A 72,089-nucleotide genomic window follows, 5' to 3' on the forward strand; every position below is an offset into this window, starting at 1 on the left:
GGAGGACAACAAATAAAAAAAGACATATAAAAAGCTTTACAAATAAAGATGGAAAAGAATATCAAATAAAAGACCTTTTAACCTGTTATTCCAATAATTTAATTTATTTAATGATATGTCCTTGTGGATTATACTATATTGGAAAAACCACAAGGGCATTACATATCCGCATAGAAGAGCATGGCAGAAACATCACTAACGGTTTTGAGAACCATAGCGTTTCTGCACACTATAAAAGATACCATAATTGTGAAACAAAAAACTCTAAATGTATAGGTATAAAACAATTAGAAAGAGATTGGAGAGGAGGCGACTTTAATACCAAGATGAGTAAAAACGAAATGGAATGGATTTTTAAATTAAACACCTTAATCCCTTACGGTCTCAATGCAGATTTTGAGATGTGCCATTTTTTAAAGTAAGGATTTTAGGATGACAGGTTTTTAAAATGTGAATGCAGACTCTACCCTTCTCTCTCTATTTCTTATGACCGTATTTGAGAACTTTTTAAACCACTATTCTTTTTTCTTTTATGCAGCACATCAGCACAGCTGAATTTGTAGATAATGGTTTTATCTATTGTATTATTGAATTTGAGTGCCTATAGACTGTACTATCCCCTACAATATTTCTAATTCTTTCTCATATAGAGATTTGTTTAAATTGAAACTTTTAGGGTCTGGATTACCCCCCAATGCTAAACTCTAATCTTTTGTAAATAGTAACAATATCCCTATGGGAAAGGTTGGAGTTTAGGAGCAATATACCAAATTGAGAGACGAAAGAGAGACCATTTATTCAAAAGATATAAAGCAAATGTGTTTAATATAAGAATGTAATTATATGTTATTATGTGTACCAATTCCCCCGTTGCCATGCCAACCGACAATGCAGAGATCGTGAGTGCCGAGCACATAGTGATGACGTATCGGCACATAGACGGAAACCGGAAGTGACGGGCGGATCAAAAGACGAACTGTAAGCGAGGCTTGGAACGCAGGGCGTCACCGTTTCCATGGTGAACTCCCGCGATTCAACAAGCCGGAAATCAATCACAGTACCCACGAAGGGGTACTTATAGCAGGAGCCGGTCCAAAGAAGGAACAAAGATTTTTCTCCAAACACCAGTTGAAGAAGCCAGATTGGCGAAACGCGTCCTGGGGACCTTGTGAGGAAAGAGACTTTGACATTGGACTTTTTTTGGCCATTTTAGTGGTATTTTATGTATTGATTTTATATTATATTATTAATACTTTTTTAATATATGATACAACAAATTGTTTATTATTTTTATACCACTTGTGGCATCTCCTGCTATTTTTACAAAGAAGGCTTGTAGTCCTTAACTACATACACCCTCAGACCAGAGCCGATGTGGAGGGCTCTGGGTTTGTAAGTACATATTTTACTTTTTGAATATCACTACTGGAACCCACAATATTGCACCTTAGATGTCTGTGTTTTAATCTAGAAAACAAGTGACAAAAGGAACCACCCAAGAAGGGACCCTACAGGCGATTACAGTGAGCTATACATAATTAGCTCCTGAAAGTGTGAGTGGGCATATTTCCCTATTTTTTATACACCACTTATTCATATCAGTATACACTATGTGTGGTTATTTTGCCTTTTGTTTTTAAGGTACAACATACCTCCATTGGGACTCCTGTATTAAAATACTCTAAGGTAGAGGTATTGCTTTATATTCCGGGTTACATATTACTAGCGCTTCACCTACACCTTTCTATACTTTGTTTTAAGATAAGATTTTGGTGTTATAGCGGCTGTGTTTTGCGGTGTTATACAACGACTACCCATCTTTCCATAAGTAGCGCCAGTACACTCTATTTTCTATGTACTATTATGTTATTGGTTGTTTTATACCTCCCCCTGGGTGTGTCCTGTGTGTACCTTTTTGTAATAAAAAGCAGGCTGGGTGTTCCAGTCCTCAGTTCTACTTGACCCTTCAAAACGTAGCCCCGTCTCGTTCTTGGAGGGAACTGCTATATCACATTGGGGATTGCTATGTGCTACATACTCCCTTGAGCTTTAATCACTTGTTCTGGTTCCTGAGGTCTTCCCCACACGGTCATGGAGGACAGAAACTGGTCCAGGGTGGAAGGAAGACGGCGCAGCTCCAGTTAAGCTACGGCGTTGTGGAGTGTGCGGTGGTTGTGGTGTCCAGTGCGGTGCTTGTGGTCCTCGGCGCAAGCTAGGAAGCGTCCATTAACGGAGGGTACTCGGTCGGAGTACACGGAGCTCCGTTACAGTAATTATTACTATTTCTGTCAGCAGGGGCGTTCTGTCAGCGGGGGGATTCTGTCGGGGGGGGTTCTGTCGGGGGGGTTCTGTCAGCAGGGGGGGTTCTGTCAACAGGGGGGTTCTGTCAGCAGGGGGGTTCTGTCAGCAGGGGGGTTCTGTCAGCAGGGGGGGTTCTGTCAGCAGGGGGGTTCTGTCAGCAGGGGGATTCTGTCAGCAGGGGGGTTCTGTCAGCGGGGGGGTTCTGTCAGCAGGGGGGTTCTGTCAGCAGGGGGGGTTCTGTAAGGGGGGGGGTTCTGTCAGCGGGGGGGTTCTGTCAGTGGGGGGTTCTGTCAGCAGGGGGGTTCTGTCAGCAGGGGGAGTTCTGTCAGGGGGGATTCTGTCAGCAGGGGGTTCTGTCAGCAGGGGGGGTTCTGTCAGCAGGGGGGGTTCTGTCAGCAGGGGGGGGGTTCTGTCAGCAGGGGGGGGGGGTTCTGTCAGCAGGGGGGGGGTGTTCTGTCAGCAGGGGGGGCCTGTCAGCGGGGGGTTGTCAGGGGGGGGGTTCTGTCAGCAGGGAGGGTTCTATCAGCAGGGGGGAGTTCTGTCAGGGGGGGTTCTGTCAGCAGGGTGTTCTGTCAGCAGGGTGTTCTGTCAGCAGGGGGGGTTCTGTCAGCAGGGGGGTTCTGTCAGCAGGGGGGGGGTTCTGTCAGCTCGGGGGGGGTTCTGTCAGCAGGGGGGGTTTCTGTCAGCAGGGGTTCTGTCAGCAGGGGGGGTTCTGTCAGCAGGGGGGGGTTCTGTCAGCAGGGGGGGGTTCTGTCCAGCAGGGGGGGGGTTCTGTCAGCAGGGGGGGAGGTTCTGTCAGCAGGGGGGAGTTCTGTCAGGGGGGGTTCTGTCAGCAGGGGGGAGTTCTGTCGGGGGGGATTCTGTCAGCAGGGGGTTCTGTCAGGGGGGTTCTGTCAGCAGGGGGGGTTCTGTCAGCAGGGGGGGTCCTGTCAGCGGGGGGTTCTGTCATGGGGGGGGTTCTGTCAGCAGGGGGGTTCTGTCAGCAGGGGAGGTTCTGTCAGCATGGGGGAGTTCTGTCAGCAGGGGGGAGTTCTGTCAGCAGGGGGGAGTTCTGTCAGCAGGGGGTTCTGTCAGCAGGGGGGTTCTGTCAGCAGGGGGGGTTCTGTCAGCAGGGGGGGTTCTGTCAGCAGGGGGGTTCTGTCAGCAGGGGGGTTCTGTCAGCAGGGGGGTTCTGTCATGCAGGGGGGTTCTGTCAGCGAGTGGGTTCTGTCAGGGAGGGGGGGTCTGTCAGAGGGGGGTTCTGTCAGGGGGTTTGTCAGGGGGGATTCTGTCAGCAGGGGGTGTTTCTGTCAGCAGGGGGGGTCCTGTCAGCGGGGGTTTGTCAAGGGGGGTCCTGTCAGGGGTGATTTCTGTCAGGGGGGGGGGGTTCTGTCAGCAGGGGGGGTCCTGTCAGCGGGGGGTTCTGTCAGCAGGGGGGGTTCTGTCAGGGGGGGTTCTGTCAGCAGGGGGTTCTGTCAGGGGGGGTCCTGTCAGCAGGGGGGTTTCTGTCGGGGGGGGGTTCTGGGGTTTCTGTCGGGGGGGGGGTTCTGTCAGCGGGGGGTTCTGTCAGGGGGGGGTGGGGGGGTTCTGTCAGCAGGGGGGTCCTGTCAGCGGGGGGTTCTGTCAGGGGGGGGTTGGGGGGGGGGGTTCTGTCAGCAGGGGGGGTCCTGTCAGCAGGGGGTTCTGTCAGCAGGGGGGGGTTCTGTAAGGGGGGGGGGGGTTCTGTCAGCAGGGGGGGTTCTGTCAGGGGGGGTTCTGTCAGCAGGGGGTTCTGTCAGGGGGGGTCCTGTCAGCAGGGGGGTTTCTGTCGGGGGGGGGGGTTCTGTCAGCGGGGGGTTCTGTCAGGGGGGGGTGGGTGGGGGGGGTTCTGTCAGCAGGGGGGGTCCTGTCAGCGGGGGTTTCTGTCAGGGGGGGGGGGGGGTTCTGTCAGCAGAGGGGGGGGTTCTGTCAGCAGGGGGGTTTCTGTCAGGGGGCGTGCTGTATCTGATATCAGAATGTTATACCCGGTGGCAGTGAGGGGGCTGTCTCCTCCCGTCATGCTTTGCGGCGGGTTTCCCAGGGTGACGTCATTAGTGTTGTGTTGGAAGAGAATCAGGAAGTGACTGATCGTCCGGAGACAGCGCCACAGCTACTGACAGCGCCATACACCGCCCCCCCCAGGTATACCCAGCGCCATACACCGCCCCCCAGGTATACCCAGCGCCATACACCGCCCCCCCCAGGTATACCCAGCGCTATACACCGCCCCCCAGGTATACCCAGCGCTATACACCGCCCCCCCCAGGTATACCCAGCGCCATACACCGCCCCCCAGGTATACCCAGCGCTATACACCGCCCCCCCCAGGTATACCCAGCGCTATACACCGCCCCCCCAGGTATACCCAGCGCTATACACCGCCCCCCCAGGTATACCCAGCGCTATACACCGCCCCCCCAGGTATACCCAGCGCTATACACCGCCCCCCCCAGGTATACCCAGCGCTATACACCGCCCCCCCAGGTATACCCAGCGCTATACACCGCCCCCCCAGGTATACCCAGCGCTATACACCGCCCCCCCCCAGGTATACCCAGCGCTATACACCGCCCCCCCAGGTATACCCAGCGCTATACACCGCCCCCCCAGGTATACCCAGCGCTATACACCGCCCCCCCCAGGTATACCCAGCGCTATACACCGCCCCCCCAGGTATACCCAGCGCTATACACCGCCCCCCCAGGTATACCCAGCGCTATACACCGCCCCCCCCAGGTATACCCAGCGCTATACACCGCCCCCCCAGGTATACCCAGCGCTATACACCGCCCCCCAGGTATACCCAGCGCTATACACCGCCCCCCCAGGTATACCCAGCGCTATACACCGCCCCCCCAGGTATACCCAGCGCTATACACCGCCCCCCCAGGTATACCCAGCGCTATACACCGCCCCCCCCAGGTATACCCAGCGCTATACACCGCCCCCCCAGGTATACCCAGCGCTATACACCGCCCCCCCAGGTATACCCAGCGCTATACACCGCCCCCCCAGGTATACCCAGCGCTATACACCGCCCCCCCAGGTATACCCAGCGCTATACACCGCCCCCCCAGGTATACCCAGCGCTATACACCGCCCCCCCCAGGTATACCCAGCGCTATACACCGCCCCCCCAGGTATACCCAGCGCTATACACCGCCCCCCCAGGTATACCCAGCGCTATACACCGCCCCCCCAGGTATACCCAGCGCTATACACCGCCCCCCCAGGTATACCCAGCGCTATACACCGCCCCCCAGGTATACCCAGCGCTATACACCGCCCCCCCAGGTATACCCAGCGCTATACACCGCCCCCCCAGGTATACCCAGCGCTATACACCGCCCCCCCAGGTATACCCAGCGCTATACACCGCCCCCCCAGGTATACCCAGCGCTATACACCGCCCCCCCCAGGTATACCCAGCGCTATACACCGCCCCCCCCCAGGTATACCCAGCGCTATACACCGCCCCCCCCCCAGGTATACCCAGCGCTATACACCGCCCCCCCCCCCAGGTATACCCAGCGCTATACACCGCCCCCCCAGGTATACCCAGCGCTATACACCGCCCCCCCAGGTATACCCAGCGCTATACACCGCCCCCCCAGGTATACCCAGCGCTATACACCGCCCCCCAGGTATACCCAGCGCTATACACCGCCCCCCCCCAGGTATACCCAGCGCTATACACCGCCCCCCCAGGTATACCCAGCGCTATACACCGCCCCCCCCAGGTATACCCAGCGCTATACACCGCCCCCCCAGGTATACCCAGCGCTATACACCGCCCCCCCAGGTATACCCAGCGCTATACACCGCCCCCCCAGGTATACCCAGCGCTATACACCGCCCCCCCAGGTATACCCAGCGCTATACACCGCCCCCCCAGGTATACCCAGCGCCATACACCGCCCCCCCCAGGTATACCCAGCGCCATACACCGCCCCCCCCAGGTATACCCAGCGCCATACACCGCCCCCCCCAGGTATACCCAGCGCTATACACCGCCCCCCCCAGGTATACCCAGCGCTATACACCGCCCCCCCAGGTATACCCAGCGCTATACACCGCCCCCCCAGGTATACCCAGCGCCATACACCGCCCCCCCCCAGGTATACCCAGCGCCATACACCGCCCCCCCCAGGTATACCCAGCGCTATACACCGCCCCCCCAGGTATACCCAGCGCCATACACCGCCCCCCCAGGTATACCCAGCGCTATACACCGCCCCCCCCAGGTATACCCAGCGCCATACACCGCCCCCCCAGGTATACCCAGCGCCATACACCGCCCCCCCCCCAGGTATACCCAGCGCCATACACCGCCCCCCCAGGTATACCCAGCGCTATACACCGCCCCCCCAGGTATACCCAGCGCTATACACCGCCCCCCCCAGGTATACCCAGCGCTATACACCGCCCCCCAGGTATACCCAGCGCCATACACCGCCCCCCCAGGTATACCCAGCGCCATACACCGCCCCCCCCCAGGTATACCCAGCGCCATACACCGCCCCCCCAGGTATACCCAGCGCTATACACCGCCCCCCCAGGTATACCCAGCGCTATACACCGCCCCCCCCAGGTATACCCAGCGCTATACACCGCCCCCCAGGTATACCCAGCGCTATACACCGCCCCCCAGGTATACCCAGCGCCATACACCGCCCCCCCCCAGGTATACCCAGCGCCATACACCCCCCCCCAGGTATACCCAGCGCCATACACCGCCCCCCCAGGTATACCCAGCGCTATACACCGCCCCCCCAGGTATACCCAGCGCCATACACCGCCCCCCAGGTATACCCAGCGCCATACACCGCCCCCCCAGGTATACCCAGCGCCATACACCGCCCCCCCAGGTATACCCAGCGCCATACACCGCCCCCCCCCAGGTATACCCAGCGCCATACACCGCCCCCCCAGGTATACCCAGCGCCATACACCGCCCCCCCCCAGGTATACCCAGCGCCATACACCGCCCCCCCAGGTATACCCAGCGCCATACACCGCCCCCCCAGGTATACCCAGCGCCATACACCGCCCCCCCCAGGTATACCCAGCGCTATACACCGCCCCCCCCAGGTATACCCAGCGCTATACACCGCCCCCCCCAGGTATACCCAGCGCTATACACCGCCCCCCAGGTATACCCAGCGCTATACACCGCCCCCCAGGTATACCCAGCGCTATACACCGCCCCCCCAGTATACCCAGCTCTATACACCGCCCCCCCAGTATACCCAGTGCTATACACCGCCCCCCCCCAGGTATACCCAGCGCTATACACCGCCCCCCCCCCAGGTATACCCAGCGCTATACACCGCCCCCCAGGTATACCCAGCACTATACACCGCCCCCCCCAGGTATACCCAGTGCTATACACCGCCCCCCCCAGGTATACCCAGTGCTATACACCGCCCCCCCCAGGTATACCCAGCGCTATACACTGCCCCCCAGGTATACCCAGCGCTATACACCGCCCGCCTGCCCGCTAGGTTCACCGAGCACCATACACCGCCCGCCCCCCAGGTTCACCCAGCGCCATACACCGCCCGCCCCCCAGGTTCACCCAGCGCCATACACCGCCCGCCCCCCAGGTTCACCCAGCGCTATACACTGCCCGCCCACCCCCGGCGTACCCGGTGCCATACACTGCCCGCCCACCCCCGGCGTACCCGGTGCCATACACTGCTCGCCCACCCCCGGCGTACCCGGTGCCATACACTGCTCGCCCACCCCCGGCGTACCCGGTGCCATACACTGCTCGCCCACCCCCGGCGTACCCGGTGCCATACACTGCTCGCCCACCCCCGGAGTACCCGGTGCCATACACTGCTCGCCCACCCCCGGAGTACCCGGTGCCATACACCGCTCGCCCACCCCTGGCGTACCGGGTGCCATACCCTGCCCACCCACCGGCATACCCGGTGCCATACACCGCTCGCCCACCCACCGGCGTACCGGGTGCCATACCCTGCCCACCCACCGGCGTACCCGATGCCATACACCACCCGCCCACCCCCGGCGTACCCGTTGCCATACACCGACCGCCCCTAATTTACTTTACATTATATAAGTAAAAATGTATGCTTTTCCTGCCTCATACTGGGGCTGTTACTCCTGCACCCCGACCACCATCCCTCGCATTACTTCTGTACACCTGTCTCTCACACTGGGGCTGTTACTTCAGCACCTCCATTACACCTTGTGGGGATATTCATTTTTGAACGTCTCCTAAAAGTACACCATTTTTTCCCAGTATAAGTTACACTGTCTGCTTTAAACTCTCTTCGTAGATGTCCCTACTGGAAGATTTTGGTGACATGGAGGAGTCTGATCTCCTCGATTTCCTTCTGGATGAAGCCTTTCAAGGTCAGGCGGTCCGTGAACCAGGGATTACGGAGTGGTCCTTGCTGGGACCAGAGGTAAGTGACTAGCATATTGACTGCACCCCTGGTTTTTCTGTTGCATCATTGACATAGTTTATTTTCTTCCCTAATTTCCTTTCTCTGTGCAGATGCTGAATGAACCAGCAGTAGATGATTTTCTTAGTGAGCTCCTAGGCAGTCCAGAGAATCCATATCTGAGTAGCTCTCCCCCTGCTAGTGACAGTGGCATTTCTGAGGATCAGCTGGCTCTCTACTCACCTAGATATTGCGATCCTTCACCACCCAACAGTCCCAACGTTGTTCAAAGTGATCACAATTATTCCTTGCTCCATGAGCGTGATGAAGACTTCTTACACAGTGTGCGCTCTGAGACATGCGAGGGAGATGTTCTTATAGACTTGGGTAAAATGATACAGTACCATATTTGCATCCCTTCTTGATATTTTGTAGTTGTACAGCTCTGTTACAGTCTCATCCATGTTTTCCTGATCTAATTTTTCTGTGAAAGTAAAATGCTTAACTATCATGTTACTACTATCCAAAAGTTTTAGCTGGGTGTAAAACTACTAAAAATTTGTTCAAAAATAGAAATGCTAATAGTTTATATCACTTAGTAAAATGCAAAGTGAGTGAACAAAAGAAAAGCTTAAATCGCACAAATATGTGGTGTGACTACCCTTTGCCTTCAAAATAGCATAAATTCAATTCTTCTAGGTACACTTGCACACAGGAGCTCGACAGGTTGTTCTAAGCAACTTGGCTACCTAACCACAGTTCTACTGTGACTTTGGGCAGCCTTTGGCCTCTTCATAAATTCCAGGACTCTGTGGGGACCATACCATAAATTCCAGGACTCCATGTTCTTTACTCTGAAGATAGTCCTTAATGATGTTGGCTGTGTGTCTGGAGTTATTTTCATGCTGCAGAATAAATTAAAGGCCAATCAGATGCCTCCATGATGGCATACACGAGGAGATAATGCATTCTGACCAAATCCTCACCTCCATTTGCATGAATACTCCACCAAACATGCAAGGAACCTACAACATGCTTCACTGTAGCCTACAAGCCCTCATTCTTGTACCCCTCTCCAGCCCTTTTGCAAACAAATGCATTCTGCTACAGTCAGATATCTATAATTTTAAATTAGAGGTCCAAAGCACCTGCTGCCATTTTTCTCCATGCCCGGTTGCTGTGTCCATAGTTGAGACACTTTGCCTTGTTTACACATTGGCACATTGTTGGCACTTCTGAACCGACTTCTGCAGACAGATGGCAGAAGCCAGTGGACTAATGATGCACCCAATTCTGAGCTGATGGTACTACAGGACATCTTGTGATTGCGAAGGAAAGTAGGCATGATGGGTCTTTCATGAGCTGCTCCAATCACTGATCCATCACTGAGTGTACAGTCCTCAGTTCTTTGTGCATGTCTGGAAACACCTGTCTGCCCAGGAGAGACCTTGCTGATGGCGTGTAACTACTGTGTGTTGCTGTGCTCAGTCTTGCAATTGTTTCTGACTTCTGATATTAGTGTCACCGTGTTAGCAGAGTTTGGCTGTTACTCAACCAGTTTTATTCCTTCTACACCGCTGCTTCTTTCACTTTAAAGGATTTAGCTTTTCCTTCTGTTCACTCACTTTGTATTTTGTTAACTGATAAAAATAATCATTTCTATTTAGGAAAGCATTCTTACTTTACAGCATTTTTAACACCTACCTTAAACTTTATGCACAATTAGTATTGAGTAAATCCGTAATTCCATAATTCCGTAATTTGTTAATTGTGCTGCTGGCAAGATTCTGCCAGGACGCCCTTCTTTTTCTATTCCCACAAAGGTCCTGATTATCTTTCTTGCTATGTGCCAGTCGCAAACTTATATTCTTCCTTTTTTCACTGTCCCTCCTTATTCTCTTCCTTGCTTATTATCCTCTGCCTTCCTACATGAGTTCTCATTATTCAATTCCTTTCTATGTGCTAGACCACCATTATCCCCCTTCCTTCCTGCTAGCCAGTCTCCCCGTTATCCCCCTTCCTTCCTGCTAGCCAGTCTCCCCGTTATCCCCCTTCCTTCCTGCTAGCCAGTCTCCCCGTTATCCCCCTTCCTTCCTGCTAGCCAGTCTCCCCGTTATCCCCCTTCCTTCCTGCTAGCCAGTCTCCCCGTTATCCCCCTTCCTTCCTGCTAGCCAGTCTCCCCGTTATCCCCCTTCCTTCCTGCTAGCCAGTCTCCCCGTTATCCCCCTTCCTTCCTGCTAGCCAGTCTCCCCGTTATCCCCCTTCCTTCCTGCTAGCCAGTCTCCCCGTTATCCCCCTTCCTTCCTGCTAGCCAGTCTCCCCGTTATCCCCCTTCCTTCCTGCTAGCCAGTCTCCCCGTTATCCCCCTTCCTTCCTGCTAGCCAGTCTCCCCGTTATCCCCCTTCCTTCCTGCTAGCCAGTCTCCCCGTTATCCCCCTTCCTTCCTGCTAGCCAGTCTCCCCGTTATCCCCCTTCTTTCTTGTTAGCCAGTCTCACCGTTATCCCCCTTCCTTCCTGCTAGCCAGTCTCACCGTTATCCCCCTTCCTTCCTGCTAGCCAGTCTCCCCGTTATCCCCCTTCCTTCCTGCTAGCCAGTCTCCCCGTTATCCCCCTTCCTTCTTGTTAGCCAGTCTCACCGTTATCCCCCTTCCTTCCTGCTAGCCAGTCTCACCGTTATCCCCCTTCCTTCCTGCTAGCCAGTCTCACCGTTATCCCCCTTCCTTCCTGCTAGCCAGTCTCACCGTTATCCCCCTTCCTTCCTGCTAGCCAGTCTCACCGTTATCCCCCTTCCTTCCTGCTAGCCAGTCTCACCGTTATCCCCCTTCCTTCCTGCTAGCCAGTCTCCCCGTTATCCCCCTTCCTTCCTGCTAGCCAGTCTCCCCGTTATCCCCCTTCCTTCTTGTTAGCCAGTCTCACCGTTATCCCCCTTCCTTCCTGCTAGCCAGTCTCACCGTTATCCCCCTTCCTTCCTGCTAGCCAGTCTCACCGTTATCCCCCTTCCTTCCTGCTAGCCAGTCTCCCCGTTATCCCCCTTCCTTCCTGCTAGCCAGTCTCCCCGTTATCCCCCTTCCTTCCTGCTAGCCAGTCTCCCCGTTATCCCCCTTCCTTCCTGCTAGCCAGTCTCCCCGTTATCCCCCTTCCTTCCTGCTAGCCAGTCTCCCCGTTATCCCCCTTCCTTCTTGCTAGCTAGTCTCCCCGTTATCCCCCTTCCTTCCTGCTAGCCAGTCTCACCGTTATCCCCCTTCCTTCCTGCTAGCCAGTCTCACCGTTATCCCCCTTCCTTCCTGCTAGCCAGTCTCCCCGTTATCCCCCTTCCTTCCTGCTAGCCAGTCTCCCCGTTATCCCCCTTCCTTCTTGCTAGCCAGTCTCCCCGTTATCCCCCTTCCTTCTTGCTAGCCAGTCTCCCCGTTATCCCTCTTCCTTCCTGCTAGCCAGTCTCACCGTTATCCCCCTTCCTTACCAGTATCTGCTTTATACCCCCCCCCCCCCCCCCGATTTCCTCCCTGCTTAATAATCACCCTGTTATCCTTGTTGCTTACCAGTATCTGCATTAGCCTCCTTCGTCTGTGCTAGCTAGTTAACTTGTTATCCTTATTTCTTTCTGCCCGTGGGCCAGTCTCACCTTTATTCTTCCTTGGTTCTGGTGCCATGTCATGTCCTCTCTTTATGCCAGTTCTCTTGTTTCTGGTATATACCTATTCAGCACTCTGTGAGCTTTTGCCTCCACAGTGCTAGTTGGCCTGCTTTATGTTTCTGAGTGAGAACGGCAGGGTTATTCACGAACTTGAGAATTTCAAATTTAAGACCAAAGTAGCTAAACTAGAAGCAAGCTGACTTTTTTTCCAAGTTTAGTTATTTTGCCTTCCATTTGAAACTCCGTTTCAATCTCTGCAAATTCTCACTGTTTATGGGGAGGATACATCCAGCAATGTAAAGTTACATCACTTGCATCTCCCTTCCTGTATTTACATTGAGTATTGCAGCTCCCTTAGGTCTCCAGTACTAGATGTACTATTCCAGTATGCTGCTATTACATTCAAAAGAGCTCGCCATCATTCCAGAGCTTTTTATAAGAATTCTGTTTCTAATTATGCTGTTAAAGGGACATGAATCCTTTTGAGAGACCCACACCTGGGGGGCATTGATCTAACCAAAAAAAGTAAGCAACAGGCTTTACGAACCAAGGAGCAATTGTGAGTATATCTATTGGAGAATACACATTTTCTAAATTTGCGACGTTGCATGTATGATTCTGGTGCGTGTATTCTCCAATAAATGTACTCACAGTTGCATCATTTAGCCTGTTCATTTATTTTCTTGTCGTGGCTAGGAATTGTAGGATCTCTTTGGACAAAGCTCTGAAGTGATGAGGCGGAACTCATGTGCAGTGTATTACCCAATCGGGATCGTAGAAAATGGCATTGCTCATGGGTTACTGTACCCCCCCAACTCACATTGGCACAAAGTCATAGCCCAACACTCCCTGCCTGACAACTCACACATTCTACCCAAACACACTGTGCCACACAGTCTACACCCCCACACACCAATAATGCTTTTTTTTTTATTATATATATATATATATATATGAACTGTTTGTTATCAGATATCTGTGTAGAGGCCTGTGACCCAAAGCTGGAAGAGCCCATCTGTTTGAGTGTGGAGGAAGAGGAGGAGGAGGAGGAGGAAGGAGACTTGTATTTATCACAGCAGGTAATTACATCATACATACATACATGCATTCAGTCTGTAATGAATTGTTATACTGAGACTACCTGCCACTGTACTGAATCCAGTCTTGCGTTACTAACTAAAGTCTTAGACTGCAACCCACCTTTCTATATGTTCATCAGTAGGGTATTTAGATAAATCAACCTTAGCCCTTCTTTCTATATAATATAGACTGATGGCCTCTCTTTCGATATCAGAGGAGTTTATAGGTGTCTAACCTGCAGCCTGTATTTCTATATCTGAATAAAGTGCATAGACAGACTGCAACCAATCTTTCTATATCAGAATAGAAACATAGAATGTGACGGCAGATTAGAACCATTCGGCCCATCTAGTCTGCCCAATTACCTAAATACTTTCAATAGTCCCTGGCCTTATCTTATAGTTAGGATAGCCTTATGCATATCCCACGCTTAAACTCCTTTACTGTGTTAACCTCTACCACTTCTTCAGCTGGAAGGCTATTCCATGCATCCACTACCCTCTCAGTAAAGTAATACTTCCTGCAGGTCGTGGCAGATTGCGCCAAAGGTATCGTCCGCTCTCCCCAGCTGCGGAGTGCGCTCCGGGGAGCCGAAGGTATCGTCCTTCCTCCCCAGTGGCAGTGTGTATCCCAGGGAGCTGAAGGTATCGTCCTTCCTCCCCAGCGGCAGTGTGTATCCCAGGGAGCTGAAGGTGTCGTCCTTCCTCCCCAGCGGCAGTGTGTACCTCAGGGAGCTGAAGGTGCTTTCCTTCCTCCCCAGCGGCAGTGTGTACCCCAGGGAACTGAAGGGTGCCATCCTTCCTCCCCAGCGGCAGTGTGTACCCCAGGGAGCTGAAGGTGTCGCCCTTCCTCCCCAGTGGCAGTGTGTTTCCCAGGGAGCTGAAGGTGTCGTCCTTCCTCCCCAGCGGCAGTGTGTATCCCAGGGAGCTGAAGGTGTCGCCCTTCCTCCCCAGCGGCAGTGTGTTTCCCAGGGAGCTGAAGGTGTCGTCCTTCCTCCCCAGCGGCAGTGTGTATCCCAGGGAGCTGAAGGTATCGTCCTTCCTCCCCAGCGGCAGTGTGTATCCCAGGGAGCTGAAGGTGCTTTCCTTCCTCCCCAGCGGCAGTGTGTACCCCAGGGAACTGAAGGGTGCCATCCTTCCTCCCCAGCGGCAGTGTGTACCCCAGGGAGCTGAAGGTGTCGCCCTTCCTCCCCAGCGGCAGTGTGTTTCCCAGGGAGCAGAAGGTGCCGTCCTTCCTCCCCAGCGGCAGTGTGTATCCCAGGGAGCGAAAGGTGCCATCCTTCCTCCCCAGCGGCAGTGTGTACCCCAGGGAGCTGAAGGTGTCGCCCTTCCTCCCCAGCGGCAGTGTGTGTCCCAGGGAGCTGATGTTGTCGTCCTTCCTCCCCAGCGGTAGTGTGTAGCCCAGGGAGCTGAAGGTGCCATCCTTCCTCCCCAGCGGCAGTGTGTACCCCAGGGAGCTGAAGGTGCCGTCCTTCCTCCCCAGCGGCAGAGTGTCCTGCAGGGAGCAGAGACCGTCAGTCTCGCACCCCAGCCGCAGGACAAAATATTGAAAGGGGAGACAGTTGGTTCCCCTCACCACCAGCAGAGAGAGTGTCAGGGAGAGGAGCTGGTTACCCCCTCTCCCCAGCGGCAGTCTATAGTTCAGAGAGAGGAACTTGTTACACCCTCTCTCCAGCGGCAGCCTAACCCACCAAGGGGAGATGTTACACCCCCTAACGATGCAGATGGGACCGTAGGCTCTGCACTTGCAACACCAGGGGTAAGGACGGTCGGTCCTGTCCCCCAGCCACAGAGCGGTGTATCCAGAGGGGAGACAGTCGGTCTCCCCCTCCCACAACCGGACTCCAACCAGGCTACTTCCGTGGTAGCACTGGCATCAGGGCAGAGTACCGCTGGTCTCTGCCCACTCAGCAACCCACCAAGGCAGCCTAACAGTTCCCCACACAGTTGTGGTGAGGCACCTGGATATGGACAAAGTTCTCCTCTACCCAGGTGTAGTAACCAGTTATTGTGGGTGGGCTGTACTGCTGTTTCTGTTTTGTGGGTGGGTTGCTGGACTAACCAGGGCACTGACCGGCAGGAGGTCAGATACCCTGTTAGTCTAATTGGTAAAGGGGAGAAGTGTGGCGAAACCAACCTCGCCACTGTGAACTGGAGAAGCCTGGTTGCTAGCCTCCTGCCCTTGGACTATGGCCCTGGAGGTTAAACCGTTTATATTCCCTGCAAAAAGGCTTATTTGTGCCTTTCTGCCGGGGTGTTCGGTAGATTCCAGCTACCGAACAAACTGGCGAACGATGGACCACCTGGGAGCTGGAGTGTGCCGCCAATTGACCGCCCAGCAGCTGCGGTTAACCGCAGCTTAATTGACGAACGCTGGGTGGCCTTTGTTCGTTTGTCGAACACGTGGCAACGGCCATCTTACGAGTCCCGAACGGCCAGCGGTGTTCAGCGCTAAAACTATGGAACTAAAAACAGACACTTATTTGCGCGAACACCGCTGAGCCGTCCGCCCCCTGGTTCCTATTCGTGCCCTTAGGGTCGAACACCGGTTCATTCGGTATTTTGGAATATGTGAATGTTACCCCAGATAGCTAACAGTGTGAATAGAGTAAGGAGCACGACCATAAATCTTTATATATATATGAAAAAATCTTTATTAGATGGGTATATACTATAGGACTGTCTCTTTAAATATTATCCACAGAGATACAAAGTCATGCTATTCAAAAGCATTTACCAGAAAAACTATTTTATAGGCAAATATAAACGCTCAATGCGTAATAAATGAATGAAAGAAATATCATGCAAACAGACCACTGTAATACTAGTATAATGAAAACCCAGACATATAAAAAATGCAACAAACCATACCAAATTCAGTGAGAAGCAGGGACAGAGTCAATCAAAAAAAAAAAAAACAAAGTTTCGGCTGAAAAGCCTTTGTCAAGGGAGCATGTTGAGAAACTAAGTTCTCCCCTTATATACCCACAGGAAACACCAAGATTAAAAACACCTGAAAGTAATGGGTGGCCACCCATGGTGATTGAGATCCTCACAACCATCAAACACCTGTTTATGGTTACCAAGGAAACCAAGTATATCCACACCTATCATACACATATAGCATTAAGAAGAGTTGCAAATAAATATAATAATACAGATCAGATTAAAGACATCCATATATGCATGCATTAAAGACAGTAACAGAACATCATCAGATGGTAAGTAATACTGTAAGAAATAAATCATATTACAAATAACAGCATATTCAATTGAACAGACCAAAGGTCTTAAACAAAAAGTAAAGCATATATTACATACACATAAAAGAAATCATCACACCTAGATCCGAGATCAGCCGATCAGGCTACTGGAAAAGATAAAATTCGATCCGTCCTGAGCGAAAGCGAGGCGCGAGCAGCAGCATGCATTTCAAATTGCCGAACCTGGAAGTAGGCTAAATGAAATGGAACGCATATGCGTTCCAATATATCCGGCAAGCAAAGCCGGTCTACGTCCTGCGCATGCGTTTAAGCGACATAATTAAAGCCCTGAAAAGGCTATATTGTGTATGTGTAAGAAAACAGAGCAAAAATTATTATGAATAGCTAGAAATACCCAAGGAGCCAAATAAAGCTCCTATATAAGGCAAAATGATAATAAGAAGAAATATGAAAGAAACAAATAAATAGAAAATAAAGAGCCAGTAACAAAATGTATGAAAGAATACTGAAACTCAGTATTAAAGACAACTGATAGCCGACAACAGATGTAATACCAATATGAATATCATCTTCTTGATGATAAAGACGTACAATAATATATCCATTGATCCAAAGTGAACACAGTTAGTGCCAACATCCATATAATAATAGACGACCGAAATTATTAAAGGGACAAGGATGCATGCATATCTAGTCAATGCATCTCAAGTCATATAGAGGGATCCCGACTATATAATCACATTGAATAAAAAGCAATGAATGTTAGATATTTACGTCTTTATACACATGTATGTAAAGGCAAAAGTCAATTCACATACGAATCCTAAGGACAGGTACAATACAAAATATGTATAATAATTGTGTCGATAGAGTTTTTCCACACGAGAAGTAGACCAAAGAAGCCAAAGTCCGTAGATCTTCATAAAAGGTATTCAATCGATGAGGGCCACCCAGACATAACAAACCCAGCAAAAAATAGAACTGGAGATAGAAATAAAATCATTAGTAATAAATCCAGAATCTGGCAAGTCACAGGTAGAAGTAATAAACTGAAAAAGTAATAATGATCCCAGAAGGAATATCACAACAAGTGTAATCAAACTTTCATAACCAATAACCAAGTAACATGTGATGATTTTACCTAAAAGGATTGAAATCACAATCTTCATTTAACCCATAAGGGAATAGTGTGTTCAAGCGATAGATCCAACGTAATTCCGCACGTTTAAGTGAGTCTGCAAGGGAATAGCCAGGCAAGGGTGTCTTGATACGTTCAATAGCTTGGAAACGTAATTGCGCTACAGAGTGGCCCAAATCAATAAAATGTTTAGCAAGCGATATATGCTGTTTCTTGGTACGGATGGTGCTTTTGTGCTCACCAATCCGCACAGTCAAGGATCTTGAGGTTTGACCCACATAGCCAAGACCACAAGGACATTTAATGTAGTAAACTACACGGTCAGTTTGACAATTGAAGAACTCATTGATGGCAAACCCTTTACCAGTTCTGGGGTGTGTGAACTCAGGACCAGTGGTAACATTATTGCAATTAGCACAATTCCCACATTGGTGCATACCCTAATGAGTGCCAACCAAGTCATAGATGGTTTGGAAACCATCTTGGTTCTAGATGATGAAAGCAAATTTTTAATATTTCTAGATCTCTTATAGGCCATCAATGGTCTCTCTCTAAAGAGGTCAGCAATCGCTGGATCACTCTGCAAGACATGCCAATGTTTATTAATAACATGTTTAACATGTCTTGACTTGGTAGAGTATGTGGTGACACATGGAATACGATTAGATCTTTTTCTCTTGCTCTTACCCTGGGTTCTCAACAAAGAAGCCCTCCCCCTGTCTTTCACTTTGGTCAATGCTTCTTGTAAGGAGGTTTCCTCATAACCCCGTGAACGGAAATCTTCCAACATTCTCCTCGCCTGGGTGTCAAAATCAGCATCTTGTGAAACAATCCGTCTCACACGTAGTAGTTGACTAAAAGGAAGGCTTCGAATCATGCTGGTAGGATGAAACGAGTTTGCCTGTAGAAATGCAACTTTATCAGTAGGCTTTCGAAACCGATCAAAGCATAGACCATCATTGATTTTACTCACCTGAACATCCAAGAAATGTATACTGTTGGTGTCGTGTTCCAAAGTAAATTTGATGCTTGGCACACATTGATCCAGATCCATTTTAAATGATAGAAGATGTGCCATTCCAAAGAAGGAAAACATCATTGATGTATCAAAACCACACTGATACAAATCTAAATAAAGGATGTGTATAAACGAAGTCTTCCTCAAACTTGGCCATGTACAGGTTGGCGTATGATGGAGCCATATGAGCCAACCTGTACATGGCCAAGTTTGAGGAAGACTTCGTTTATACACATCCTTTATTTAGATTTGTATCAGTGTGGTTTTGATACATCAAAGATGTTTTCTTTCTTTAGAATGGCTCAGAGGCACATCTTCTATCATTTAAAATGGATCTGGATCAATGTGTGCCAAGCATCAAATTTACTTTGGAACACGACACCAACAGTATACATTTCTTGGATGTTCAGGTGAGTAAAATGCTTTGATCGGTTTCGAAAGCCTACTGATAAAGTTGCATTTCTACAGGCAAACTCGTTTCATCCTACCAGCATGATTCGAAGCCTTCCTTTTAGTCAACTACTACGTGTGAGACGGATTGTTTCACAAGATGCTGATTTTGACACCCAGGCGAGGAGAATGTTGGAAGATTTCCGTTCACGGGGTTATGAGGAAACCTCCTTACAAGAAGCATTGACCAAAGTGAAAGACAGGGGGAGGGCTTCTTTGTTGAGAACCCAGGGTAAGAGCAAGAGAAAAAGATCTAATCGTATTCCATGTGTCACCACATACTCTACCAAGTCAAGACATGTTAAACATGTTATTAATAAACATTGGCATGTCTTGCAGAGTGATCCAGCGATTGCTGACCTCTTTAGAGAGAGACCATTGATGGCCTATAAGAGATCTAGAAATATTAAAAATTTGCTTTCATCATCTAGAACCAAGATGGTTTCCAAACCATCTATGACTTGGTTGGCACCCATTAGGGTATGCACCGATGTGGGCATTGTGCTAATTGCAATAATGTTACCACTGGTCCTGAGTTCACACACCCCAGAACTGGTAAAGGGTTTGCCATCAATGAGTTCTTCAATTGTCAAACTGACCGTGTAGTTTACTACATTAAATGTCCTTGTGGTCTTGGCTATGTGGGTCAAACCTCAAGATCCTTGACTGTGCGGATTGGTGAGCACAAAAGCACCATCCGTACCAAGAAACAGCATATATCGCTTGCTAAACATTTTATTGATTTGGGCCACTCTGTAGCGCAATTACGTTTCCAAGCTATTGAACGTATCAAGACACCCTTGCCTGGCTATTCCCTTGCAGACTCACTTAAACGTGCGGAATTACGTTGGATCTATCGCTTGAACACACTATTCCCTTATGGGTTAAATGAAGATTGTGATTTCAATCCTTTTAGGTAAAATCATCACATGTTACTTGGTTATTGGTTATGAAAGTTTGATTACACTTGTTGTGATATTCCTTCTGGGATCATTATTACTTTTTCAGTTTATTACTTCTACCTGTGACTTGCCAGATTCTGGATTTATTACTAATGATTTTATTTTTATTTCTATCTCCAGTTCTATTTTTTGCTGGGTTTGTTATGTCTGGGTGGCCCTCATCGATTGAATACCTTTTATGAAGATCTACGGACTTTGGCTTCTTTGGTCTACTTCTCGTGTGGAAAAACTCTATCGACACAATTATTATACATATTTTGTATTGTACCTGTCCTTAGGATTCGTATGTGAATTGACTTTTGCCTTTACATACATGTGTATAAAGACGTAAATATCTAACATTCATTGCTTTTTATTCAATGTGATTATATAGTCGGGATCCCTCTATATGACTTGAGATGCATTGACTAGATATGCATGCATCCTTGTCCCTTTAATAATTTCGGTCGTCTATTATTATATGGATGTTGGCACTAACTGTGTTCACTTTGGATCAATGGATATATTATTGTACGTCTTTATCATCAAGAAGATGATATTCATATTGGTATTACATCTGTTGTCGGCTATCAGTTGTCTTTAATACTGAGTTTCAGTATTCTTTCATACATTTTGTTACTGGCTCTTTATTTTCTATTTATTTGTTTCTTTCATATTTCTTCTTATTATCATTTTGCCTTATATAGGAGCTTTATTTGGCTCCTTGGGTATTTCTAGCTATTCATAATCATTTTTGCTCTGTTTTCTTACACATACACAATAAAGCCTTTTCAGGGCTTTAATTATGTCGCTTAAACGCATGCGCAGGACGTAGACCGGCTTTGCTTGCCGGATATATTGGAACGCATATGCGTTCCATTTCATTTAGCCTACTTCCAGGTTCGGCAATTTGAAACGCATGCTGCTGCTCGCGCCTCGCTTTCGCTCAGGACGGATCGAATTTTATCTTTTCCAGTAGCCTGATCGGCTGATCTCTGATCTAGGTGTGATGATTTCTTTTATGTGTATGTAATATATGCTTTACTTTTTGTTTATGTTAAGACCTTTGGTCTGTTCAATTGAATATGCTGTTATTTGTAATAGGATTTATTTCTTACAGTATTACTTACCATCTGATGATGTTCTGTTACTGTCTTTAATGCATGCATATATGGATGTCTTTAATCTGATCTGTATTATTATATTTATTTGCAACTCTTCTTAATGCTATATGTGTATGATAGGTGTGGATATACTTGGTTTCCTTGGTAACCATAAACAGGTGTTTGATGGTTGTGAGGATCTCAATCACCATGGGTGGCCACCCATTACTTTCAGGTGTTTTTAATCTTGGTGTTTCCTGTGGGTATATAAGGGGAGAACTTAGTTTCTCAACATGCTCCCTTGACAAAGGCTTTTCAGCCGAAACGTTGTTTTTTTTTTTTTTGATTGACTCTGTCCCTGCTTCTCACTGAATTTGGTATGGTTTGTTGCATTTTTTATATGTCTGGGTTTTCATTATACTAGTATTACAGTGGTCTGTTTGCATGATATTTCTTTCATTCATTTATTATGCATTGAGCGTTTATATTTGCCTATAAAATAGTTTTTCTGGTAAATGCTTTTGAATAGCATGACTTTGTATCTCTGTGGATAATATTTAAAGAGACAGTCCTATAGTATATACCCATCTAATAAAGATTTTTTCATATATATAAAGATTTATGGTCGTGCTCCTTACTCTATTCACACTGTTATGTATTTTGGGTTCTTTAGGGGATAGAGCCTTATGTGGGTGAGCACCCAGTATTCATTACATTAGCCTTTTCCTGGGGCTATTTTGTTGTTTAGTCGAGTGTGCCCGCCTTGTTTCATTTGTATTACCCCAGATAGCTAAGCCATGGAGCCCATTCGTGTAACGAAAGACTATGTGAAAGACTTTGGCTCCATGGCGATTGAACTGTATGTATATGATCTGAGCGCCATTCGGTAATAATGTGCGCTCAGATCCAAGCTATCTGGGGTAATGTAGAATGTATATATTTTATGTCCTAAAAGTATCAGTAGGTAATTTTATGTATTTTACTGTCTTTTTGTCTGCAATGTGTGTAATGGAGTTTGCCTCTGTCCTAGGAGATAATTGGATTTCTTCCCCAATTATCTCCAGGCCAGAGGGGAGGGATTGGGAGGCATTGTGGGAGGTAACTCCTGTGTGATTGGTGTATTATGTCATTGTTGTAAATCCCTCCCTTGCATGGGAGAATCCTTTATAAGACAGTTGTGTGAATAAATCGGTGTTGTTCCTGTTTTAACCCTCAAGCTGAAGTGTCGTCTCATTCTTGGGGGAATTGGATTGTATGCTGATTGCCAGGAGTGTAAGCGGATTGTATGCTTTTCCTGTTCAGCTATTCCAGTGTTTGTGTGTTTCCAGTTCAGGAGATTGGGGAATTCAAGTGTGTGCAGTTCGGGAGTTGGAAGATTCGTGTAGTTTGCAGTTCGGGAGATTGGTGCTTACAGTAGCTGCCTGTGTATCTGGAAAGGGGGGTATCGCCTAAACTGTTTTTTATCCTCTTGTGGGCGAAACGGTCCGTTACACTTTCCTTGTAAGTTTTATCCTGCAATCCATGAACCAGTTTAGTAGCCCTTCTTTGAACTCTCTCTAAGGTATCAATATCCTTCTGAAGATACGGTCTCCAGTACTGCGTACAATACTCCAAGTGCGGTCTCACCAGTGTTCTGTACAATGGCATGAGCACTTCCCTCTTTCTACTGCTAATACCTCTCCCTATATAACCAAGCATTCTGCTAGCATTTCCTGCTGCTCTATTACATTGTCTGCCTACCTTTAAGTCATCAGAAATCACCCCTAAATCCCTTTCCTCAGATGTTGAGGTTAGGACCTTATCAAATATTCTGTACTCTGCCCTTGGGTTTTTACGTCCAAGGTGCATTATCTTGCACTTATCCACATTAAATGTCAGTTGCCACAACTCTGACCATTTTTCTAGTTTACCTAAATCATTTGCCATTTGGCTTATCCCTCCTGGAACATCAACCCTTTTGCAAATTTTAGTATCAGCAAATGGGAATAGGGATACTCTCTCCTTCTCTCCCTCTAACAAAAAAATTCAATTTCTCCCTTTCCTCTGGCACATTTCCTTTATCCTTTAAACATGCAACCACAACCTATTCTGGAAAAAACCCAACCTTGACACAAACTGCCTATCCATCTACTGCCCTATCTCGCTACTGCCGTTTGCCTCCAAGATCCTTGAGAGAGTTGTGTATGCGAGATTGACAGACTTCCTCGAATCCAACTTTCTGCTTCACCCGCTTCAGTCTGAATTCCATGCTTGTCACTCTGTCGAAACTGCTGTGACCAAAGCAGAAAAAATAAAATGGAGGGGGTAACATAAATTAATAGATAATCCAAAATGAAAACCAATAATTTTAAAAGTCCTGGTAGGACAATGAACAAAACACACCACACACTCTATATAGTCTGACTATGTATAGCCTAAAAAAAGGACACTCATGCAAATAAAGTATAAACAAAAAATATTAAAATAAGATATATATGTACAAGTGAGCAGCTCTTGCCAGCTATAGTTTATATGTAGTTAGGTGACTACAGTTTGCTCAGTTATATATGTACAGATAAATGGCTATATTAAGCTCACAGTAAAATAATATCTATATCCCTAATTAGATATACTAATCCAAGGGATATATGATGTCTATGTTAAGGTTTATTGAAGTCAACCATAGTAGAGACTTCCGACAGATATAGGCTGGGAGGTACATATTTTAGAAGTATTTTATCCCTTGTGGTGGAATCAATCAATCAATCAATTGATTATCTTGCGTATCTGCCCCCGGACAAATTAAGAAATAATGCATGCACGCTCCTAAAGTAATTCACACCAGGCACAGGTTTCAGGTTAATGAAAAACTTGAGGAATGTTTATTCTGGGGGGATGGCTTGCCCCTTATAGAGCAAAATTACATCATATGCATTGTCAGAGATAACATGGAATAATACATCAATAATTGGTTAGGTGTTAAGTGGTTCATTTATTGCTCTTCCTACCGGGTGTAATGTCACTGGTATCTTGGAGGTCTCCCCCAGATTCCAGCGCCATCTTGTAAATGAGGGTGTTAGTTGATGTCAAGGGGAAACTCCCTAGTGGCCATTTTAGGTAAATCACATATAAAGTTGAATAATGCTGATATTATAGTTATGTTGAGTAAATAGACATTTTACTAACATGAATTTTAATATTTTTGTCCACAACAGTCCCCCCTTAAAATGACTATTTACTAAAGAGACATCTACAAACTGTCCCTAAAGATGTCCCTAATTGGCTGCAGCTCATCTGTCTGAACAGGCCTTGAACACTTCACTGCGCGGGTATCCCGTAGCGGCTAACCCACTACATCTCCCGCGTCAGACTCCTGCCCGTGGAGACAGACGCTATCCCTATACTATCCCTATAGAGAAGTAGTTGTCTTTGTGAGGTGATTAGACTGAAGGGGTGTGTGTGGGGTGTCACAGTCCATATCGTCAATTTATTGATGTAGGAATGTAGGTGTGGTGCGGTCAATGGTCTGACCTACAGTCCTCTGTAAGTATTTCTGCACACAGGGCATCACGCAGCAAATCAGGAAGAGGAAGAGAACTACCACAGTAAGAACTGCCATACCTACTTGAAGGAGAATTTTCTGCCACCCACTCATCCATCCACACCATCTGTCCCATGAATTGGGGACTCCCCAGTACCTTTTTAATTCATCAGAGAGACTTTCTAATTTTTATATGGCCATAGTTACCTTACCATTGGGGCCTGTATTGTTTGGGATGAAGGTACAGCATGTCATAGTGTCAGGGTGTATTTTACACCTCTCCCTCTCCCCCTCCCCCCCCCCCCCCCCTTCTCTGCTAGGATCATGTCTAAGGCCATTCGATTCTGAAATGTCATTTGGGAGGTAGTCTGTGTAGCGGACTGGGTCCTATAACAGAGTACACTCCAGTTTCCTGGAGGGGGCTGATGGCTCACCTCCTGCCCAGTGATTATGGTCCCAGAAAGATGGGACCCTTTAAGACCAATGGCTGTGATTCATGGGATGTTGAATGGCACTACTGGTCCTTTAAGAACCACCTGGGGACATACTGTGGAGTTACTGGGTGGCCACTATTTCATGTATCAGAGGCACATGGTGAGAACAATGGATGAAGCACATGGTGAGAACAATGGATGGCGGCCATTTTAACTCACAGACACTGTATGGACTTTTCTACACGGTGCCATCTCGCCGGTATTTGGTGCACAAAGACATTGTGCAGTAGTTTTAAACTATACAACAGGGGACACATTATACAGTAATTATTTTTTATATAATCTGTATATGTTCTGCGGAATCTGCATTAAACTGTATCTTCCAAACTACTGAACGGATCTGGGTAAATTTTGGATATGTGGTTCACCCAGATCCCCCGGTTCTGAGGATATACCTATATATGGGGTTATTGCATGTTTTGGGGTCCCTGTGATATGTTTTATAAAACTGTATTTCTCTGTCTGTGATAATTATATTACCCATTGTGTTCAGTAATCATATCACAGGCAGAGGGGAGGATTTTGTGTGTATTGTACGTATTGATTGGTTGCTCTGTAAAACCCTGTGGGCAGTACTATGTTTGTGGATTGGTAATAAAAGAGGCTGTATGTGCCAGTACAGGCAGTTCTACTCCTGATACTGTGTGTCGTCCAGTGATTGGGAAAGGTGATGAGATATTATTGGATTTTATTGCTGATTGTGCTGGATATTCTCTGGGATTTATTACTTGTTCCTGCATCCTCTGGATATATTGGTGGAAAAACAGCGCGCATCTGCCCCTATTTAACACCGGAAGCGTCTAAGTTGCTGGTCCATGCCATTGTTCTCTCTCACCTTGCCTACTGCAATCCCCATCTTAGTGGTCTTACGTGTTCCCAGCTTGCACCGTTGCAATCTATAATGAATGGAGGCGCGAGGCTCATCTACCTGTCTGCTCGCACGCCTCCCTTTCACTGTCAGTCCCTACATTGGCTTCCTATAAGATATAGGGCTCAATTTAAGATTCTGGTGCTTGCTTACAAGTCCCTACATAATGTCGCTCCAACCTACCTATACTCACTAATACACAGGTATGTCCCATCGAGGCCTCTGCGCTCTGTCCTTACTCCCACCTCCGATGCTTGCCTTCAAGACTTCTCCAGGGCTGCACCTGTTCTGTGGAACTCCCTTCTCCGTTAGACATTCACCCAGTCTCCATTCCTTCAAAAAATAATTGAAAACTGAATTATTCAGGAAAGCATATCAATTAAACTGTTAACAGCTTTTCATCCGCACACCCTGACTCCTCTCCTGCAACTGTCAAAAATAACCTACTAAGCCCTCACTGAATATTTTCTAGCATTCTACTTTGATACCCCTACTTCTATCCTTTGTGTCACTATACCCCACTCCCTCTAGCATGTAAGCTCCTTGAGCAGGGCCCTCAACCCCTTTGTTCCTGTGCGTCCAACTTGTCTTGTTATAAATGTATCTGTTAGTCCACCTATTGAACAGCGTTACAGAACTTGCTGGCGCTATATAAATAATATAATAATAATAGCGATTGCTAGGTTTTCTTGCACAAAGTAATAGTGTATAGCTATCTAACATGCATCCCATCTTTCTATATCATAACAGGATGCAAAGAAAATTGTAACCTATCTCTTTGTATCATAAGTGTAATAATGGCTAGGCCCTATGCCACAGCTAGTCATTCTATATCACTAGAAGTGTAGTCCTATTAGTGGACTGACTAGGTAACTCAAGTGATTGGTTAGTGAATGATTAGTAAGTGTTTGGTTAGAATGGGGCTGTGGGTGTCGGGTTACTGAATGATTAGGAAGTGTTGGTTAGACTGGAGCTATTAGGGGCAGTGGGTGGTTTTTGCTTAGTGTCGGTCGGGGTAGTGAATGTGAATGATTAGTAAGTGTTAGGAGCTATTAAGGGGCTGTGGTTGTCTGATTACAGAATAATTAGTTTGTTAGATCAGGGCTATTAAGGTGCTGTGTGTTTTTGTGTTTGTTTTTTTTTTGTGGTCAAGGAAGAACAGTCATTGTCTGAGGAGTGAGTTCCAGATATATGGGGCGATTTATAGAACACTAGATGAATATACTTGTTTTTGTTAGAACATTGGCTTAAGGATAGAGTACAACGAGTTGTCATTTTGTCAGAATTTTCAAGCTGGACAAAAGTGGTAAGTGGTGTCCCTCAGGGTTCTGTTTTGGGACCGTTTCTATTTAACATATTTATAAATAATCTTGCAATAGGCATTTAAAGCCATGTTTTAGTGTTGACAGATGACATTGAACTTTAACCCCTTAAGGACCAAACTTCTGGAATAAAATGGAATCATGACGTGTCAGACATGTCATGTGTCCTTAAGGGGTTAAGTAATAAAATGTGAGCAGGATATTGCTTTGCTGCAGAGGGATTTGGATAGATTGTGGGACTGGGCATTGGCTGCCATTTTGGAGTCAAGAATGAATGTTTCCCTAGTTTGCAAAATCTGAAGCGCTTCAGACTGAGTTTTTTGCCTTCTTTTGGATCAACAGCAAAAACATATGTGCACAAGACTGAGCTTGATGGACGCAAGTGTCTTTTCAGCTATGTAACTATGTAACACGCTGCAAGTTTTGGGCTTAATACCAGTATGTCCTTATGACGTGGCTATTCTATCCACAATGTAAAACAAGTGAAATTTATTCCAGCATTAAGTTTGTCTAAAACCCAAAGTGTCAGAACAATGGTTTGTATCTATGGGGGTGTCACACCTAAAAAGCTTCCCAGACATTCGGAGGGGTGACACCTGCTTTATATTACCTGTATATTGCTGTTAGATATGTACTTATACGTATTAACTATGCCTTGTCCCTCTTAGGACTTACATCTCACTGAAGAGGAGGCCCGTCTTCTTGGAAAGGAAGGAGTCACTTTGCCCCAACATTTACCCCTCACTAAGGTACCTGCCCTTGCTACATTTCCCTAACATTGGGCTCTTTTAGTGCACTTCAGATTGTGTATTGTCTTGTTATCTTTGTAGGCTGAGGAGAGAGCTCTGAAACGCGTGCGCAGGAAAATCCGTAATAAGCGCTCTGCACAGGAGAGTAGGAGAAAGAAGAAGGAATACATAGATGGGCTAGAGAACAGGTGGGTACCGTGGGTTTGTGTGACTCTGTGAAGTGGATGTATATAAGAGCTCTCACCCTTATTTTCTACTTTAGGGTCACTGTTTGTACAGCCCATAACCAGGAACTCCAGAAGAAAGTGCAGCATCTGCAAAATCAGAACATGTGAGGATAGTCATTCATTTTGGGGGATGTTTTATAACATGCTTGCTTTATCAATCAGCCAGTGTGAAACTTGTCTCTATCCTCTCAACATTGTGAGGATGAACTCATTCTGTTATTTGGCTTCAGGTCTTTACTGCAGCAGCTGCGGAAACTCCAGTCCTTGGTGAGACAGACAGGCGCCAAGACCTCTGCATCCAGCACCTGTGTAATGGTAGGTTGTGCATGTTTCTACACTATCTCAGTACCTCGCAATTAAAATCATGCTTCCATATTAATGGCTTCCTAATCTCAGCTTAGAACTGCTGGGGATTGAAGTCTACAATACCTGAAAGACTAGCTTTGTATAAGATATTGTGATATTAGTTGTGCTTTTCAAGTTGTTGTTTTGGCATCAGCAGAGTTTCATTTCTCTGTAAGCTCTGTTTGGCTTTCCAGTCTTTCTCTGTATTCACATTGGTTTGTCTTTATTCTCTGTAGGTTCTGGCTCTCTCTTTCTGCCTTATTCTTTTTCCAAACCTGTATCCGTTTGGCTCAAGCATGGGACAGCATAACCTGCGTGGAGGTAAGAGGTGGAATACTGTGTTATAATCATTGTGTTTAGAAAGAATAACATCAGATATTATAGGTTTCTTTCCATATAGTTCAGATTGAGGACAGCTATCAAATCCTTGGACAGACCAGCCAACAGGTTTTAGAGATAAACCTATGGTAGCAAGGATTTGGCTTTATTGCTCATGGTAGCTCTGTTTGGAATTGAAATAAACTGTACGAAAAAGATGGTTTGCATCTTTCTCAAAAGGGAACAAATGTTCTCAGTGAGCAGTTCAGAGGTTTTGCTAGGATGTATTTAAACTAGGAGGGGGGGGGGGGGAAAGGGTGATAAAACATCAATCCAATTGTCCCCCAAAACAAGGACAGAATGTGCCTGTAGCAAGTGTGTTAAAAAATGATAAGCTTAGAGTCATGTCTACAAATGCTCGCAGTTTAGGGAATAAGATCCATGAACTTGTGGCAATAATTGCAACTGATAGTGTAGATTTAGTCGCTGTTACTGAGACATGGTATAATGAGAAAAATGACTGGGACATAGCAATACCAGGGTACTCTTTATATAGAAAAGACAGGGAAGGCAAGAAAGGGGGAGGGGTGGCCCTGTATGTAAAGGATAGCATAAAATCTAGCCTAATAAAGGTTAGTGAGGGAAACATAGAGTCCGTTTGGGTTACGTTAGAATTTGGTAATCACACAGTAACTCGTATAGGTGTGATTTATAGGGCCCCAGGACAAATTGAAGAGTTAGATAATCTACTAGTTGAAGAAATAGCTAAAATGACAATGAAGGGGGAAGTTATCATCATGGGTGACTTTAATCTTCCTGATGTAAATTGGAAAACAAAAATAGCTGCTTGTGCCAGGAGCACACATATTCTAAACTCCCTACTGGGATTGTCTCTAAAACAAGTCGTTGAGGAGCCAACTCGTAAAGAGGCCATACTAGATTTAGTGTTAACAAATGGAGATTTGGTATCAGATATTACTGTAGGTGAAAGTTTAGGATCCAGTGACCATCAGTCAGTGTGGTTTACTATAAGAACAGTGACTGAGTCACACCACACAAAAACAAAAGTTTTAGACTTTAGAAAAACAGACTTTTCTAAAATTAGAATATGTGTAAAGGAGTCATTATCAGACTGGAGCAATTTAAATGGAGTCCAAGAGAAATGGGATTATTTAAAAGTTGCACTGCTGAAAGCAACAGAAAATTGCATTAGGCTTGTCAGTAAAAGCAAAAAATTCAAGAAACCACTGTGGTACTCCGCAGATGTGGCCAAAATAGTAAAAAACTAAAAGTTAGCATTTAGTAATTATAAAAAAAAGTGAGGAAGACAGAATGATCTATAAGATTAGGCAGAAAGAGGCTAAGCAAGTTATAAGAGCTTCCAAATCACACACAGAAGATAAAATAGCACAGTCAGTAAAAAAGGGGGACAAAACTTTTTTAGATACATAAATGAGAAATGAAAAGTAAAACAAGGATTAGTTAGATTAAAAACAAAAGAAGAAAGGTATGTAGATGAGGATAAAGGTCTAGCTGACTGCCTCAATGAATATTTTTGTTCGGTATTTACAGATGAAAATGAAGGAGAGGGACCTCAGTTAAGAGGTTCTATTTCAACTGTCAAAAGTAAAGACAAATAAGTCAATGGGACCTGATGGAATACACCCAAACCTATTAAAAGAGCTTAGTGGTGTACTAGCAAAACCATTAACAGATTTATTTAACCAATCATTGTTAACAACAGGAGTAGTCCCAGAAGATTGGAAGTTAGCGAATGTTGTGCCCATTCACAAGTAAGGTAATAGGGAGGAGTCGGGCAACTATAGGCCAGTAAGCCTTACTTCAGTAGTGGGGAAAGTGATGGAAACCATGTTAAAGGATAGGATTGTTGAACATCTAAAAACACATGGATTTCAAGATCAAAGACAACATGGGTTTACTTCAGGGAGATCATGCCAAACTAAACTTGATTTTTTTGATTGGGTAACTAAAATTATAGATCAGGGTGGTGCAGTAGACATTGCTTACCTAGATTTCAGTAAGGCTTTTGACACTGTTGCACATAGAAGGCTTATCAATAAATTGCAATCTTTTGGATTCCAATATTGTTGAATGGGTTAGGCAGTGGCTGAGTGACAGGCAACAGAGGGTTGTAGTCAATGGAGTATATTCGAAGCTTGGGCTTGTCACCAGTGGGGTACCTCAGGGATCTGTACTTGGACCCATTCTCTTTAATATTTTTATTAGTGATATTGCAGAAGGTCTTGATGGTAAGGTGTGTCTTTTTGGGGATGATACTAAGATATGTAACAGGGTTGATGTTCCAGGAGGGATAAGCCAAATGGAAAATGATTTAGGTAAACTAGAAAAATGGTCAGAGTTGTGGCAACTGACATTTAATGTGGATAAGTGCAAGATAATGCATCTTGGACGTAAAAACCCAAGGGCATCTGAGGAAAGGGATTTAGGGGTGATTATTTCTGATGGCTTAAAGGTAGGCAGACAATGTAATAGAGCAGCAGGAAATGCTAGCAGAATGCTTGGTTGTATAGGGAGAGGTATTAGCAGTAGAAAGAGGGAAGTGCTCATGCCATTGTACAGAACACTGGTAAGACCTCACTTGGAGTACTGTACACAGTACTGGAGACCGTATCTTCAGAAGGATATTGATACCTTAGAGAGAGTTCAAAGAAGGGCTACTAAACTGGTTCATGGATTGCAGGATAAAACTTACCAGGAAAGGTTAAAGGATCTTAACATGTATAGCTTGGAGGAAAGACGAGACCGGGGGGATATGATAGAAACATTTAAATACATAAAGGGAATCAACACAGTAAAGGAGACTATATTTAAAAGAAGAAAAACTACCACAACAAGAGGACATAGTCTTAAATTAGAGGGGCAAAGGTTTAAAAATAATATCAGGAAGTATTACTTTACGGAGAGGGTAGTGGATGCATGGAATAGCCTTCCAGCTGAAGTGGTAGAGGTTAACACAGTAAAGGAGTTTAAGCATGCGTGGGATAGGCATAAGGCTATCCTAACTATAAGATAAGGCCAGGGACTAATGAAAGTATTTAGAAGACTGGGCAGACTAGATGGGCCAAATGGTTCTTATCTGCCGTCACATTCTATGTTTGTTGGTTTTAAAGAAAAACTACAGCCTAAGTGGAGAGGACTGATCCTTGTTAAAATGTACCTTTATTTCACAGTTCTATGTAAAAAATGAATAAAATAAAATAGAAAATTAGCCTACAGAACCGCTACAGCTTAATGTAATTTGGTGAAAAGAGACCTGTCCCTGTAGGGTAATCACTACCTTCTCTGTAAAAAGTTAGGGTTTACAATGTTCCCTAAGGTCAACTCCTAGTGGCTATCACTCAATCAAGTCCTTCAGGCAGCCACTAGAGGTGCTTCTAATTACAATACTGCAGTCTTTCGGAGCTCTGCTATTTAGGGCCTTCATGCTCATGAAGATGCCACAAGTTTCCCAAAGAGATGCTTTGGGATAATGCCTCTCTTTGAGAAGCGTGGGCTCCCCCAGTGCTTATCTATGCAGAAGATCATCACCACTGATCTCAGGGGAAGAGTAGCAGCCACTACAAGATCAGCATTGGATAATAGGTGAGTAAAAATGCTTTATTTTGCTGCTCATGGATGGGTGCTCTACATTTAAAAACATGTTGAGGAAGCTCTAACAGTATGAATATGTGTTTGCATTTCTTTTGTTTTCCTTTAAATTAAAATTGCCAAATCCAAGATGTTATGGTAAAAAGTATTGTTCAGGTGATAGGTATTCCACTTTCAGATTGTTTGAGCTTGCCTCCTATCAGTCTGGTTGTTTCTTTATTCCATGCTCTACAGCCATAGATACAAACTTACAAGATATATTTATAGTTAACCCCCAAACTCCGGCCCTCCAGATGTTGCTGAACTACAACTCCCATGATTCTATGAATGAAATAGGCTGAGAATCATGGGAGTTGTAGTTCAGCAACATCTGGAGGGCTTGAGTTTAGGCATTCAGACCGAACATATTACACACACTTATAAAGGCCAATTCGTCGGTACGAACGAGGGACCCCCCACCCCCGTATGCCGCCACTTAACCTCGTCACCTCTCGAAGTGCCGAATGGCCGACCACCTTGCGAGCGGAGTGTGCCGCTCATTAACCGCACAAGGCGTTGCGGTCTGCGGTTAACCACAAACTAATTGACGGTCCCAGGGGACCCCCCATTCATATACAATTCCCCGAAGGGGAACTGCCGAAAGACTCACGAATGGGGGACCACCTACGTTCTGGCGCGTGGCATCGATTAGAACGTTGATCTTGCGGTTAACAGCAGGTTAAGTACCCCTTCTGGGCGGTCTTCGTTCGTATCCCGAATGGCCGGGACAACCAGACTGATAGCGGGGATTCGTTTGACTATGTATCCGACCTCCGCTCCATAAGTACAGAGTCGAGGTTCCACTGTCCATTGACTAACCTTTAGCCGGGTAGCCATCGACCTAGTAGGTCCACTCGCCACCCCCAGTCCATCCGGAAAGAGAGATATTCTTACCGTGGTGGACTACGCTACACACTACCCAGAGGCAATGGCTCTATCCAATATCCAGGCAGACACCGTAGCTAATGCCTTAGTACAGGTCTTCTCTCGGGTAGGATTCCCTCGGGAGATTCTATCCGACAGAGGTACTCAGTTCACCGATGAACTGACACAACAGCTATGGCATGTCTGCAAAATAAAATCCCTCCTCGGCTGCCCGTATCACCCCCAGACTAATGGGCTATGCGAGAGGTTCAATGGGACCCTCAAACAGATGTTGAAAACTTTCATCGAGGAAAATAGAGACTGGGAACGTTTCCTGCCGCATCTCCTGTTCGCTTAACGGGAGGTGCCCCAGGAAACAACCGGATTCTCTCCGTTCGCGCTGCTATACGGACGTAAGGTGCGGGCCCCCTGAACCTGAGGTAGAGGTTAACACAGTAAAGGAGTTTAAGCATGCGTGGGATAGGCATAAGGCTATCCTATACATACATATAAAGGGTGAGTTTCCGGACAATTCCGGACAGATATTCTGCAAAATAAAATGTGCAAACAATAGTGCAATACAGTATAAAAGCTTTAAAAGATGAAATTAAAAGAGTAATATCACTCACAAGCCTAGTGTCATACTCTCATATGACTCAAGTTGTATACGCCTTTGGACTGATATAGGAGGTCCAAATCCTTCTTTTCCAATGTGATATATGCTTGCCTTTTCCCTCTTAGCCAGCTCCAAGATGTACAAACGCCAGATGAGAGTGACTTCTTTTTGAGAAAAAAAGTGCTTTATTGATCCAAATAAAATTCCAAACATAAAAATAATAAGATCATGCCAGATAAGTCTCTGGATGAACTATATAGTTATAAACAGTGTCCAAAACGCATTTCGCACTCAAAATAGGCTTCCTCAGTTGGCTGTTGTGTAGTCCGTTTGATTTTCTTTACTTTAAATAGCCCGCCCGTCTATTCCATTTCCGGGTTCCGTCGAGTGGAACGCAACGTGCGTTCCAACGCTTCCAAATTGCGTCTGTTGGAACGCAACGTGCGTTCCACCGATATACTACATTGTTCCACTGCCGGGTATGATGCTGCCGATCGGGGTTTATTTCTTTTTTCCTCCCTTCTCTTCCCCGAAAACTGTATTAAAGGGACACTATAGTCACCTGAACAACTTCAGCTTAATGAGGTTGTTTAGGTGAGTGCTACAGCTACCCGGAGCCTTTTTCTTGTAAGCCCTGTATTTTCTGAGAAAATGCAGTGTTTACATTGGAAGCTTGGAACACCTCTTGTTGCAGTCAATCAGACGGCCACCAGAGGGACTTCCGAGTTCAGAGGCCCTAAAAAGGCCTCTCGTCCGATGCATTCTGGGTGAATGCATCAGACGGGCTATCAGCACACAAAGCACTGTGAACGCGCTTTGTGTGCTGACAGCCTGTCAGCACTGCTGTGGGCGTGGCTTCAGCTGACAGCTGAAGCCCGAACCCACAGGGATGCTGTCTGGCCACAATAGTGGTTGAAGGGGGGGGGGGGGGGGACCTACTCTCCCCCCCCCCCCTGGCCCCCACCCCTGAGCGGTGGGTGGGGGCCCTAAAAATAAGGGGGGCACATACTGACCCCCCGGCCCCCACCCCTGTGCGGCGGGTGGGGGCCCTAAAATTATCAATAAGGGGGACCTATTGTCCCCCCCGGCCCCCACCCCTGTGCGGTGGGTGGGGGCCTTAAAATAAAAAATAAGGGGGGGACATACTGCCCCCCCCCGGCCCCCACCCCTGTGCGGCGGGTGGGGGCCCTAAAATTATCAATAAGGGGGGACCTATTGTCCCCGCCCCCGGCCCCCACCCCTGTGCGGCCAGTGGGGGCCTTAAAATAAAAAATAAGGGGGGGACATACTGCCCCCCCCCGGCCCCCACCCTTGTGCGGCGGGTGGGGGCCCTAAAATTCACAATAAGGGGGGGGACCTACTGTCCCCCCCCGGCCCCCACCCCTGTGCGGCGGGTGGGGGCCCTAAAATTCACAATAAGGGGGGGGACCTACTGCCCCCCCCCCGGCCCCCACCCCTGAGCGGTGGGTGGGGGCCCTAAAATTCACAATAGGGGGGGACCTACTGTCCCCCCCGGCCCCCACCCCTGTGCGGCGGGTGGGGGCCCTAAAATTCACAATAGGGGGGGACCTACTGCCCCCCCCCGGCCCCCACCCCTGAGCGGTGGGTGGGGGCCCTAAAATTCACAATAAGGGGGGGGGCCTACTGCCCACCCCCGGCCCCCACCCCTGAGCGGTGGGTGGGGGCCCTAAAATTATCAATAGGGGGGGACCTATTGTCCCCCCCCCGGCCCCCACCCCTGAGCGGTGGGTGGGGGCCCTAAATACAAAGGGGGTGGGGACCTTAGTTAACCCTCTCTCCCCCCCCCCAAAAAAAAAACTTATCTCCCTACCTACCCCCCTCACCCTAAAAATAATAAGGGGGGACCCTTTAACTAAAAACCTGTAAAGAAAAAAAAAATAAGATAAAAACAACTTACCATTCGATGTTTTCTTTCTTCTAAAATCTTCTTTCTTCAGCCCCAAAAAAGGCCAAATAAAAATCCATAATAACCGACGCAATAAAAAAAAAAAACCCGAGCGCAAAAAAAAATAATCCATCTTCACCCATGGAGGGCTCCGCGCAGACTGAGCTCCGCAGGGCGGGGGAAGGCTTATAAAGCCTTGCCCCGCCCTGCAATTAGGCTAAGAACACTCTGATTGGTGGGTTTAAGCCAATCAGAGTGCCCTTTGTCATTTTACAAGCGTGGGAAAGTTCTTTGGAATTTTCCCACGCTTGTAAAATGACACAGAGCAATGTGATTGGATGGCTTGAAATCCATCCAATCACAGTGCTCTGTGTCATTTTACAAGCGTGGGAAAGTTCTTGGACCACCTACATTGTGGCGTGTGGCATTGATTAGAACGTTGATCTTGCGGTTAACCACAGGTTAAGTACCCCTTCCGGGCGGTCTCCGTTCGTATCCTGAACGGCTGGGACAACCAGACTGATAGTGGGGATTCGTGTGACTATGTATCCGACCTCCGCTCCATAAGTACGGAGTCGAGGTCCCGCTGTCCATTGACCAACTTAAAAACATGGCCGCCATCAGGGGTTCACAATCAAACTGCCGAACAAGACTTTATATGGCAGAAACCAAACGTTCTGTTCGTGGGATCTGGGCGCAATTCGTATATTTAATGTACCCAGATCTGAGCTACCGAACGATTCGTGGGCTGAACTATATTGCATATAAAATGCCAAAGTTATGTATTTTTACACTGTTTTCTCGGATACAATAAAGCATGGTCTTTTGGGCGCTTGGAGATAATTAGATTGTATAACCGTTGGCCTCATTATCTCCAAGCTGGGCGGGTACTAGTTTGAATGATACATTGTATTGTGATTGGTTGACTAGTTGCATTGTACCTGTATCCCATCAGGTCCATAGGGGGCTGTCCCTGGACCTGGGGACTTGCATAAATTGCCATGCTTGTGTGCCATTAAAGCCAGTTCGTTTTACCCTCAACTCGCAGCCTCGACTCGTGTTGTAGGGATCCGGGAATCCTAGCTTTACTATAGCTAGTGGGATATTCTACATTTACAGGTTTCTACCGATTGGAACCTCGTTCGACTCTCTGACTTCGGGAACCAGGACATCCAAGCGATCCAACCTCCTGCTAGACCGGAGGAAATCGTAACAATATTTTATTATTTATAATGTCATTCTAAATGTATTTTGAATTTAATATCTGTATTAATATCAAAATACAGTTAGAATAAATTAAAACTGGTATATAATTATATTTTTATTTCTTAAATGTATTAGATTTATTTGTCATTCTAAGTGTATTTTAATATTAACATATAATTATATAGATTAATATTAAAATACTTTTATTAATGGTGTGTGTGTGTGTATTAAAAAATATATATAAACACATATATATATATATATATATATATATATATATATATATATATATATATATATATACATACATACAGGGAGTGCAGAATTATTAGGCAAGTTGTATTTTTGAGGATTAATTTTATTATTGAACAACAACCATGTTCTCAATGAACCCAAAAAACTCATTAATATCAAAGCTGAATATTTTTGGAAGTAGTTTTTAGTTTGTTTTTAGTTAAAGCTATTTTAGGGGGATATCTGTGTGTGCAGGTGACTATTACTGTGCATAATTATTAGGCAACTTAACAAAAAACAAATATATACCCATTTCAATTATTTATTTTTACCAGTGAAACCAATATAACATCTCAACATTCACAAATATACATTTCTGACATACAAAAACAAATCAGTGACCAATATAGCCACCTTTCTTTGCAAGGACACTCAAAAGCCTGCCATCCATGGATTCTGTCAGTGTTTTGATCTGTTCACCATCAACATTGCGTGCAGCAGCAACCACAGCCTCCCAGACACTGTTCAGAGAGGTGTACTGTTTTCCCTCCTTGTAAATCTCACATTTGATGATGGACCACAGGTTCTCAATGGGGTTCAGATCAGGTGAACAAGGAGGCCATGTCATTAGATTTTCTTCTTTTATACCCTTTCTTGCCAGCCACGCTGTGGAGTACTTGGACGCGTGTGATGGAGCATTGTCCTGCATGAAAATCATGTTTTTCTTGAAGGATGCAGACTTCTTCCTGTACCACTGCTTGAAGAAGGTGTCTTCCAGAAACTGGCAGTAGGACTGGGAGTTGAGCTTGACTCCATCCTCAACCCGAAAAGGCCCCACAAGCTCATCTTTGATGATACCAGCCCAAACCAGTACTCCACCTCCACCTTGCTGGCGTCTGAGTCGGACTGGAGCTCTCTGCCCTTTACCAATCCAGCCACGGGCCCATCCATCTGGCCCATCAAGACTCACTCCCATTTCATCAGTCCATAAAACCTTAGAAAAATCAGTCTTGAGATATTTCTTGGCCCAGTCTTGACGTCTTTCAGCCTTTCTTACCTTGGCCATGTCTCTGAGTATTGCACACCTTGTGCTTTTGGGCACTCCAGTGATGTTGCAGCTCTGAAATATGGCCAAACTGGTGGCAAGTGGCATCTTGGCAGCTGCACGCTTGACTTTTCTCAGTTCATGGGCAGTTATTTTGCGCCTTGGTTTCTCCACACGCTTCTTGCAACCCTGTTGACTATTTTGAATGAAACGCTTGATTGTTCGATGATCACGCTTCAGAAGCTTTGCAATTTTAAGAGTGCTGCATCCCTCTGCAAGATATCTCACTATTTTTGACTTTTCTGAGCCTGTCAAGTCCTTCTTTTGACCCATTTTGCCAAAGGAAAGGAAGTTGCCTAATAATTATGCACACCTGATATAGGGTGTTGATGTCATTAGACCACACCCCTTCTCATTACAGAGATGCACATCACCTAATATGCTTAATTGGTAGTAGGCTTTCGAGCCTATACAGCTTGGAGTAAGACAACGTGCATAAAGAGGATGATGTGGTCAAAATACTCATTTGCCTAATAATTCTGCACTCCCTGTATATCTCAAAGTACTTTTTTTAAAAATATTATTTATTATAAATGTAGACACTGTTTTATATCTTATTAACTGTAACAAACTTTTTTACGGCATGGGGGGGGGGAGGGGGAGGAGACAGCTTGAGAGCTCAGGCAGTTAAGCCAGCTATTCTGGCCATGTGATCGCGAGAACTCCGCGATCACTCCCCGGATAGGGCACAGGGGGTGCTCCCAGGCAGACCCCAGGATTGTGACCGCCGTCGGGGGAACGGCAGGAACCTGGTAAGTACAAAGGACGGCGGGGACGTTCTATGCCGCCCGCTGGCTTTTAGGACCACCTAAAAAAGGACTGCATAGAATGCCCGCCGTCCTTAAGGGGTTAATCCCGCCTAATAAGCCGAGGACAGCGTAACACACAAGCTCTGCAGTCATTTATAATTACACTCCATATTGTTACACATTCAGGGTTACTCACTAAAGTGAGAATCCAAAATGAATTTCAAATTTAAGACCAAACCAGCTGAGCTGAAACAGAGAATATTTCCAGTTTAGAAATCACTTTGAATTCTTACTTTAGTGAATAACCCTGAATGTGTGTTTTACAAGGGGCACTTCTCTCTACTGGGACTAGTTTTTTTTTTGCTTTTTTTTTTTTCTATAGCCCCCAGAATTATATTCTTTTACCGCTGACTTATTTCTTTTCTTTTCAGTCCTATCACGACAGTTACGAGAAATCAACCCAGATCCTGCAGTTCCCATTCTACCTGACCAAAATGCTCAGCAAGCTGTGAACACTGATTTTGGTCTGCAGGAGAAATCCCTGGATGATTCTCTACTAAATCTGTCTCTGGAAGAAGTGCATCTTGAGCCAGAGTTACAGGGAGCACAGAATGATACTCCTGAAATAGAAGACATTGGGACTGCAGAGACAAAACCCTCGTTTAACAGCAATTCCTCCTCTGACCTCCAAGTACAAAGCCCACCAAGGACTGAGGCAGATTCTGCTCCTGATCCTCTACAATATGTAGATGCACGACACCCCCAACATGTGCTGCCTGACAACCAGGATTGGTTGGGGATCTCTCGAAGTGTCATCATCACCCCACATCTCTCTGATGAGATGTGAAATAGAGACTGAAGCAATCTGCAAATTGATTCAAATATGAGTTTACCTTCTGACAGCTGTTATACTTGAGTTGCCTGTGAAGTAGATGTCAATTTCCACTACTTTTCCTGACCTTACATGGCCTAAGCTGCCTCCTGCTCTAGGGTTGTTTGCTTAATGAACTGACTTTGTACTTATGTTCTAGGTGTTTGGAGTACCTGCGTACTGTTATGGTGGGAATGCACTTAAGGGGGAGACGGTCACATCTCCCAAAACACTGATTAATCAATGATAACTTGACTAGCTTTTTTTCATGGCATGGTTCATTTACTTTTAAGTTTATATGAATGATTTTGTAATTGATATAATAATCTAGTTTAGACTAGGCATACATTGTAAAGGGTTTAATTTTCCCTCTTCTTGGTCTGCTAGCTGTAAACTAAAGGATGGAGCGTATAACAACGTTTGACAGGTAGCTAAGATGGAGGCGCCCCGTTATAGGATACAGAGATGTAGATTTATACAGTTAATTTTATTTCACACACACCTCAAAAATACATATTTGTTAATTAAATACTGGGATAAGTAAACAGTTAAAAATCCTGGGCTGTGACCGTTCTCCTTTCCATGGAGGTGTGTTCTGGTATATTTTTAACCTCTCCTGAGATGTGTATATGTAAATATATATTCTATTCTTCCTGTCGTGATAGTCACAGATTGTGTAAATAACTGGACAGTTTGAATCATGTTCTCCGATCAGATTCACTCAAGCAACTAAGGTGTGTGTTTATTTTCCCCATCTCTTTCAGAGATTTTTATTTTATTTTACAGCGCACGTTAGATGTAAGTTTTGCAATTAATTTTTAGAAAGTAAATCCTAATAAATTTATTAAAAGGATAATAAAAGCAACCATCTTCATTAGTCCATGAAAACAAGGAGGCTAAAGTTCAACATGCTAAACTTTAAAAACATATATACATTAAAACCACTGGCTGGTGAAATGAGTAGCCTTGATTTTATTGTTACAATGGCACCTGTCACGGGCTGGTATATATTAGGCAGCAAGTGAACAGTCAGTTTTTGAATTGCATGTGTTAGAAGCAGGAACAATGGGCAAGCGCAAAGAGCTGAGTGACTTTGACAATGGTCAAATAGTGATGGCTAGACAACTGGGTCAGAGAGTCTTGAAAATGGCAAGTCTTGCAGTGGTTAGTACCTATCAATAGGGGTGCAAGGAAGTAAAACTGATAAACACGGCGTTGGGGTCATTGGCGGCCAAAGCTCATTATTGCATATAGGGCGCAAAGGCTTGCCATCATGTGCGATCACACAGAAGAGCTACTGTGAGTGTCTGCCTCTTGAAACCGATGCCTGAAGGGTGACGCGGTGAATCCGAGGCTCCCAATCCATAAGAAGAAAAGCTGAGACTTGTGCCGAAAGGCAAGCAAATCCTGCTCCACAGAATTCGAAGGTCACGGTAACAGAACTCCAGTGCTTGTAAATAGCCCGGGGAACAAGTTAAGAGATCGTAGGGGCTGCTCTGTAGTTAGGAGAGAAACTTGGAGCAGCATTAAGGGGAAGCCTATTAAACTTAGACGCAAATACCTTTAGTAATCTAAGTGAAAGGAAAATGCTCGCATAAAGTTTTGGAAAAGGTATATTTGGGTAAAATATAAGAGATAAAAACATACAAAAAAAATTCAGCATAAATTAACAGACAGGATTAAACCTGTTTATTTCAGATAAAGGGAAAGAAAGGAGGAGGAGAAGGGGAGGGTCATTTAAAGATAAAGGCATACATTGAGAATCATTATGGCATCTTAAAAAGGGAAAAAAACAAAAACTCAAAGTAAACAGGAAAAGCGTATACAGTACCTTATTCTCAGCCCAAGCTATAAAAAAGATGGCAGGAAAAAAATAAAAATGAGGAAATGCTAAGTGATTTTCAAGATGAGACATTAGAAGACACCATACCCATTTTAGAAAAATCATGGGATATAGAACAACAAACAGTTACACCTGACCTCTTGAAATCCTGATTAGAAACTTTGTTTCAACAAATAAAGTGTGAAATAAAAAACTTAAGAAAGCAAAGAAGAAATTACATTATTAACTAAAGATGTACGAAATATTGAAGATAAAATAGAGAACTTGGAGATCCAAGAAGAAGAAAAAAAAACGCATCTAAATATAATTAATATTTTGGAGAACAGATTAGCGGACATGGAAGATAAATCTCGACGATGCTATCTCTTTATAGGAAATGTCCCAGAGGAAGTCATACAAGATAAGCTATTGGGATCCTAGAAGATTACTTTGAGGAATTGGGGATCAGATCAACAAAGAAAAAATCTGATTGTGAGGTTCCATAGGATAGAAAAACCAAAGGAAATGGCAAAAGATATTCCAAGAGACATAATTGTATGCTGTCATTATTATTAATGAGAGAAAGCATTCTTAGAGCCTCAAGAAATTCAAGCCAAGAAGGGAAATATTAGAAACGTTAAAATACTCCAAGATATATCTTACCATACACACCACTACATCCATTTCTAAGGAAAAATAACACCATACAAATGGGGCGTCTACAGATAACATCCAAAGATAAAAGGGAATCCTTTGACTCTGTAAAAGCTGCCCTAAATTTGCTGTCAAACAGAGATATATAGTACAACTGAAAGCGATTGGATACATTCTTTGTTTTTGTGTTATATGCTTCGTAAAGTCATTTAAGATATACATCATCACTTTTCTCTGGAGGGGGCAAAGGAGAGAAGGTCAAATATAAATGTAAATTAAGGGAAGCCATGTAAAGAAAATATAGATAAAGTAGCAATTTGTAATATCACAATTTTATTACACAAAGGTGTATACAACATATTTGACTATAGGAATGTAATGTAAAAATGAAATGAAAGCACAAAGATAATATAGATATAGACCATATTACGCACTTGAGAAAGTTAATGGCTCATTAGAGGTTTTTTTTTTTCTCTCTCCCTTTAAATTTCTCCTCTTCTCAGATGGTAGTAAAAGAGGAGAGGTTGGTGTGATGGACACCTCCGCCGATGGATGCTCCTAGCGCTGCTCAAGGACTATCAGCACTGCACTTGACACCATAGGCACTGCAGACTCCACGAACCGCCGTAGCTTAGTTGGGATCCCTTCCCACCCTGAGACTTCAACCTCTGGATCCAGGAGAGTTGAGCAGGACCTCTCCTCCAAGATCCAAGAGAGTATAGCTGGGGCTCTCCTCCAAGACAGTATAGCTGGGGTAGCCTCTTCTTCAGGAGAGTATAGCTGAAGAGCCAGCAGTCATATAGCTGGTATAACTGTCCCCTACAACAAGAGACAAGGCTACAAGCAGGGACATATTAGCCGCAAGGCAAACAAGGCATTTGCCTTGGGCGGCAAAAAACGCTGCACCAAAATGCCAAGGCTAATACCTTGATATCCTGGAGGCTGACAGTCCAGGCAGGAGGTTGTCCGTCTAAAAATCCAGGCGGGCGGCGCTGGCAAGGGAGCACTGATTAGTGAGCTGTGTCTGCTCAGCTCCCTCGCGCGCCGCAGAGTGATGCAATCGGCATCACTCTGCGGCGCGCGAGGGAGCTGAGCAGAGACAGCTCACTAATCAGTGCTCCCTCGCCAGCGCCGCCCGCCTGGATTTTAGCCGGCCAACCGCCTAAATGCCTAAGGTAGGGAGGCTGGGTGGATTTAAACTAAAAAAAGTAATGAACTAATGTTTGGGGTGGGGAGGGGAGGGGAGGGGAGGTTGGCTGTCAGTGTGTGCATGTCAGTGTGTATGTGAGTGATTGTGTGGTGTCTGGCTGTCAGTGTGTATGTGAGTGATTGTGTGTCAGTGTGTATGTGAGTGATTGTGTTTGTATGTCTGTCAGTGAGTATGTGAGTGATTGTGTGTGTCTGGCTGTCTGTGTGTGTATGTCTATGTGTCTGTCTGTCAGTGTGTGTGTGTGTGTGTGTGTGTGTGTGCAGGGATGTGTCTTCCGCGAGGCAAACAAGACATCTGCCTTGGGTGGCACTTTGCAGGGGGCGGCAAAAAAAATGACCCAAACGCCCAGGCAGATCCCTTGCTTGCCCTGCTTCCTGGGGGGGCTCAAGAGCTGGCCAGCTTGCCACTTTTGAGACCCCCTGATGCAGGCAGCGAGGGAGCATACTCACCTGAGCACTTCCTGCTCAGCTCCCTCCGCGCCGCTTAATGAAGCCGGGAGCCGGAACATGACGTCAGACCGGCTCCGAGCATCACTAAGCGCTGCCAACTCAGCCTGTGCGCCCCCTGCCTGCCCAACCAGCAGCACCACTGGACAGGTAAGCAATCCACTCCAGCTCTCCCAGGGAGGATGGGTGGATTTAAAATAAAATAAAAATAATAATTTGTAAGTGTTGGGAGAAGTGTGTATGTGTCTGTAAGTGTGTGTGTCTGTGAGTGAATGTGTGTGCGCGTCGGTCAGTAAGTGCGTGCGTCTGTGTGTGTGTGTGTGCGTCTGTCAGTGTGTGTTCAAGTAATAGTGTGTGTGTATGTTTGTCAGTGTATATGAGAGTGGGTGTCTGTCAATGAGTGTATGCGTCTGTCAAAGTTCGGCCTTGACGGGAAGGGGTGGGAAAAATTTAAACTGAGGGGGAGGGGGCAGCCCAAATCCTAAATACACCACTGGCTACAACCAATCATTTACAGTTACACAGTTAAACACTCCCATTCATTACTGTAAAATTCCTCCCCTCTGGGGGCGGGGCCTAATCTTCAACATGGCTGGACGAGTTTGCCTGTAGCTCCTCACGATATGAGCCACAAGCACGAAAACAGCACAAATCCAGCAAAATCAAAAAGCAAAACAAGTTTTTCAACTCTAAAGCTAACATCCCACAGCCAAGCAAACCTTGGGAAGCCCGGGTCGGACGGACTGCGGGACAGCACGTCGGAGGCCTAGTGCAGCTCCTACCAGGAGGCGCACAACATACCTCTCAGAGCTCCGTTATCCCCCCCTTTGGACCGGTGGGGGTTATCCCGGTCCCCACAAGGCCAGCTAAGCCTGCTCCATAAAGCCCCGAAAGAAAGAATCCTGTGAGCCATGCGGCTCAACTAAGATGGGTGCCACCTTGAAATCCCAACGCGACCAAACAAGCCCGATGGGACAGAGCTGGAGAAAGGCCTTCGATACAAGGTTCAAGGTGATCTGCCAGGCCTTCTAGGATCGCCTCGCCAAGAGTAGGCCCACTCACACCGCCCTCCCGAAATGGCAACTGTACGTAAAGCAGCCACCGCTATCTGTCCCTCTTCCGGGCCAGGGGCCCAACTGGAGACTCCTCCATGCCGCAGTCCACTGACCCGAGGGGTAAATCGTTACCCAGAAGCCCTGGGGGTTCACAATTCCGCTGCCAGAAGAAGGGGGATCCACGGACTAAGGGCACCAGCTGCCCTTACAGCCCGGAGCCGAAGTGACAGGGACCTGCCACGTGGCTATCAGCCAACCACATTCTTGCCACACACGCAGCATTGCCCGACCTACCTAAAGCCGGAGAGGGGGACTGAAGAGAGCACACAGCACTCACCTGGACATTGACCAAAAAGGGAACTGCACCCCAGACAAGATCATCACAAGTGGCAGCAACACACCCAGCGTGGGAATCTGCAGCCGCATGATGGCTACCGTAATCACAAGAGGGTCAATACCTGTTACCAGAATGGACTCATACCATACAAGGACAATAACCTGCCACAGATAGGCATCGGCTAAACTGCATCTCACAGGTCCCATGGGGTCAAGCTTCACACTCAGGGTTTGGGGAATACAGAGTTGCTGCTCCACTATAAGCAATAATTTTACTAGCCTAGCTCCCCAGTGGCTATATTATATTATTTTGTTTAATTCCATCCTGCAGTTTGTCTAGCAGTATAACACATTAATGTCTTGTATATTATTTTACTCAGCATCCAGGGGAATAACACCCATGGCGTACAAACAAAGTTAATGTTTTCATGTTATATGTTCCATATCTACCGGGCCTGATAACTTGCAGGACCTTACACTGATAATCTCATATAAGCATCCACAGGCAGTAATAGCATCACAATGTTTTACTTACACAAAGTTAAGCCTGTTTCTCTTGTAATATCATCTTTTATTTCATAAAAATGTGCAGAATTATCAAATGCCATACGAATGTCTATGTCTTGAAAAGCTTGCCCTAGCTGTTGTGGCATGGCAAGCAAAAAAAAAAATCCTCCACTCTGCTTGAGAGATAATTGAGTTAATTGCTGTATCAACTCAATTATCTCCAAGCGAAAAATATACTTTTTACACAATTTTTATAACATCAAAATGATACATTCAATCCCAATAAAAGTTACATTTTCAGAACCAGCATAGTTAGGGGACAAACATATCCAAAAATCAACAAATTGGTCCAGTGGTTCGGGAGATAGCTGTAAGTCACATTTTCATGCTCAAAAACTGAGATTTGGGCTGTGCGGCCGCTCCATTCACCATAGTTCAAATACTGTTAAAATACACGAACGGGGCTGTTCGTGCAAATAACAATGTTAATGTGGCGTTCGTATTGTCGAACACCGTTCGACTCCCGCCGAAGCGTTGAAGTTCCAGAGAAGGTAAAAGTTCAGCGGTGTTTGTGCCGTTGAGTATCCAAATTTGAGTTCCATGAATTTGACGACCAAACACCGCTGAACGCATTCTGCTGAATTATAATGGCCGCCGCCACGTCTTCGTATGTGGAATGGCGGCCACTTCGACTACTTAAGCACTTTGGCTGTATCCGAAGGGCCAGTTCAAAAGTGCAGATCTTTTCCCATAGGATTTAAAGGGCCAGACACAGTGTTTTAGAATCCAATCTGCACAAATTGAGTTTTTAAAAGGCAATACACCCCAGGGGCCATAGTCACAAGGCAAAAGGCTAGCCATTAGTCCTCTCCAAGCACAAGTGGTGAAGGGCACTTCGTCACAGTGGGAAAGAAGAGGAAGAGACAGAATAGAGTGGATTCGAGATTTTTGCGTTGATTTATTTTTTAACCCAATGATTAGAATAATAGATATATAGAAGTGGAATAACACTACTGCTGTAAAAATACAGATTTCTAAACACGAACTCACGCAAAAAGAAATTTTGAAAATTGAAATATTTTCATACAAACTATTCTTTTAACTAAAACGCACGTGTGAGTTCGCTTGTTTCTAGGGGTTATGCGGACACGAAAGCTCTATGGCTGTATATAGTGTTCGTGCCCTTTATTTCACTTGCATAGTGTGGGGGTTCGGAGGGATTTTCGTTTATTTTAAAACAAATTCTCGCTGAGGGTCACAAGCTGAATCAGTACATATTCATTACCTTCTGCAACTTTGTTCTCACGAACGCTGGTCCTTAATACCCTCTATACGTTGCTATGTCTTTCTGGTTCGCACGAACAGCATAGACAGGTTTTGGCTTGTGGCCCTCTAACGTTCAATACTCAGTATTACATTTTGCTATAGATATGGACTTACTGTTAACAATATGACGTTTGGTTCTATTTAAAGGAGCACTTTAGGGTCAGGAACACAAACATATATTCCTGACCCTATAGGGTTAAAACCACCATCTAGCCACCCTGGTCCCCTCATGCCTCCATAAATATAGTAAAATCTTACTTGTATTCAAGTCTGGAGCTGCTTACATTGTCACTGTTTCCTTTGACCTGCCTGCTGACATCAGCAGAAGTGGTAGCCTGATCCAATCACATTGCTTCCCCATATGATTGGCTGAGACTGACAAAGATGTAGAGAGGCTAGGCTGTAATGTAAACACTGCATTTTCTATGAAAAGACAGTGCTTACAGCAAAAAGCCTTAATGTACTGATTCTACTCACCAGAACAAATTCAATAAGCTGTAGTTGTTCTGATGACTATGGTGTCCCTTTAACCCCTTAAGGACACATGACATGTGTGATACGTCATGATTCCCTTTTATTCCAGAAGTTTGGTCCTTAAGGGGTTAACCCCTTAAGGACCAAACTTCTGGAATAAAAGGGAATCATGACATGACACACGTCATGTGTCCTTAAGGGGTTAATGCTTGTACAGGTATTTATAATTACGGGTATCATTGTTGTTTTAGGACTGTGTGTTCTACACTATTTTGGATCTGGGTAAAATATTTTTGTGGCGAACAGAACCTTGCCCCAAGCTTTTGCATGGGCCTCCTGCCAAAACAACTATGGGCCAGGTCAGCGACTGTAAAGACCAATATTTTATTCCCCCTATTTCCCCTGGTTTGGCACTTCCCACAGAACCGAACACTAGCTCACTGGCGGCCGTTTGCATGGACCAAAACCGCGAATAAACTTCAGAGGGACTTAGCCGGGAATGCCCTGGAACTATTTTCGGCATGAAAATTTTGCGGTTCCGGTCTTTCCCCCAGCGGCACTTAGCAGCGATGTGATGGCACCCCGGGTATGAGAAGGGGTTAACGCCATCAAAGATGTTCTTTCCCTCAAGTATGAAGTCTGCTGCCGAATAATCCCAAGCGCTGAACAGGAACCTTGAAGAAATATCCCCCCAAGCACAAGACAAGGCTCCGTGTTGAGGGTCAAGCATGAACTGGTTTAATGAGTGCCACAGGATTACTTTTATGCAGGTCCTCCAGCAAGGGACACTCCCACAGTGACCTTGTGGAGGACTGGAATACAGTTACAGTGACAAATCAAAAATACAATGCAATATGAAACACTCCCACATAAACAGTAAAATCCCTCCTCTCTGTCCTGGAGATAATTGGATTAAGTGGCCGTAGTAAACTTAATTATCTCCAGGTAAATATTCCCAAATTGAAACTGTAACAAAAACACATTAAAAAACAAAACTAATATTCTCCATAACTAAACCCCCATGTTCGACATATCCACAGATAGCTTGGATCTGAGCACCTTAATATGTCTGAAAAGCGCTCAGATGCCACGAACACAGTCAGATCGCCATGGGGTTTAAGACTTTTCATCGACCATTCGACATAATCTGTCTAGAATCAGTTCCATGGTTTTTAGTCCACAGGGTCGGTCTGGTTCGTGCATTTAAAGTACCGAACGCCACTGCGTTCGTATGAATCTAAACGAAATGATGGAAGTCCCAGCGATGTTCGTGTGAAACAGTGACCGAAAATAGTTCGACGACAAAACACAGCTGGGCGTTTGATAGTTTACGATGGTTAACCACAGTGTGAAAGGAGGTCAAAAAGGTTAACAAGCAGCACACTTCCCTGCTGGGTGATCGGTCTTTTAGTAGATTGTGCGGTTGAACTAAATAAAGCAGGGAAACAGACAAATAAAGGGACAAAAAGTCAAATAATCAGATGAATACATCTCTAGTAATAATCCACCGACTGGGAGGTCTGTCACACGATTCTATGGAACATGTGTGCGTTTGGCCAAATTATGGCCAAATTATGACTTCCAGGAAATTCCTGAACCGATCTGGGTGGTTTTCGGATATCTTGTTCAGCCAGATCAGGGCTAACAGTGAATTTAACTTTTGTGGTGGTTTTGTATGTTTTAAAGGTATTTTGGGGGTTTTATAAAAATGTGTTGTAACGGACCACCTGGCACCCCGACTGGATACCTCCATTGATGGATGCTCCTAGCGCTTCCTGAGGGCTCCAAACACTCCAGCCAACACCATAACCATCGTAGACTCCTTCAGAGAGCAAGGCAGGAACAACCTCTTACAAGAGCTTAGGAGTGATATATCAAGAAAGTATGACTAGCATAGCAATCCCTTGTAGCAGATTCCCCCAATAAGAGACGGCACTCCAAATTGAGGGTGAAGTAGAACTGAACTTTTATTCAAACTCTCTGCTTTTATGCCCATTCTACAACCATAGTACCGCCCACAGGGTTTTGAAGTACAACCAATCGTACAATACACTCAGACACTCCCACACAAAATCCTCCCCTCTGCCGGGTATACAATTACCTTACACAATGGGTTAATGTAATTATCACAGGCAGAGAAATCAGTTTTTACACATGTACTATAACTTTAATAATATACATCCAAGCACATTTTCATGCCCAAAACAGTTCCATAGATTTGGGCTGTGCGTTGGGTCTATTTCCCATGTTAAAGTCAGTTCAAACAGACGAACAAAAACCATTCAAATTACTGTCGAATGCATTAGTTCCAGGGAAGGTAAAACTTCAGCGGTGTTCGTGCTGTTCTGTAGCCAATTTTAGTTCCATGAGTTGCATTTGAATGAATCAAAATGGCCGCCGCCACGTGTTCGGTTTTCTAATGGCGGCCACTTTGACTACTTCGGCACTTTGGCTGCATCCGAAGTGCCATGCCAAAACTGCAGGTCCTTTCCCAAAGTACTTAAAGGGCCAGAAACAGCACAATAAACTACAATATGCCCAAATGTCTTTAAAGGGAAATACATCCCAGGGGCCATAGTCACATGGCAGGAGGCTGGCAATCAGTCTTCTCCAATGCCCAGTGGCGAGGTCGGTTTCACCACATGTGTGCTTTGTGTCCGGAGATAATTGAGTTAATACAGTACTTGACTCAATTATCTCCCAGGTACAGAGGAGGGATTGGCCTAGTTTGTATGGGAGTGTCCTGGATCTGAGAGCCAATGTGCTTGTGTATTTGTTTCTACTGTGGTTTACTCTCAGGTCCGGGGGGGAGAGCCCCTTGCATGGGGACTGTCATAAAAGGCCAAGTGTGGTCCAATTAAAGTCAGTTCACTTCACCCTCAACACGCAGCCTCGTCTCGTGAGTGTAGGGAACAGCTACACAGCTATACCAGCTACACCTGCTTCGGATTGCTATACTGGCTATAATCACTAGCTCTTGTAAGAGCTACACAGCTATACCTGCTAGACTCTCTGGAGTAGGAGAGGTCCACCCACTGGAAGCTGGATCCTGGGTTGGGTCTAGGGTGGATGGAGGACAGCGCGACCCCAGCCAAGCTACCGCGGCTAAGGAGCTACGGTGCTTATGATGTCCAGTGCCGTGCTTATAGTACTCCAGGCTACTAGGAAGCAGCGATTGGTGGAAGCACCCAGTTGGGGTGCCAGGTGGTTTCTCACAATTTTCTTCCTTAATCTGGTTCTTATGATGCTGCTAACTTGCAGAGGGAGCTGACCGGACCGGAGGAGAGAGAAGGGAGCTGACAGGAGCTGCAGGAAAGGTAAGTAAACGCTTCCTGCCAGCCCCCCTCCTACACAGTGCACACCACTGGACCACCAGGGAATGAGAGCCCTCCTCCCTGGCCAGCTAACAAACAGGGAGGGGGGACGAATAAAAATATAAATAATAATTTAAATTGTATTAAAAAAAATATTAAAATAATAATAATATAAAAAAATATTAAAATAATAATAATAATGTTATGGACAAAAAAATAATAAAAATGCCCACCCCCCACCAAGGCTCTGCATCACACACACACACACACACACACTGCATTCATACACACAATGCATTCATTCTATACACACACTGTAAATAAATATTAAATTAATATAATTTTTTTAGGATCTAATTTTATTTAGAAATTTACCAGTAGCTGCTGCATTTCCCACCCTAGTCTTATACTCGAGTCAATAAGTTTTCCCAGTTTTTTGGGGTAAAATTAGGGGCCTCGGCTTATATTCGGGTCGACATACTCTAGTATATACGGTATATATATTAATATTAAAATACACTTAGAATGATGTTATATATATATATGTGTAAAGAATGATAAATAAATAAATAGAAAATAATAAAATAAAATAAAAATATTTATATATATACACCGGTTTAAATTTGTTCTAATTGTATTTTGATATTAATATACATATATATATTTAAATCAAAATACATTTAGAATGACGCTATAAATACATATATCCTCTTACTTGGTACGTCCAACAAAAAACGGTCATTAAGCAAATAGGAACCCTGGACTGGCGATCCACTGTGATCACGGCCGGGGGAACTGCCGGAGACCCCAGCAGTCCCCCTGCAGCAGCAACGGCCACCCCGGCCCTCCAGGGCCATGTGATCACCCTGATCACATGGCCCCAAAAGAAGTCTATGGAGCTGCCAGCAGGGGGACTGTCTGAGCTGTCAGGCAGTCCTCCAGGCTGCTAAAAAGTAAAAAAAATATATATATATATTATATATGTATAATATATTATAAAATGCTTTAATTATTTTATAATATATTATACATTATTATTACTATACATTATATAGGAAATAAGTGTGTGTGTCTGTGTGTGTGTGTAAAAGGCCATAGGCTTGAATTTGTGGGATGAGTTTTCCCCATATAAACCCTACTTACCTTTGCCGGTTCCTGATTCGAGTGACGTTGCCATGACAACCAACACTTCTGATTCGGTATTTCCCGACAATTTTCCAGGAAGCAGCCCACGGACCTGGAGTTCAGCCTTTCCTATCCGGCCTGCAGCTTCCCCGACCTGGCCTCAGTACCTCCAACCTGGCCTGCAGTTTCTCTATATCTCCAACCCAGCACCCGTTTCACAGACAACAGCCACAAGACGCAGCAGTGGCAGCACACTTACGTATGTACACGTGGGAACCCATTTGTGGCGTTCTCACGTTCAGATACACAGAACAAGATACACCTAGAAAAAACAAAAGCAGAGAACGCTCATAGGGAAACACCGTCTAGTAGAGATGTCCCTGCTGTAGATATTGCACTCACAGAAGAAAGGAGCAGTTCAAGCCCATCAAGGTATCTTTAGATCTTGCAATAAAATTCCTCAAGGGTACATGCAGAAAAAAGAAGAACTGGACATAGTGTGAAATCTTAATAATATAAAAAACACGCTTTAATTGAAACACTTACAAAAAGTAGAAAATAAAAATGCTCATCAAAGATCTGTGTCCCTCTCTCCAAGATGGAGAATGGAAGGAGCAGGTTACATAAACTGCAGGCAGCTCTACGCGTTTCGTCTGTATAATAGACTTCATCAGGAGCAATAACAATAAAATATGTAGTACAATCAAATAAAATACATAAATAAAATCAAATCAAATAGGACTTTTATTTATGTATTTTATTTGATTGTACTACGTATTTTATTGTTATTTCTCCTGATGAAGTCTATTATATATATATATGTCCAGTTCTTCTTTTTTCTGCATGTACCCTTGAGGAATTTCATTGCAAGATCTAAAGATACCTTGATGGGCTTGAACTGCTCCTTTCTTCTGTGAGTGCAATATCTACAGCAGGGACATCTCTACTAGACGGTGTTTCCCTATGAGCGTTCTCAGCTTTTGTTTTTTCTAGGTGTATCTTGTTTTGTGTATCTGAACGTGAGGATTTGAGGAATCCTTTGTTACAGGCTGGATTTAAAGGGAAGCAATTAATCTTTATCCCTAATATACCGCTGCACTTGGGTGGTCTTTTTGTTTATACACATATCTTGTTCGCACGTTCAGGCCTACCAATCGCGGGGATGGGCTCCCTTTGCATTCTCATATACGAGGGCTGTTCCTTTGTTAACTTTTGTAACTCCGCGTACTTACTTACGTTCGCATGTTTCGTAGTGCCACATAGCATGCTCATTTGTTTTTCTGTACGTTCGTCTGTTTTAAATTCTTACGTTCACTGTCTTTGTTCCATTCGTACGTGTTTAAATTACTGCATCCATTCGGTTAAAACTTAGCCTCCTTAGCCACTTTCACTCAGCCGTTCATAATTAGCCTGTTTTCATATTTTTTTTTAATAAATCTTTATTGGGTTTTCATCAGTACAAATATACATAGATAAAACACATAATCCAATCACATACTCATTCATAAAGACATCATATACATATTACAAACTTTACAAAATTACAAACATTCTGAAACAAATGTGGGAAAAGTGTAGGACTGGAATAGTGCTTGTTACCTCTTTTACGGCTATTCTTTTATAATAATAATATCTCCAAAGTGCATGAATTACTCAAATTTCTATAACAGTACAGAGTTAATCTAAACATGTTTGTCCTAATAAGGTATTTTTTTGTATTGGCTTTCCTCCAATATGAACCCATTTCGTTGCCAATTTGCAAGGTCAGCTGCTTTTTCCATTTGGCATAATCAATTTCGATAGGCTGTTTCCAATTTCTTGCAACCAGAATCTTTAGAGCCACAAAAGAATGAGTAGTCAGAAATAATTGTATAGATGACAGGTCTGGCCAATTCACATGTAATAGTGCAGTAACTGGGGATTGGTCAATTCTAATCTTACCGCGTGCCCATAGCGTTTGAAATATCTGATCCCATAGTTTTTTTTATTTTTCCGCAACTCCACCATATGTGCAAATAACTTCCCACTCCATTCCTACATCTCCAGCACGTATCTGATTTGCTGGTATTTATTGTCTTAAATCTAGTTGGCACCAAATACCATCTGTTGCACACTTTATAGTGAGTCTCGGACAGAGTTATATTGTGCACATTTTTTTTTTTTACACGTGTTAGGGTATCACCCCAGGCAACACTATCTATTACCATATTACATTGGCTTTCCCATTTCCCAATATGTTTTGGCATGGCATCTTTCGGCCTAGATCTAATTAATGCATACAATTTGGACATTATTTTCAAAGGGTTACCGATTTCGAATTTTTTTTTATATATACTGAACTTTGAATATTCCCGTCTTTGAGGTTTTTTGATAGCATAGATTTTACTCTTAAATATTGGAATATTTCATCTGAAGGTAAACTAAATTCTTGAACTATTTCAGCGAAATTTTTCATTCCTCTCTCCGTTATTAAATCAATTATAAAATTAATATTCCCTTCCCTCTAAAGATCTAAATTTAACTCCTCCATTAGTAACTCCAAAATCTCCAATTCCATAAATCCATAAAGCTTACCCAAAACTTTTAGTTTTTTCCTAATTATATGATTATATGAGGATTATATGAGATAGAATTGTATTTTTAATTTATTTCACAACACCGGGTATTTTGTTTTGCTCAATAAGCCTACTTAAATCTTTCATGTTTATCGTTTGAGTTTCTAAGATATACCATCCTATTTTTTCCATATCTTTTTTAGTTAGCATCTGTGTATGGTATATTATACTGGCTTCATAGTGTTACTATGTTCGGGAAGTTCACACCTCCATGTGTTAGAGGGCAGGGCAAGTTAGCTGCTGTGGCGAAACCAACCTCGCCACTGGGTCCTGGAGAAGCCTGTTTGCCCGCCTCCTACCTGCTGACTATGGCCCCTGGGTTATTTGGGGCATATTGTATTTTATTGTGCGAATGCTGGCCCTTTAAGCACAGTGAATGGTATTTTATTGTACTGCTGCTGGCCCTTTAAGAACTGTCTGGGGACATATTGAGAATTTGGGTAACAATACCCTTTAAGACTATGGCCCCTGAAAACGTATGGACTTTTATTTGGTGTGTATGGCCCTTTAAGAACCGTCTGGGGACATCTTGTAACTTTGGTGAACAATGCTCCTTTAAGACTATGTCCCCAGACCTGTAAAATAACTTGTTCCTGGCTTTCTCCCACTTGGTTCAGTAAATAGGGCTTACTGAACCAAGTACCACACAGGCGGACCACCCAGAAGTTAAAGTGTGCAGGCAATTTACCTCCCAGGCTGTGAGGTTACTGCAGGTTAATTGCACGTGGCGGCGGCCATCTTTGTTCATTCAAATGCGGTCAGCGGTGTATGCTAAAGATTCTGTGGAACTGAAATCGGCTACACATTTTACCGAACACCGCTGACCCTTACCTTCTTCCATACTGAACTTGCAGCTCCAGAGACTAAGTCCCGTTCGAAATGGACTTAGTCGTTTTTCCGCATGAAATTGACCGACCGCACAGCCCAAATCTATGGAACTGTTTTGGGCAGGAAAATGTGCTTGCGGTCGGTCATAAAGGGACCTCCAGCTAACTTTTGATCCACTGGGGGGATTTGGCTGATTTTTGGAAGGGTGTATATTTAAAGTGTGCTGATTCTAAATATGTAGTTTTTAGGAAGATTTGAAGTGTGCTGAGTTCAAATTTTTATGAAGATTGGATGTATGGATTTAAAGTTATGGCACATATATAAACTGTAGTTTTCCTGGCTGTATAATTATGTTAACTGGTTATCTGAGGGGAGGGGGTGTGTGGGTTGTACCATGTATCTGACTGGTTATTTTATGCCTCCCCCTGGGTGTGGCCTGTATGTGTACAATTGTAATAAAAGCCAGGCTGGATGTGCCAGTCCAGAGTTCCTGTTTTACCCTCAAAGTGAAGTGTCGTCTCATTATTGGGGGAAGGATTTATTGCATGCTGTTCCAGTTGACTGCTAGGAGTGTAAGCCTATTCGCATGGTTTTTCCTATTCGGCTGTATACAGCATTCATATGCTAGAGAGGATTCCTATACTTCTCAAATTCGGTGGTTGTGGTGTCTGCTGCAGTGCTTGGCGTCCTCAGGAGCGCTAGGAGCATCCTTTAACGGAGGTACCCAGGCGGGGTGCCAGGCGATCCGTTACAGCTGCTCTAGGAGTTTCTTTTCCTCTCCAAACAAAGTTTCTAAACTTTCTTTGTATAATCTTTAACCAAGAGTTGAGAATTTTTAACGGTATCACTTTGAAAAAAGAAGTCCATTTCGGAACTATATAAGCATTTAAGATATTGATTCTACCCAGCCAACTGAATAACAAAGGATTCCAACCTTTCAAAGTCATCCCTGTAGATTTCATCAATTTAAAAAAAAAATGATCTCAGCTATTTTATCTATATTATCCGACAGCAGGACACCCAAATACTCAAGACCTCCCTTAGCTTCTGTAAAACCATATAAATCCAAAAATAGTTTTTTCCACACTTCTTCACAATTTTTAAACATAACTACTGATTTATCTATATTAATCTTATAGTTAGATATTTTACTATATTGCGTAATCTCATTCATCAAATTGGAAACAGAGGCACCATGATCAGTCAGAGTCATTATGGTATCATCTGTGTACATACATAATTTAATTTCTCTGTCAGCCACAGGAATCCCCCTTATACCAGTATTTTCTCTTATTTTAGTAGCCAACGGCTCCATGGAAAGAATATATAATATAGGTGATACCGGGCATCTTTGACGGGTACCGTTACCCAACTGAAACCAATCAGAACACATATCTATTCTGACCACTCTAGCCATTGGGTCTTGATATATTGACCCAATTTCCACACACATCCAGCCATCAAAACCCATTGCTTCCAGCACCCTAAGCATGTATCCCCAATCGACCCTGTCAAAGGCCTTTTCTGCATCCAATGACAGGGTCAGGAGGGGGTTCTTAGTTCTTTCTCCCCAATCCAAAATGTTAATCAAGCGCCTAGTATTGGCGCCCGCCTGTCTGGTGGGGACAAACCCAATCTGGTCTTCATGGACCAAGTCTGAAAGTATTTTATTTATCCTCTCTGCCAAAATGGACGAAAACAGCTTAGAATCTACATTAATCAACTAAATCCTGAGAATCTTTATCTTTCCTGGCCATACATGGCAGCCTCACATATGGGTAAGCTCCTCCTCCCAGCTGTCAGGACAGGAATAATGAAACAATTAAATCCAATAAAAGCCCCCTCCCCTCTAGACCCCTCAGTCTTTTTTTCCTGTCCCAGTTGACAGACAGGGATTTTAAGGTCCCTTTAACCCCTTAAGGACCAAACTTCTGGAATAAAAGGGAATCATGACATGTCACACATATTATGTGTCCTTAAGGGGTTAAGCAATATTTTTTTTCTGGGCTCACGACTGTGTTTAGCATGGTTCTTCCAGGGGGAGTTCAGCTTCTCTCCCTCTGAAGAAACCAGTAAACAGGCGGCACTGGCAGCGCTAACTGGTTTGAGTCTCTTTTTAGTAAAAGAGTCTCCACCGTAAGAACTATCACCAATCCTATCATCCCCAGCAGCATGGACTAGACTAATGTCTAATAGTCCGTTTTTACCCCTGTCAAGGGAGAGTGGGAAGCCATCTTACCTTTTACAGAGGATCTAGAGGGGGCGTGGTTCCTGTTTTCAGCTGGCGTACAGTTTTCGGCAATGGAAGCTCCATCATTGCGGCCTCGGGACTTTCACGCATGCGCGGTAAGCTATTATAGTGGTATAATAGTATACTGCGGCTAGATTTTACCCGGGAAATTTAAAATTCAGGCGTTTGTTTCACTGTAGCTGCCTTAGCGTTCTGCTTTCTTCCACAAGGTTAGTTAAAGCTGGAAATATTGCTAAAATTACAGTTGAAATATTTAAAATGTATCTGGGATGGTTATAATTTAGTTACTTTGTTTATATTAGATGGATTATTCTCCCACCTCCCTTAGAAGCATAACTAGAAAAAAAAAGGTGAGTCCGGTTCATGGGGGTACAAAAAGAGTGCATTGACGGCCTGAAAGTATTAACATTTGGCCTTGTTTTTTCAGCCCTAGAACCTCTCAGGATTCATCTCCAAGGATGAGGACGCAGAAAACTAATCGCCCAGAGGGGAAGAACCTGTGCTTCAATGTATGGAAGAAATAGCGGAGAGGCAAACTAAAAGAAGCTCACCCCAAACAGACTTAAAGAAATGGATTTTAGATGCCATCTCTGAAGGGTTTCAGTCAGCATCTAAAGGGGCAACCAAAAGGTATAGAGAAGCTCCTGTCTCTTCGGGATCCAGCCTGGAGCTAAATGATCCATCTTCAGATGATGAGGAGTACTGTGAATACTGGAAATCTCTGGACTCCAGGAAAGTGGACAAGCGAATTTCTCTGCTTAGACGTACATTAAAAATCCCAGAAGATAGCAGGGAAGTATCAGCTTCAGATGTCTTCTTTGAGGATTTGAGATCTGCCATACCTACTTTTCCGCTGCACTCGACTATAAAAGAAATAGCCAGGAAAAGAAAATAACGGTAAGTATGGAAACAATTTCCTACTTTCTTAGGGATTGGTAAAATATTAGCATATAGCAATTCTTTTGGTCCTTTACCTTTTATTACGATTTCATTAAAGGTATTTGTCAAATGTTCAGATAAGATATCTTTATATAATCTATAAAAGCAGTTTGTCAGACCATCTGGGCCCGGGGTTTTGTATGTTACCAGATTTTCTATGGCTAGATTGACTTCTGCCTTAGAGAGGGGTATGTTTAGAGAGTTATTTTGTTCAGCTGTCAATTTAGGAAGTTTTATATCTCTCGAATACTCCTTAATCTGATCTTCATCAGGTTAATTTGGAATATTATATAATTCTTCATAATAATTTGGAAAAACTTTAGCTATATTCTCTGCATTTCTATGAGTAATTTGGTCTTTTTTAATACTAACAATTCTGTTCTTATCAGTTGTTCTCTTAAGTTTTTTTTAGTTTTTTTTTTTTTTTTTTTTTTAAATTCTTTATTTTTTGTTGTGCAGGGTGGTACATAGCATTGGCAAACGCCACAACAGCGTGTTAAAAACATTCCTTCACATGAACTTGGCTGTGGCTAGTGTGTATGCACAATTTTATGGTATTATAAACAAGCTTAATTACAGGCTTAACCTAGGCGAAGTGTGACTGCGTGACATAGTAGTGTGTGTGTATAGTGGTGTTGTGTCGCTATATTCTACAGCAGTGGGGTAGATGTTGGAACATGCTAGTCTGCTAATAAAACAAGACATACAATTCAGAGCAGAGTTTTTGCAGATATGTAGCTTGGCATTGAATTAAAACAAGTGAGTGAGGAAGTCAGTTATCTAAGCTGGTACAGTACATCTATACTGGAGGCCTCTATGGCTACAACCCTTTGATCATACTAGCAATTCGTGGGTTACCATAATACATCCCTCGGTTGCCTCTTTGAAGTGTAGACTGGCCTTGTGTCAAGTGGTGCGGCCCTATGGCCTATGTATATCATTACATGCAGACAGGCATAGGAGATGTATTTGTCAGGTGGTAAAATACCTTCCTCACGTGCCCACAGATGTGAGTCTAATGTTATACTCGAGCTGAATGTACATGCTATGGACAAACATTAATCTAAACGGCAATCTATTTCTAAGTGTTACATTTCAAGGCCTACTCCGGTGGTCTGAAAGAAAAGAAGAGTGAAAAACTGGGAAGAACATAACGGAGTTAACGGAGGTTCCTGGGAGTTCATATGGGGCGTATGGGGCTGGGAAAGTTCCCCCTGGAGTGGGAAGTCCAATCGTGGAAAGGATCCTTCGTACCACTAGGAGAATCAAGGTTGGCACATTGATGGTATCGTTGGAGCGGTTCTTCTCGGGATGAAAGTCTCTGAGGTGGCCGGATTCCAGGTGTGGGTGGCGGTGGGCCTGATGGGTTGTTGTAAGGCGTCGTGGGGGAGGCCCCAGACCGTTAGGTGTCTGCTCGCCTCTGTTAGGTCGGCTATCAGGTAAGAGTCTTCTCCCTTAAGCACCCGTAGTTTATGGGGTGTATGCCACCGGTACTTCATGCCGTGTGTGCGGAGTAAGGTGGTGAGCGGCCTAAGGGATGCTCGCCATGCCATCGTACCTCTAGACAGGTCTGCATAAAAAGTGAGGGACATATCCTCAAATACGTAAGGAGTGTGGTCTCTAAGGGCGGCCATTAGTGTCGTTTTATCCTGACGCTTTTGAAATTTAATTATTGTGTCCCTGGGTGCCGCCGTCGGGGCCTTTGTGGGTTTGGGTATGCGGAATGTGTGTTCAATGCAGATACCTTTGGCCTGCTTTGCGGGGAGGATCGTGTTCACCAGGCGTCGCATGAGGTGGGGCACTTCAGCGTCTGAGACTGAGTCCGCAATTCCTCTTACTTTGAGGTTGTGATCTCTCCTCGTGTCTTCCATCACCGCCATTTTCTGGTCTACTTGTAGTTGCTGACGTTGTATGGAGGCTACTTCTCGTTGTAGCTCGGTGAGTTGTTGGGTATGGCTTTTGGAGTCACGCTCGGCTGCACTCATACGGTCCGACAGGCCCTGGATGTCTTTTTTCATACCCGCCATGTCAGCCTGGAGGCCTAATCGTAGCTCCTTCAGCAGCTCTTTCATCTCGGCCTTCGTGACCGGAGACGCGTCTGAGGCCGTCCGAGGTTGTATCTGTGGTCGGGTGCTGGGTATGGATGCCTCTTCTTGGTCCGAGGTTGGGGCATCAGAGTTGGTGAGGTCGTCAGCGAAATCCGCGTAATCCGCCATGCGGGATTCTTGGGCTTCGCATGCCCTCCGCCATAGGTCTCCAATACTTGCACCTGGGCGAGTCCCATCTGATTTAAGTTTTTTGGTCTTCTTCCCCATTGTCCCCTAGATCGTCGGGGTAAGCAATTAGTTACTTTAGTCGATTTTGGGGGTGATTTTCGTAACTTTAGGCAGTAGTTTTGCTTAAACGGCGCGGAGCTCGCTGAAGTTGCGACCGCTCGCCTCGGCTGTTGGCTCCGCCCCCAAGTTTTTTTTTAGTTAACCAATTACGGTAGTTATCTTATTATTATCATGATCGAAATTAATTTTCATTTTTTCCAGATTTTTACTAATCCATTCCATTTCCAAGTTATTTATTTTCTTTTTAATATCTTCAAGTTGTTTTATCATTTCATTCGTTAGTTGTCTCTTATCGATTTTTAATAGCTTATAATATTCTATATATAGTTTTTCACTAAACAATCCTTTTTCTCTCTGCACTTTACTTTTAAGTTTAATCAAATACCCTCTCACTACTGCTTTAAAAGCACACCAAATGGTTGCAGCCGATAATCCTTCCGTTTAATTTTTATTAAAATACAATTCTAATCGGTCCGAGGTACAGGGAGGCAGGATGGGGACCCAGTGGCACAGACGCTACACACTTGGGAAACAACCAGAGAACTGTTGCATGTCTCTCCCACCCCTAGCTCCCAATAAAGCACAACCCCAACATTGGTGGTGGAACCCGCGCTAGTGCATGGAATTTCATGGGCGAGGAGGAATATATACCGATACGAAATATCCTGCGGGAAGGCTCGATACAAAGCATGGATTTACTTATAGGGGCTGGAACAAGGTCACCCATGACAACGTTCCGATATATGCAACTGACACACTACTACAACTCGATGCCCCGCAAGGACCGACTGCATAGAGACTTAAATTGGTTTGAGGACCTCTGCCACCGGCGTACCACACTAGATAGGACGGTCTCAATGCTATATCAACACCTCTTGACAGGGGCCAACTCGAATAACAATGCCTTCCAACGGCAATGGGAGGAACGTCTAAATAAACCGCTCTCACCTGCACAAGGGGATAAAGCCCTACTGTGGCAACTTAAGAGCTCATCCAGCTCCCACTGCCAGGAGGTTAACTACAAGATAGTATCATTGTGGTATAGGACAAGGGTCCTGTTACATAAGATATTCCCAACAACGCCTCCGACGTGCTGGAGATGCCAGGTGGGCAGGGGAACATTACTACACATTTGGTGGGAATGTCGCAAAATTGCTCGGTACTGGGACCGGACTAAAACCGACATACAGACGATTCTGGGGGACGATACCGAATGGTCGGACGAATTGGCCGTGCTACACATCTCTTCACAACCGATTTCTGGGTACAAGAAGTCGATACTACGCCACTTGTTAATCAAAGCTAAATCCCTCATACCAGTCTACTGGAAGAAGACCGAGACCCCCACACTGAAGGAATGGATCAACAGAGTCAAAGACATTCAGGCAGCAGAGGCATTCCAGGCAAGCCTGACAGGGAGGGGGAACAGGCACGCAGAGATATGGCGGCCGTGGTACGTCTTCAGAGCGGGGTCCTAGGTGGTTGCCGCTGGACGGACCAGGTGGGGGTGGGCTAGTGGGGAGGGGGCTTGGGCAGCGGGACAACCCCCCTATAGACCCCTCGCATTTCCCTTCCCTCTCTGACTGCTTACTCACCCTGGCGGACTGGGGACAGAAGCCGGACACAGCGGTAGCCACATACCCAAACCAGACTCGGGGACAGAACACGAGGTAACAACAGGAACCATACAGGGACAAATGTACACCACCTCCAAGATGAGTGGCGCGATACTTCACCGCCTCACTGGCCAAGACTACGAACAGCAGAACGAGCCACGTCCACACACTGGATGACATACCCTAAATATCAACACAGATTGGGGCCCAGGGGGACACGAGCCTGCACCCTCCGTGGTTAGGCATAAGTTAGCTCTAAACCAACCCACATACATAACTGATCTCACAAAATGACAATGTATTAGGCATGAACACCAGACCCTTAGGACCTCCTGCGCTAATTACCACATATCGCCCACAAGTACGGACCATAGTTAACCCGCTACTACCCACACTAACAACTGGACGACTAGCATACACATAACTGACTAACCTAGCGTTAATTGGATGACTTCACTTGCCCTCCCTACACAATCTTGCTTTACACTTACACACACACCCACATCACCTTTCCCCTCTACACAGGAACCTTACCTCATCAAGGCTTGTCGCAAAATACGGCCTGCTTGTTTATAGAGATGCTATCCATGCACATGAAGAAAAGATAGGATATCATACGATTTGGGGTTTACACACTAGAGGCTGCATTGACATACACACTTACGTTTACCGAATACATTGGGTGACAAAAGAAATTCCTTCAATGTGACTGCATAATGACGGAACGTTGCTATACGCAGTGATATACGCCATACGAAACAGAAGGAGAATAATGGCCTTTACACCCGCATTAAACTTTGTCTCTCTGGAGGCTCATATACCTACCACTGTTCTCAATGCTTTCCAAATAAAAATGACCTACACCAACAAAAATACAGACATACTCTTCAGGATCAAGGGGAAGACCCTCCCACACCTACCACCTTCCCCTTTTCCTGCCATTCCCAAACACACATTCCACCTCTCTCTTAAAAGCCTCCTAACACTAGAATTCTCAACCTCATACTAGGGAGATGGAGACAGCCATAAGCCTACAGGGGGACACACATCAAGCCTGGGATAACATTTATATATACATGTTCGCATGAAGAACACAACATATTTGTTTCGATAAAGCTCTCACGGCACATCTAACCAAAACGCAACTATATTCTTAATACAAAATAATGATGTAATTAAGAGAAAAAAAAACTGACATTGTACTGGTATTGATGATATAAATGCTGTGATATAAATGCTGCATTTTTAGGCCTGCGAGCCTAACTCTGCTGCCAACCTTGTCTCAATAAAAAGATTTACAAAAAAAAAAAAAAAAAATACAATTCTATTTCGTTTCTAATTTGATTTTGATCCACACATTAGACAAAATGCTATCATCCAGGCGCCACGTGGTTATATGGTCTGTATTTTCTTTTTTCCTTTATTTCAAACCTATTATAACTGTGGTCTGCCCATGGATTGTCTATTATTCTGTATTTGTTCGACCAGACTAGTCTCGCCCAGCACCAGATCAATTCTAGACAACAAGTGATGTACTCTGGAAAGGTGTGTAAATGATTTTTCTTCTGAATGAATTACTCGTCATATATCCAGGAAATGATTCTCTTGCATTATATTTCTAAGCATCTTAGATTGTTTTTTTTAATTGCTTACTTATTGTTTTATTTTATTTAATGTTTTTTTTATCTACTGCGATGTCTGGGATGCCTTGTGGTTTTCTTATTCGGTAATTATTTCCCATCATCATTGTGTCTAGATTCGGGACTTGTATGTTTAGTGCTGCAAACAATTCATTAGGAATTCTTTTATTTTTTATTCTTAGATTTTTCCTCCTTTGTTTGTCTTCTAGTTGGTTAATTCGTAGTTCCAGATTGTTCGAATCCGTCTTCATCTCATCCTGGTTCTCAGAGATAGTTTTAATGTGTACTGCTGTTGTTTCTTCATTTTCTTCTATTTTTAATTCTTTTCGTATTAAGTTCTTCTATTTGAAGTTTCAGTTGTCTTGTGCGGTTGTCTAATTCTCTTTAAATATCTCCGTTTTTTTATCCAGACGAGATTTAATAAATTCCTGCAGATTAGACATGGAGCTTCTTCTTTCCTCTAATAAAGATTCCTCTGCAGAAGAATTTTCTGCCCCCTGTTTGTTTTGGGGCGAGAAATAAGCAGATTAGTGTTCATCTTGTTTGCCGTCTTTTTTACGTTCTTTCTTCTTTGGAACTTTTGCCATAACCATTTACACAGCTTAATGGACTAGAAACATAGAATGAAACATAGAATGTGACGGCAGATAAGAACCATTTATGGATTTATGGTCCTTTAATATTAGAGACTCCCCCTGATACACAGCTTCTTACGCCATCCTTTTTTAATTTATTTTTTATTATCTTTTTATTGTTTTACATATTATACATAATAAAACATTAGTTGAAAGTAGCGATTAAACAATGATGTTGTTGTACACTATTAGACACTACGGGAGAAGCAGATGACAACTAAAAGTAATAACTTAGTGTCTCATAAAGTTCTTAATGCATTGAAGATTAAGGTAGGTAGATAGTCCTTGTAGACTTGTCTTTCAAATGGGTCGTCTTTGTCTTCGTTTAACTTCGGTATATTTGAAGCATATTCATAACAACATTAAAACTATATACAATTGAGAATAACAATAATTAAGTAATTTTAAATTATATTCTCTGCGTCCTGGTTGAGATTTCCAAACCCATCAGGTCACTACCTTAGTGTGAGGCGACCTTCCCCAAGAGGTCGAGAATTCCAAGTTGAAATAAGGGGTAATTCCTAGAAGGAATAGAGAATGGTATAGATATTTGGGGTGGATAAATAATGTTAATTTGGTGATGTGTGGGTAACTTGTCTGATTTGATCCTGAGGTTTGTACACAAATCAGATTGTCTGTTACCATATGTGCCATTATATTGATGTGTTAAGATAAGTATTGGTTTAGTCATTAAACGGTTAAGTACATTTATTTCTCATTGTTGTTATGTACTTGTTTGATCATTGGATTCTATAATCGTTTATTGGTTATCCGTTAATATATGAATCGTTATCAGTTTAATATATTTTATTATATTTTTGTTCTCTCTTTAGGCAGATAGGCTTGTGGAAGAAAGAGAATAGAGAGAGAGGAGAAAAAGAATGAGAATGGATGAAGTCTGGGTGATATTATCTGGATTGAGAAAGGTATGTAGTGAGATTCTGTGTGAATTCTATGAAGTATCTTTCGTAGATGTATTCCATAACTCCCAGATTTATGTAAATGTAGCTATTTTCCCTACTTTGTTCGCTGTGATTTCTTCCATTAATTTAATCTCTTCGATCTTCAATACCCACTCACGGATCGAAGGTATTGTAGGAAGTTTCCAATACTTAGGAATCAGCTGAGAGGCCGCCATTGCAAGTTGTCGAAAAAGGGCTAATTCATTCTTCGTGAGTTGTGGGGGTGGTAACAAGAAAATATAGTGTTCTGGTATACGAGAGAATGTTTTATGTAATATAAACTGTATTATCTTGTGGATCCTTTCCCAGAATTTGCTTATTGTAGGGCATTGCCATCAGATGTGTGCATGGTGAGCATTTGTGGTGCCGCATCTCCAACAGGAATCTGGAGATGAGTGGTAGAATTTGTGTAATTTGGCTGGTGTATTATGCCAACGGGTTAGTCTTTTAAAGTTGCATTCTTGTGCATATGTTGAGACAGAAGATTTGTGGATGGAGAGAAGGCCGGATTTCCATTGATCTTCATTTATTGTAGTCTGAAATTCATCTGTCCATGTCTGAGTGAATTTTGGGAGATGATGTGGTTGAGCTTCTCTGAGTAGGGTGTGTAAGGTTGAGAGGATTTTCAGTTTAGGCGGATGAGTGGTGCAGAGGGATTTGAATTTAGTGGGCATTCTATTGCCTTTTGGGAGAAGCGATTGTGTGTTGACAAAGTGGTTCAATTGACCATAGAAAATTTTTTGAATTCCAGTAAGAGAGTCAGATGCAATGAGCTCGCTCATCGGTTTCAATTTGTTCCCTCTCGTAGCTTCCCCTAGTTTCAGGAATGGACCTTCATATTGGAGACCCCAATGTTTGCCCGTTCTATTATTGTGAAAATGCGGGTTAAGAGTTAAAGGGTAAACGGGAGAAGGATATGGTGAGATCGTTGTTTGTGTTCTCAATTTGTGCCAAATGTGTAGAGTAACAGAGATAGTTGGATGATTGTTCCATTGTCTGAGTAGATGAGAGTCTAATTTTATCCATGGGATTGATTTCAGGGAAGTTTCTGCAAAGCTATTTTCTATCTCCACCCATTGAAGAGAGGTATGTGGTGTAGTCCACTCATAGACTCTCGATAAATGAGTCGCTTTGTAATAGCTTTCTGGGTCAGGTAGGTTCAATCCCCCTTGTTCTCTTTTCATGGTTAGAGTTTGGTAGGATAGGAGTGGGGGGTTATGAGCCCATAGAAATTTTATCAGTAGAGATCTAATAGTAGAAAAAAATTTAGCTGGAATTTTCAGTGGTATCGTCTGTAGAAGGTAGAGAATACGAGGGAGGATATTCATTTTAGTTATGTTGATTCTGCCCAAAAGTCCAAAGCAAGGTTTGTGCCAGCGATTTAGGTCTTTTGTAATTGAGTCAAGCAGAGGCGGGAAATTGAGTGAATACGTTTTGTCTATTTTTTTCGGAATATGTATTCCTAGATATTTAATCGAGGAGGTTGATAGATAAAAGATAGATTTCCGTAGGCTTGCATTTCAGAAATTATAACAGGAATGGTCAAATGGGGGTCAGAGATGGTGAAAAGTAGGTAATCCGCAAATGCTGTTATTTTGTAATTATGTTCGCAGATATGTATTCCTTTGATCAAATCATTGTCACGAATGCCTTGAAGGAAAGGCTCTAACACCAATATGAATAGAAATGGTGAAAGAGGGCATCCTTGTCTTGTTCCATTGGTGATGGATACTGTATTTGAGAGTTGGCCGTTGATTCTCAGTTTTGCTGTAGGTTTGGAATATATCGTGTCTATCCATTCCATCCATCTAGGACCGAAGTTAAGGTATCGTAGTGTATGTTTCATAAGAGACCAATTAACCCTATCAAAAGCTTTCTCAGCATCGATGGCTAGGAGAGCACTCTGGGTTCTGTGTGTTTGAGCCCAATGTATGATGTTAAAAATTTTTGTGGTGTTATTTTGTGATTCTCGACCAAGGACAAATCCGGCCTGGTCTGGGTGAATTAATGTCTGCATAAAGGGTTTGAGTCGGGTGGCCATAATCTTAGTCAGTATTTTCAAATCAATATTGATTAGGGAAATGGGCCTATAATTTCCACATATAGTCGTGTCTTTTCCAGGTTTCGGAATTATGGAGATAATTGCCTCGAGGGCTGAACCTGGGATGTGAGAGGCGAGACAACTCATATTATATGCGTTAATGAATGGTTCCGCTAGGATGTGGGATAACTCTTTATAGTATCTTCCTGTGAAGCCATCAGGGCCTGGACTCTTTCCCAACGGTAAGGATTTAACTGTTGAGCGAAATTCTTCGACTGTAATTGGGCTATCTAAAAACTTTGTTGCATTTGTGGGGATAGTTTGTTTAATTCTTGGCCTAAGGTATGCTAAAATATCCTCAGTTGTGGGTTCTGCGTTGTTGAGATTATAGAGCTGAGAGTAAAAATCCTGAAAGGAGGCCAGTATTTCCGACATATGACACGTCAATGAGCCATCACTTTTCTTAATTTCGGAAATGAAAGAAGACTGTCTTTCTAATTGAATAGATTTGGCTAACAGTTTACCAGCTTTATTACCTTGATTGTAGTAAGTATTTTTCGTTAGGGATATTTTCTTTTTTGCGTGAAGATGTAGTAATGTAGTCAATTCCGTACGTTTGTTGGAGAGTAGTCTGTGGTCATCTAAGGAAAGTGTGGTTTTGTGTGTGTTCTCGAGTTTGGATATGTCACTTGTAAGTTGTTTTATTTTTTGTTCTCTAATCTTTTTTAGTGTAGCTGCTGACTTTATTAATTCCCCCCGAAGCACAGCGTTGTGAGCTTCCCATGTCATAATATGAGTTGTTTCAGAGGAGGAATTTTCTGTGAAGTAATGAGATGCTGCTTCTCTTAGTTTTGATAGCACAGTTTTATCATTCAAAATCAGATAATTTAGTTTCCACTGGGCGATTGGTGAGGAGATGACAGGCAGAGATATTGTCAAAGACATAGGGGCATGGTCCGACCAGGTGATCGGACCATAGTTGGCGGTCTGTATGAGGGGGAGGTATCTGTGTTGAAGAAGAATGGAATCTATTCGAGAGTAGGTACCTGCAGACGGTGAGTAAAAGGAAAAGTATTTTTCCGTGGGGTGAATAGCTCTCCAGCAATCGTATAATTGAGCTTCCTGTAAGGAGTTCTTTATGAGAGACCTTGAGTGGGATTGATAATCTGTAGATTTGGAGGTGGTATCTAGGTTTCCGTCTAGTGCTATATTAAAATCACCTCCCATAATTAGAATCCCTTCTCGAAATATAGAAAGTTTGCGAAGGATTTTTTGGAGAGTAGCATTTTGTTTTCTGTTGGGCAAATAGATGTTAGCTAAAGTAATTGTAGTGTTGGCTTTTTTACCTTTCACAAACACATATCTCCCAGAGTTATCTACCATTTATTCCTGAAAGGTGAATTGTAGATGTCTTCCTATGAGAATAGCTACTCCTCTAGATTTAGATTCTGAAAAGTGGCTGAAGTAGCCCAGAGGGTAGTCTTTGTTGCGCAATTTAGGAGGGGAGTCTTTCCTAAAATGAGTTTCTTGTACAAACACTATTTGTGCTTTATATCGTTTTAAGTCATTAAGGGCAATTGTTCTTTTTTCGGGAGAATTCAATCCTCTAGCATTTTGTGTGTGAATGCATATGTTAGTCATGTCTGCTATTTTAACCCCTTAAGGACCAAACTTCTGGAATAAAAGGGAATCATGACATGTCACACATGTCATGTGTCCTTAAGGGGTTAAGGATGGACTATGACTTACTTGGATCTCGTAATTATTTAGGGGGTTAAGAAAGAGATAATAACTGAAAGGGCTTATGTGTAAAAGTTGAGGTTTCCTAACGGATGGAATTACCACTGTCAATGGTATTAGAGCTATGTGAGTTTTGTGAATGTCTGATTGAGTGAGGAGTACTGCTCGATTTAGAGATTAGATTTTATAAGGTATGGACTCACCTACTGGACTTTTGGGTATGTCAGGTGGCGGAATACAGTTGCCTACTTGAGAGAACAAAAGATTTATCTCTATGAGGTTTGTTGGTTTTAGTTTGATAAAAATTACGGATTTGGTTTTTCAGTATTTAGGTTATAGATCGGTCAACCAGGAAATCAGAGATAACAGAGGAATAATGAAGAGAACAAAAGCTGTTAATTAAATATATAACAATACAACAATTAATAGCTCATATGCAATTAGGTCAAATAGAAACAGTTAGTATTTACTAATAGTGTAGAATACTCTTGTGCCTTTTTCTAAGCTCCTTTGGGTGAGTAGGAGTTTAATCTAAAGTGAGTAAGTCTTAAGAAGACTTGTAATTTCGCTACTTAAGGTTCTGCGTAACCCTAATGGGCAGGGAACAAGGGATGTATGAAAGGGCAGGTCAGAAGAATGGAAAGTTGGAGAGAGAGGAATGGGGTGAGGCCGTTGGTGAGTTGAAGAAGAAGGAAAGGGAAGGGGAGAGAAGGTAGGACTATAATAGTCCTTGAGGTATCGTATTAACGATACTTTTCCCTAATGGGATTTTGATCCTATCTTGACGCTAAAGATAGAACCTAAAATTTATCGGGGATCGTGGGATGGTGCTTAGGCTGGCGACTTAAATCACAATCCTAATGTGTATTTTATCTCATTGGAGAATATTTATTATATATTATACTATCTCTCCTTTCGTCCGGCGTGATGTGCTATAGTTCTGTGTCTCCCTATTAGTAGAAGATTTGAATATAATCAAATTGAGGTAAAACTTAGATAATTTTTGTAATTTTTATGAGAAATAGATAAGCAGGGTACAGTTTTGTTGTGCCTACTCGCTTCTATAAAAAATAAGGCATGAAATATCATCAGCGTTACTTGGATTCTAATGAGGTAATTCCCCTGTGGGAGAAAGTGATGCGTTATAATAGGTAAGCATAGGGCAACTCAAGCCTCATGCATTAATAAAAGTGGGTCAGTTTAAAGTCTTGTGGCCTTCAAAAGGGTTTATCATCTCGCATTTTACTGGATGTTACACTCATTATGCTTCACTTCACATTTTGTCTCACCTAGTGAGTTTTGTTGGTAAATATTAAGCAGGAGTTTGATAGGAGAGTATGTAGCGATGGTCCAAAATTTCCAAGATAAGAAAAAAAGGAAAAAGGGGAAAAAGAATCCACAATATGGGATAAAATATAAGGGGTGTGAGGGATTTGTTCAACTGGTACAGCAGGTTTGCCAGTTAACTAGTTAAATAATGGCTATTTAGTGCCTATTCGGTTAAGTGTTATTGGGATATTGATATGGTGGCAACAAGCTCTGCTTGTCATCTGAGTGATAACTTTATAGGTAAAAGTCAGGTTGTAACAGGCAGCACACTGCAAAAATATAATCTGTGTGACCAGTCTCTCTTTCGAGCTGTGAATCTTAACTCTTTACCCATTAGTGAGAGTTTTGTGATAGTCTATCGCTCACGAATTCCATAAGTTGATTAAGTACTTATGGGTTTTATGGGGTAGTGCTTGTCTGGAAGTAAACTCGCATTAGATTTCCATAGTAAACTTATGTAAATCATTTAATGGCGACAGGGTTGAAGTGGGGGATAATAGAACATAATGTTCAGCAGGGTGTTAGTG

General features: G+C 44.3%; 1 protein-coding gene across 3 annotated transcripts; it reads left to right on the forward strand.

The window, feature by feature from the left end:
- The first annotated feature begins 4,352 nt into the window (after positions 1–4,352).
- Positions 4,353–41,141, forward strand: CREB3 (cAMP responsive element binding protein 3). Of its 3 annotated transcripts, none has more exons than XM_063453506.1 (10): positions 4,353–4,440; positions 8,604–8,732; positions 8,825–9,098; positions 13,318–13,424; positions 28,171–28,251; positions 28,333–28,439; positions 28,514–28,582; positions 28,709–28,793; positions 29,060–29,144; positions 39,922–41,141. In XM_063453506.1, the coding sequence occupies exons 2-10, from the start codon at positions 8,604–8,606 to the stop codon at positions 40,335–40,337; spliced, it is 1,353 nt and encodes a 450-aa protein (XP_063309576.1). In that variant the 5' UTR covers positions 4,353–4,440; the 3' UTR covers positions 40,338–41,141. The 3 variants fall into 3 exon arrangements, with proteins under 3 accessions (XP_063309576.1, XP_063309577.1, XP_063309578.1); XM_063453507.1 differs by lacking the exon at positions 4,353–4,440 and adding an exon at positions 7,403–7,421; XM_063453508.1 differs by lacking the exon at positions 4,353–4,440 and adding an exon at positions 7,720–7,734.
- Positions 41,142–72,089: the final 30,948 nt, after the last annotated feature.

Source organism: Pelobates fuscus, chromosome 5 (genome assembly GCF_036172605.1).
Source record: "Pelobates fuscus isolate aPelFus1 chromosome 5, aPelFus1.pri, whole genome shotgun sequence".
NCBI classification, from domain to species: Eukaryota; Metazoa; Chordata; class Amphibia; order Anura; family Pelobatidae; genus Pelobates; species Pelobates fuscus.

Bases quoted from the DNA above. Each gene is read 5' to 3' on its own strand.
- CREB3 (XM_063453506.1), top strand. From the start codon at position 8,604: ATGTCCCTACTGGAAGATTTTGGTGACATGGAGGAGTCTGATCTCCTC. The intron at 13,425-28,170 runs GTAATTACATCA...TGTCCCTCTTAG, and splicing joins ACTTGTATTTATCACAGCAG to GACTTACATCTCACTGAAGA. The intron at 28,794-29,059 runs GTAGGTTGTGCA...TATTCTCTGTAG, and splicing joins CATCCAGCACCTGTGTAATG to GTTCTGGCTCTCTCTTTCTG.